We start from the raw sequence: 72,089 nt of genomic DNA, 5'->3' as shown, positions 1-72,089 counted from the left end.
CGTTTTAGTAGAAATGGTGAAAAAAGAAGAGAATGACTAGAACAAATTATACAAAGCAGATAAAGTAGGAAGTGCACTAGAAAAAATTTGTGATGGGTGGAAGGTAAGATACATGAAATGGCAAAAGGAACCTAAGTGAAAAGCAAAAGGAGTTGAAAATGAGCCAACGTGGGGAGGTAATAGGAAGGAAGGAGGTAAAAGAGCAAGTGTGATAGTATACTACCAGCACCAAACACATCCCTACCACGAGAACCACCAAAGACATCCTCTGGGCCATCTATCATCTTTCAACATTTTGAACAGATGCTCCTTTCATAACTCTCCGCTCCATTCGCTCAACATCGTCAATTTGTTTTTCTATTAATCAAAGTTAACCCACCCCTATCCCTTCTATCTTTCTAGCAGATACAGAAACAAGAATTTAACAGTTACTTCTTTCTGGTCTGTGCTCTACCACTGATCAGAGTGAATTGAGGGTGACAGAGGAGAGCAAGAAGCTTTGCAAAAAAAAAACCCATTCAACAAACAAATGTGATCTGGACTTCCGGACGTCTGTCATGTATTTATCTGCTCACCTCACATTCTGATGTTTTTTTACTCTTGGTTCCTTACACGACCCACAAGATCAACTTAAGCTAAAGGAATAGCTCAGACAGTGAACATTTGAAAATAGAATCCAGCTGATAAAAATATTGATGAGCTAAAGCTCAGAGCTCTGATTATTGCTTATCAATGTTTATAATAGAGCAACAAATAGCAACCGATGATTTCAGCTGGACATGCTTAACATAAAAACAATTGTAGGTAATACACTCAGTGGCCTCTTTATTAAGTACAGAAGTGCACCAAATAAAGTGGCCACAGGAGTGGAGCACAATGTAATCTACTGCTCGTGTTTGTGTTCAAACAGCAGTGATTTCTGTCTCTGATAGTTGGTGAGAAATAAGCAATAAGACAATTCTGAACCGGTTAGCTCAATGCAGTTTCGTTTTCAGGCTTGGTGATGCCAGAAATGGCCGGGAGATAAATTGAAGTGATTTCACTAATTTTATTAGAAACTATATGGAAAGCTATATTATATTCTATATTCTATATTATATTATATTCTATAAAACTATATTCCACTGGCCTGTGGAAGGTGGCCAGTGAGTGAGTGGGCCAATGAAGGAGTGGAGATTTGAGGCTTTGACTCGAGAGTTTCTGGCAGTTTTGGCAGTTGGACTGTGCAATCAAGATTTGAATAGCTCAGCAGAAAGCCGTTGATTAGACAATCAAGATTTGAATAGCTCAGACTCAGCAGAAAGCAGCTGATTGGGCAATCGAGGTCAGGTGACCAAGCAGTTTGAAAAGCTGAAAAAAATAAATAGCGGGTTACCTTAAGCGGAGCGGCCTGTGGAGAGTGGCCAGTGAGTGAGTGGGCCAGTGAAAGAGTGGAGATTTGAGGCTTTGACTCGAGAGGCATCGATGAGAAGAGGCTGAGGACGAGCTTCACTACAAGTGAGGTAAGGCCGGGTAAGTTCCTTTCAAGGGAGAAAGTTTCAAAAGTTGAGGCAAGTATTGGGTAGGTCAAGGCAGCTGAGATCGGCCCCGTGGTTTGTTCATCCTGCAGCATGTGGGAAATCAGGGATACTTCCAGTGTCCCTGATGACTATATGTGCAGGAAGTGTGTCCAACTGCAGCTTCTGGCAGACTGCATTGAGCATCTGGAGCTGCGATTGGATTCATACTGGAGCATCCGCGATGCTGAGAAAGTCGTGAATAGCACGTTCAGTGAGTTGGCCACACTGCAGGTAAAGGCTACACAGGCAGAAAGGGAAGGGGTGGCCACTAGACAGTGTCGCAGTAGGCAGGTAGTGCAGGAGTCCTGCTGAGCTCATCTCCCTCCTAAACAGATATACTGTTTTGGATACTGTTGGCGGAGATGTCTCATCAGGGGAAGGCAGCAGTAGCCGAGTTCATTGCTTTATGGGTGGCTCTGCAGCACAGGAGGGAAGGAAAAGGAGTGGGAGAGCTATAGTGATAGGGGATTCGATTGTAAGGGGAATAGATAGGCGTTTCTGTGGCCACAAACGAGACTCCAGGATGGTATGTTACCTCCCTGGTGCAAGGGTCAAGGATGTCTATGAGCGGCTGCAGGACATTCTGGAATGGGAGGGTGAACAGCCAGTGGTCATGGTGCGCATAGGTACCAACGATACAGGTAAAAAACGGGATGAGGTCCTACAAGGTGAATTTAGGGAGTTAGGAGATAAACTAAAAAGTAGGACCATAAAAGTAATAATCTCTGGATTACTACCAGTGCCACATGCTAGTCAGAGTAGAAATAGGAGGATATTTCAGATGAATACGTGGCTTGAAAAATGGTGCGAGGGGGAGGGATTCAAATTTCTTGGGCATTGGAACCAGTTCTGGGGGAGGTGAGACTGGTATAAACAGGACGGTCTGCACCTGGACTGGATTGGAACCAATGTCCTAGGGGGAGCGTTTGCTACTGCTGTTCAGGAAGTTTTAAGCTAATGTGGCAGGGGGATGGGTACAAGCACAGAGAGACAGAGGGGTGTAAAATGAGGGTAGAAGCAAAAAGTAGTAAGGTGAAAAGTAAAAGTGGCAGGCAGGCAAATCCAGGGCAAAAAGCAAAAAGAGCCACTTTTCAACATAATTGTATAAGGGTTAAGAGTGTTGTAAAAACAAGCCTGAAGTCTTTGTGTGTCAATGCGAGGAGCATTCGTAACAAGGTGGATGAATTGAATGTGCAGATAGTTATTAATGAATATGAAATAGTTGCGATCACAGAGACATGGCTCCAGGGTGACCAAGGATGGGAGCTCAACATCCAGGGATATTCAATATTCAGGAGGGATAGGCAGGAAAGAAAAGGAGGTGGGGTAGCATTGCTGGTTAGAGAGGAGATTAATGCAATAGAAAGGAAAGACATTAGCCTGGATGATGTGGAATCGATATGGGTAGAGCTGCATAACACTAAGGGGCAGAAAACGCTGGTGGGAGTTGTGTACAGGCCACCTAACAGTAATAGTGAGGTTGGGGATGGCATTAAACAGGAAATTAGAAATGCGTGCAAAAAAGGAACAGTAGTTATAATGGGTGACTTCAATCTACATATAGATTGGGTGAACCAAATTGGTAAGGGTGCTGAGGAAGAGGATTTCTTGGAATGTATGCGGGATGGTTTTTTGAATCAACATGTCGAGGAACCAACTAGAGAGCAGGCCATTCTAGATTGGGTATTGAGCAATGAGGAAGGGTTAGTTAGCAATCTTGTCGTGCGAGGCCCCTTGGGTAAGAGTGACCATAATATGGTGGAATTCTTCATTAAGATGGAGAGTGACATGGTTAATTCAGAAACAAAGGTTCTGAACTTAAAGAAGGGTAACTTTGAAGGTATGAGACATGAATTAGCTAAGATAGACTGGCAAATGATACTTAAAGGGTTGATGGTGGATATGCAATAGCAAGCATTTAAAGATCCCATGAATGAACTACAACAATTGTTCATCCCAGTTTGGCAAAAGAATAAACCAGGGAAGGTAGTGCACCCGTGGCTGACAGGGGAAATTAGGGATAGTATCAAGTCAAAAGAAGAAACATATAAATTAGCAAAAAAAAGCCACACACCTGAGGACTGGGAGAAATTCAGAGACCAGCAGAGGAGGACAAAGGGCTTAATTAGGAAAGGGAAAAAAGATTATGAGAGAAAGCTGGCAGGGAACATAAAAACTGACTGTAAAAGCATGAAAAGAAAAAGATTGGTCAAGACAAATGTATGTCCTTTACAGTCAGAAACAGGTGAATTGATCATAGGGAACAAAGACATGGCAGACCATTTGAATAACTGCTTTGGTTCTGACATCACTAAGGAGGACTCAAGTAATCTTCTGGAAATAGTAAAGGACCGAGGGTCTAGAGAGATGGAGGAACTGAGGGAAATACATATTAGTAGGGAAATGGTGTTAGGTAAATTGAAGGGATTAAAGGCAGATAAATCCCCAGGGCCAGATGGTCTGCATCCCAGAGTGCTTAAGGAAGTAGCCCAAGAAATAGTGGATGCATTAGTGATAATTTTTCAAAACTCCTTAGATTCTGGATTAGTTCCTGAGGATTGGAGGATTGTCTAATGTAACCCCACTTTTTAAAAAAGGAGGGAGAGAGAAACCGGGGAATTATAGACCAGTTAGTCTGACACCGGTGGTGGGGAAAATGCTAGAGTCGATTATCAAAGATGTGATAACAGCACATTTGGAAAGAGGTGAAATCATTGGGCAAAGCCAGCATGGATTTGTGAAAGGAAAATCATGTCTGACAAATCTTATAGAATTTTTTGAAGATGTAACGAGTAGAGTGGATGGGGAGAGCCAGTGGATGAGGTATATTTAGATTTTCAAAAGGCTTTTGACAAGGTCCCACACAGGAGATCAGTGTGCACACTTAAAGCACGTGGTATTGGGGGTATGGTATTGATGTGGATAGAGAACTGGTTGGCAGACAGGAAGCAAAGAGTTGGGAGTAAACGGGACCTTTCAGAATGGCAGGCAGTGACTAGTGGGGTACCGCAAGGCTCAGTGCTGGGACCCCAGTTGTTTACAATATATATTAATGATTTAGATGAGGGAATTAAATGCAGCATTTCCAAGTTTGCGGATGACACGAAGCTGGGCGACGGTGTGAGCTGTGAGGAGGATGCTAAGAAGATGCAGGGTGACCTGGATAGATTAGGTGAGTGGGCAAATTCATGGCAGATACAATTTATTGTGGAGAAATGTGAGGTTATCCTCTTTGGTTGCAAGAACAGGAAAACAGATTATTATCTGAATGGCGGCCGATTGGGAAAAGGGGAGGTGCAATGAGACCTGGGTGTCATTGTACACCAGTCATTGAAGGTGGGCGTGCAGGTACAGCAGGCGGTGAAAAAGGCAAATGGTATGTTGGCATTCATAGCAAAATGATTTGAGTACAGGAGCAGGGAGGTTCTACTGCAGTTGTACAAGGCCTTGGTGAGACCGCACCTAGAGTATTGTGTGCAGTTTTGGTCCCCTAATCTGAGGAAAGACATTCTTGCCATAGAGGGAGTACAAAGAAGGCTCACCTGATTGATTCCTGGGATGGCAGGACTTTCATATGAAGAAAGACTGGATCGACTAGGCTTATACTCACTGGAATTTAGAAGATTGAGGGGGGATCTTATTGAAACGTATAAAATTCTAAAGGGATTGGACAGGCTAGATGCAGGAAGATTGTTTCCGATATTGGGGAAGTCCAGAATGAGGGGTCACAGTTTAAGGATAAAGGGGAAGCCTTTTAGGACTGAGATGAGGAAAAACTTCTTCACACAGAGAGTGGTGAATCTGTGGAATTCTCTGCCACAGGAAACAGTTGAGGCCGGTTCATTGGCTATATTTAAGAGGAAGTTAGATATGGCCCTTGTGGCTAAAGGGATCAGGGGGTATGGAGAGAAAGTAGGTACAGGGTTTTGAGTTGGACGATCAGCCATGATCGTACTGAATGGCGGTGCAGGCTCGAAGGGCTGAATGGTCTACTCCTGCACCTATTTTCTATGTTTCTATGAAGAATTTGAAGATATCAGCAATCATTTTGAATGCTTCAATAAAAATTAAGATTAAGAGGATGTAATCATTGATGGCATTATATAAATACAGTCCATTATCTGTATTAGAAATCTGCACTGATTTTGTTCATTTACAGCCAAATAAAAGAACACTATCTGTTGATAACTATTAAGAACTAGCACACAGTTTTATTGTTGTGCTATTCCTCTCTGCACATTGGGCAACAACCTTGCCATTTCATTAGCATTTGTGTTTTTTAAGAGGTCGAGTGCTAGCTCGACACTCAACGCAGCACGGATGGAAAGCATGCAAGGTGCCTGGTCAATTCGAACCTGGGACCACCTACCTTGAAGTCTGGTCCGGATGTCAGTACCCCACCAACTGGCTTACAGTTTAATAGTACTGTAGTACTATTAGCTATCTTTTACTTTGTGCTGTATTTCATTTAAGCATATAATTTGCTATTCAGTTTGTCTTTTTTATACCTTTTTATCTACTTCCATGAAACTTTGGCTAATTGGGGATTCCGCTTAATTGGGCAACAGTGTACAGGTGCCATTATGTCACGACTAACCTGAATCCACTGTATTTTTTTTTGAGAATACCATGGGCTTTTATTTAATATTGTTGGCAACATGAGATTAGAGTTATTTTGATATTCATTCATGGAATTAAAGTTTCATGAGCAATGTAACATTTAATGCACATCCTCTTTTTCCCCGAGAAGATAATGGAGAATTACAAGCTTGACTCACTGGAAAGGGTGTACTCATAATGTTGGTTAGGTAGTTTGAGGATTTTAACCCAATGAGTGGCAATGTATTTCCATGTTACAATACAGTGTGACTTAAGAAACTAGAGATGATTATATTCTAATGTGCTTGCTGAGTTGGTCCTCATTAGGGATTGGAGGTGGAGAGGATCAGTAGGGTTAAATTCCTTGGCGTTATCAAATAAGAGGATCTGTCCTGGGACCAGCACAGACCGTAAGTGTGTTTACTAAGAAGGAACAACAGTGTCTCAACTTTCCTAGAAGTTTGCACAGATTCAGCATGCCATCTAAAACTTTGAGAAATCTTGTCAGATGCACAGCGGACAGTATCCTGACTGGTTGCAACTCAGTCTGATATGGAAACATCAATGTCCAAGGATGGAAAACCCTACAAAAAGCAATTGATGCAGCCCACTTCATCACAGTAAAAGGGCTCCCTACCTCTGAGCTCACCTATAAGGAGCACTACCACAGAAAAGCAACACCTGTCACCAAAGGTCCCCTCCATCCAGTCCGTGCTCTTCTTGCTGCTGCCTTTGGGAAGGAGGTACAGGAGCCTCAAGTTTTACATTACCAAGTTCAGGAATAGTTATTACCCTTCAACCATCAGGCTCCTGAACCAGCATGGATAACTTAACTCACCTCAACTCTAAGCTCATTCCACAAATGATGGAATCAATTCCAGGACCCAACAACTCATGTTCCCAGTATTATTAATTCAATCATCCATTTGTTTATTTGTTTGTTTGTTTATTTAGCTATCAATTTATTTATTTATTAGTTTAGCTATCTATCTGTTTTTCTATTGGTTTACTTGTACATTTTATCTTCTTTTGCATATTGGTTGTCAATCTTTGTGTGTAGGTTTGCAAGTGATTCTATTGTATTTATTTTTACTACTGTGAATGCCTACAACAAAAAGGGGTTCAGGGCTGTCTATAATGACATATATGTATAGTGTTAATAAATGTACTATGAACTCTTTTTTGGTTGAGGTTTCAGGATTGGGAAGAAGCCTTGGGAAGTTAACATAATATATTTTAAAAATGATAAGCACTCCAGATATGATGCTATTTTGGTGAAAAAGAGATCATTTTAGGTTCTTGATGAAATTGCAATCAACCAGGCTTCTCCGTCTAACAATGTTGTTGAGCTTCTCAAGTCCTTATAAGCAGCAGTATTTGAGGCAAGTAGAGAATATTCTATTGTATAGAATGCAAGTTTCTTCTTGTAACTGGTGCAATTATCCCATTGGCCAGTGCTCAGCTCTAGGAGGCAATAATGAGGGACGTGCAGTAACAGGTTGATTTGTTTCAACACAGCTTAAGAACATAAGACCAGAAGACACAGGAGCAAAATTAGCCCATTTGCATCACCATTCTATCAGTAGTGGGAAAATAAATGGAAGACTTTCTAAGGGACAGGACAATTGAGTATTTGGACAGGTTAAGGATAATCAGCATAGGTTCATGCACGTAGGTCATGTCTAACCAGTCTTAGAGAGTTTTTCGAGGAAACTACCAGGAAAGGTGATTAAGGCAAGGCAGTGGATCTTGTTTACATGGACTTTAGCAAGGCATTTGACAAGATCAACCATGGAAAATTGGCCAAGAAAGTTCAGTCACTCAGCATTCAAGATGAGGTAGTAAATTGTATGAGACATTGGCTTTATGGGGTAGCCAGTCATAGTAGTGGTTCCCTCTGACTGGAGGACTGTGACTAGTTGAGTGCCAAAGGGAAGGGTGCAGTGTTCTTTATTGTTTGTATCTATATCAATGATTTGGATGATAATGTGGTTAACTGGATCAGTAAATTTGCAGATGACACCAAGATTGAGGGTATAGTGGACAGTGAGGAAGGCTGTCATGGCTTACAGCAGGATCTGGACCCACAGGAAAATGGGTTGAGAAATAACAGATGGAAATTAATGCAGTCAAGTGCAAGGTGTTGCACTTTGGTAGGACAAACTATGGTAGGTCTTACACAGTGAATGGTAGAGCACTGAGAAGTGCAATAGAACAGCGAGATCTGGGAATACAGGCCCATAGTTCAATGAAAGTGGCATCACAGGTAGATAGGGTCATAATGAAAGCTTTTGGCACATTGGCCTTCCTAAATCAAGGTATTAAGAACAAGAGATGGGATGTTACGCTGAAGTTGTATAAGACATTGTTGAGGCCTAATTTGGAGTATTGTGTGCAGTTTTGGTCACTTAGCTACAGGAGAGATGTGAATAAGGTTGAAAAAGTATTGAGAAAATTCACAAGGATGTTCCTGGGACTTGAGTACCTGAGTTATGTGCAAAGATTGAATAAGTTAGGATGCTATTCCTTATTATGTAGAAGTTTGAGGGGAGATTTAATTGAGGGATACAAAATTATGGGAGGTATAGATAAAGTAATGACAAGCAGGATCATTCCAGTGAGGTTGAGTGGGACTATGACTAGAGGTCATAGGTTAAGGGCGAAAGTTTAAAAATTTACGGGGAACATGAGGGGAAACTTCTTCACTCAGAGTATAGTGAGAGTGTGGATCAAGCTACCAGCATAAGTGGTGGATGAGATTTCAATTTCAATTTCAACATTTAAGAGAAATTTGGATAGGTACATGGATGGCAAGGGACATGGAAGGCTATGGTCCTGGTACAGGTTAATGGGACTAGGCAGTTTAAATGTTTCAGCACAGAATAGATGGGCCGAAAGACCTGTTTTTGTGCTGGGCTTTCTATAATTATGACTCTATTACATTATGACTGATTTATTAACTCTCTAATTCAAATTCTCCTGCCTTCTCCCCATAGCTTTTACTTATCAAGAACCTATTAAACTCTACTTTAAATAGACCCAATGGCTTGACTTCCACAGCCATCTGTGGCAATGAATTCCATAGATGCATCACTTTGTGGTTCAAGAAATTCTTACTCATCCATATTCTAACTGTACTCTTTTTCCATTGAGAGCAAGGGAGATTCAAACAAGAGGACATGAGTTGAGAGTTAAGGGGCAAAAGTTTAGGGGTAACACGAGGGGGAACTTCTTTACTCAGAGAGTGATAGCTGTGTGGAACGAGCTTCCAGTAGAAGTGGTAGAGGCAGGTTTGATTTCGTCATTTAAAAAAAATTGGATAGATATATGGACAGGAAAGGAACGGAGTGCAGGTCGGTGGGACTAGGTGAGAGTAAGTGTTTGGCACAGACTAGAAGGGCCGAGATGGCCTGTTTCCATGCTGTAATTGTTATATGGTTATAAAGGGACATTCTTGTATTCTGAGGCTGTGTCCTCTGGTCCTCAACTCCGCTACTATATAAAACATCCTCTCCACATCCATTATATCTCAGTCTATTAATATTCAATAGTCTTAATGAGATCCCCCTTCATTCTCCTGAACTGCAGCTTGGTGAGTCCTTTGAATGGATTGTCATTTGCTATCTTTGGGCAATTAGATGACCCTGACTTCAGCATCTGAGAGTACCAACTTTCTGTCAAGGGCTTATAAGTGACAAGTAGCATTAGCATTCCAGAGGTCCCATCCAATGGTCCCCCATCCATTCTATTCCATTACCTTATCAGCACCCTCACTGTCAACGCCATGCACTGCAATGTAGAATGAAAGCTCAACTAGACTGGATACAAGTATTGCTCAGAGGCAGGGTATCCTGAATGTTTCATGTCACAAATCTTCTGCAACATTTATAAAGCACAAATCAGGAGTGGGATGGAATACTCTCCATTTACCAACATGAAGCTTCCTCAAGAGGCTGAGACAAAGCAACCCCGCTGAGTGGGTGGCATGGTAGCACTGTGGTTAGTGTTACAGCGCTAGTACACCAGATTTCAATTCCGCTACTGTCTGGTTTGCACATTCTCCCCATAACTATGTGGTTTCCTCCAGGTGCAACAGTTTTCTTCTACTTTCCAAATATGTATGGATTAGGGTTAATTTGTTGTGGGCATGCTATTCTGGCACCAGAAGAGAGCAACACTAGCGGATAGTCCCAAGCACATCCTCAGACAGTGTTGTTCATTGACATACAGTGACACATTTCACTGTATATCTTGAAGTTCCGACATGCATGTAACAAATACAGCAAAATTAATCTTTAAAGGTCTTTGAATGGTGCCCTACTGACTGGTGCATGGTGACTGCAGCATCTACTATATTATACAAGGGTATAGTAATGATTAGTTTATTTAATTTATTTAATGATCTAATAGATCATCCATTAGGACTAGGAAGGGGGAGAAAATGAAAAAAAACTATAAAATATGGCAGTTTGGGAAGATCTAAAGTAAAATAATGTCGTTCCTCCAGATGATCTAATTTCCATCTCAGTTCATGTCCAGGCTTCACCCTTGCACTCAGTTTCCACTTCAGTAACTTCTTCATTCTGTGGGTCATTCTTCACACATCATCTTCTCCTTCAACGTAATCTCAGGACTGGGCACAATTTTGCTAACCTTTCCTTTTCAGCATTAAAAGGGGACCGTTCCCTTCTTGATTCAGTACTCTGTCATATACTGCCTTCTCATGCAACATCTGTTTCTTTTGTTCTTCTCATAATCTGGAAGTCTAGACATGGCTACAAAGTAAAGCACAACTCTCTTCCACTTCTTCCAGTTCAAAATACTGTATTTAGTGTTTAAGATCAGGTTTCCTCGATACTGCAGAATAGGTGACTGCTTTGCAAAACATCAATTTTCAGTTATATTGTTGACCTTAAATTTCTATTTGCCCATCATTTTCTTTTCCACTTTCAATCTCAACTCTCCATATTTGCCCATTTACATTGTTACCGTGAATTCAAAACCAAGGTTGAGGAGTAGTAGATCATCTGGCCATTTTATTTCCCCTAGTGCTCAATAACTTCAGCTAGTTAACTTTTACAATGTGCATCATGCTAGACTAGTTCCAATAAAATGCAATCAATATGTGATTCTAACTCTATAATTCATTATCAATAAATCCTTTGACATGCTGAATATCCTCACTAATATTATGTTTTATTTCAGATTTTCAGTATATGCTGCACTTTATTACACACAATTTTCCCCTCTCTTCTGATTGCATTCATCCTTTTCCTATTAAGATCTCCTACCAGTGGATATGTTTAGTTAACAAGCTTTCACACCCTGTCTCAGTGTCCCAAAGTCTCTCTTGATTGCTACTCTTTTGCTAGTATTCTTTAGTTCACAGCACACTTTCTCCTTTTTGGCAGCATAAAGCCAATTTCATTTTAAAGCTTTATTTGCTAATTCTGATGAAAATCTAGTTATATTTCAACATCCACTGGTGTTATCTCATTTGTTGAAGAGAACACAGAATACTGCAGTGCAGTAACAGGCCCTTTGCCCATGATGTGCTGAACTAATAAGCTAATTAATGCTAATTAAACTAATCTCTTTTGCTGCACATGTTCCTATCCTTCCAATTGCTACTTATTCTTGTGTTATGTAAGAGCCTTTGAGGCACCTGAAATCTGTCAGTTTCTCGTTACAGAGGGAGGTAGGGGGACCCAGGTCTTAAAAGTTGATAATGAGTTTAGATAAAATTATTGTGCTAAATGCCAAGCTGTAGTTTTGGGGTTTCCAATCTGGGGTCCATTAAGTCCTTGCTTGATGGTACAGGTGCATGCCATGAAAAAGATTGGGAACACCTGCTGCAGTTGATGAACAGCAGCCTGACATACAATTTCCTGGAGAAATCACATCTGCTGTTGGCTTGGGAGAGAAGGCAAACTGAAGTGGATCCAGGCCATCTTTGAGGTAAGAGTTGATTTGCAGCATAACCAACCTCTGGCAGCCATTCATTATGGTTGATGTAAGTGCTACAACATGGCCCTCATTGAGGAAAGCCACCTTCCTTGGGCATGGGTAAAATAGATGTATTTTTGACTGAAGGCCAAAACCATGCAATATTATAGTTGTAAACTATATGGAATAATATAAACAGCAAACAATGGAAATTCATAATAGAAACAGAAAATACAGGAAATGCTATCAGGTCAGATCACATCTATGTGCCTTTCCTATTATAAATGATAACTTTTTTTGATTGTGATGTGAAAGACTACAAGTGCTTTGTTAACTGCTGTCTTATCTGATCTGCACACATGCAATCCCAGGTCCTTCTGTTCTTGCATACTACTTAAACTGTGTCAATAAATCAAAACTGTTTCTCCTCAGTTCTTTATCCAAAGTGTATCACATAATATTTCCTTCTATTAAAATTCTATCTGCCACTAATCTGCTCTTTCTACTAACTTATCAAAGTTCTGTTGCATTGAATTAATGTCATTCTGTGCTACATCTCCACATATTGTATCATTGACAAATTTTGAATGTTTACTCTTTACTCCAATATCTGCACCAATTCAAGATATTAACACTTAAGAACTTCCCAGTATTGCCCTTGTGCAGTACGAGTAATTTCCTCCAGCCTGAGAAGTATCTACTTACCAGAGCTTATTGCTTTCTGCTCTTATCTAATGTCAGTGACCCTTCAGTTCCATTGGACTCAATTTATTAATGAGTGCTTATTTACCAAACTTTTTTTAAGGTCTATTGTCTGTACTTAAATCATTTTTTTGATCAAGCTTCTCTTCTACTTCATAAAAACATGTACTATAGTTAGGTTACTCGAATAGTTTTTCTCCCACAGGCTTATGCAGGTTCTCCTTATTCAACTAAAAATCTGTCTAATGTTTGTTAGTTTTATTGTTTCTAAAGTAACCAATATTAAGCAGAAAGGACAGTAATTAACAATGAAGTCATTCATTTATTCTTGAACTGAAGTCACACTCTTGGTATCATAATACCTACCTGGGATAGAAAGCCATGCTCAATTATAATTAACTTCCTTCGGTACAGCACCAAGGCAGAGATTCTATTGTTATGTATTCAGGCAACAATAAGTATGAGTTCGGCAAGGGTTTGTATAACAAATGACATGTTATTAAATACTGTAAACAAACCCCCCCAAAAGTAAACAAACACTAATGTAACCGGAAATCAGCTGCTGTGCGGCAGCTCAAACAGTTCTTAAAGCGATGTTGCAAAAACAGTAGTATTGCCAAAAGTTCAGAAATGCTCACTGTCCGTTTAAGGGAGAGGCTTTTTAAGACAATTTAAATTTTCATTCACGTCGTTTTGCTTCGATCCCCAACGTCGAACTTTTCCCACAAAGAATTTACGAAACAAAATGGCTTAAAGGCACTGACCTTTCCTTTAGCACACTGTCCTCAATCTTCTGCTATCCCACAGAGATTAACACGAGAACAGTCCATGAATTCCTTTCGAATAAGGATTAAATAAGGTCGACCCGTTTCACCATCGAAAATAGATTCTCCTCGCTCTGTAACTCCCGAACTCTGATCTTCACTCTCCACTGATTCCTCAAACTAGCAGTATTGTAAAGAACATGTTGGCAATGACCTTTTAAACTTTAGGCATTAGATAAAACTTCATCTTTCAACTAACCTACGTCATCACATTAAATCACGCAGTGGCATGAAGTCAACTTGGCAAATCCAGCCACGAACTGCCCCTCCTCACAGGGTGGGGTCTTCCTTTTATAACCTGTTTTTCAAAAAAAAAACCTATCACATGATCTCTACTGGCAGGAAAATGAAGTCACTCCACCATCACAAGACCATTACCTCAAGTCCAGTATAGCTTCAACCCCAGTCATGTGACAAGGGTACCACTGTCATGTGTCACGAGTACGTAACACTATGAAGGGCCTGGGGTAAGAAGAGTGTGTTTTTAGAGGATAAATTAATATGTTTCGACCAAGATTACACCTCCACGGTCCTCCAGAAATGCAAAAAATACTTTGAAGTAAAGCGAGTATTAAAGCAAAATAAGATTAGATTTCAAACTCCATACCCTGCTAAACTTCGAGTGTTTTATGACAAAAAGATGCAGTTGTACCAGACAGTGGAAGAGGCGACTACAGATACGAAGGCCAGAGGGTTGCCCGTCAGCATGACCAAAATGAAAGAAAGCCTGGCTGATGAATTATCCCGCTCGGCTTGAGAAATAGTGTGAGAAACAAGAAGGCAGGAGACGGGAGGAGGCTGAGAGAAACATATCAGGAAGAGACTGGGAGTTTCCCAAAGGCAATCCTCACCCCCTTCAGAAGAGCCATAAGGTTTAGCTAACTTTTAAAATGTTGAGAAGCTAAACAGAAGCAAAAGTAGACAGTGATGTACCTATCTTGAGAAATACTTACTATAATGTGGATTTTATATTACTTAGTTGTTATTCTTTATTTGCTCACTACCTTTTACACACACACACACACACACACACACACACACACACACACACACACACACACACACACACACACACACACACACACACACACACACACACACACACACACACACACACACACACACACACACACACACACACACACACACACACACACACACACACACACACACACACACACACACACACACACACACACACACACACACACACACACACACACACACACACACACACACACACACACACACACACACACACACACACACACACACACACACACACACACACACACACACACACACACCACAAGTAGGAGGGGTTATCCCCCACAGCTAGACATTTCCTCTAGCTCAAAGTGGGGCCATTTACTAGAGACCTCAGCCTTGGAATCACATGTTTGTTGCCCTTTTTGTTATTACTTGAGTTTTATTCTAATTTCAATGATACATTGACAGATAAATACAGATGGCTAAGGACAAGGTAAAATTCATTTCTTTTAATATAAATTGGCTATTAAATCCTATCAAATGTCAGAGAATTTTATCCAAAATGAAAAAAAGAACAAGCCCATGTAGCATATTTACAGGAAACTCATTTAAGTGACAATGAGCATAAAAAAACTAAAGAGAATGGGCTTCACTAATCTGTTTTTCTCCTCATAAATCAGGGCATAGGAGAGGAGTTGCTATTCTTATCTCAAGTAAGCTAAATTTTGAAAAAATATTCAAAATGAGAGATAAAGAAGGCAGATATATTCTGGTAAGGGGGAATATAGAAGGCAATTCAGTTACTCTATTGAATATATACGCACCCCCGGGAAGTGATATTGGTTTCTTTCAGAAAATTACTGATATTATGGTAAAGGAAATAGAAAGTCTCCTGATATGTGGGGGAGAATAAATTTACAATTACAACCAAACTTAGACTCTTCCAATAGAAAAACCTATGAAACAAAATCTTTACATAAGGAAGTTAATACACTTTTTGAGGATGCTGGTTTAATTGATATATGGAGGGACCTTTTCCCTGACAGAAGGGATTACACTCATTATTCTGCTCCACATTCTGTATATACAAGAATAGACTATTTCATAACATTTGGAAAAGAAAAAGACAAACACCTGTGGAATTGGGACAATAGTTGTAAGTGACCATGCACCTATATATTTATCTGTTGATTTTGACCTACAACCAAAGGAATACTATTTGGAAACTAAGTTCAAGTGTACTCAATGATCTGTACTTTAAGGAACAAATTAAAAAATAAATTGGTCTCTACTTAGAATTTAATGATAATGTAGAGGTTTCACCTCCCATTTTATAGGATACTCTGAAGGCGGTCTTAAGAGGAAAAATTATAGCATTATCTTTATGTAAGAAAAAAATAAGGAATAAAACATTAGAGGAATTATAAAATAGGCTGAAGTAACTAGAGGAAAAAACACAAATTGAATTTGGCACAGGATACATTAGGGAACATTAAAAGAATTAGGAATGAGATAAATAATTTGACTACGCAAGAAATCAGGAAAAACTTAATGCTTCTGTAACAGACATTATGAAAGTGGATTGAAATCTATGAAAATACTGGCGTGGAAACTGGAAAAAAAAGATAGCAGAAAATACAATTCATAGAATTAGGGACCCAAGAATGAAAATGATAAAAAATAAGCAAAGTGAAATTCAAGAAGCTTTTGAAGTGTTTTACAAAATGCTATATTCCAAAGTTCCAGGGCGAAGCATAACCCAAATTGACACCTTCTTGAATTCTCTAGAGTTACCCACTTTAAGCGAAGAACAAAATAGAAGGACGACTGCTGACGTAACTGAAGTTGAATTAAAAGCTGCAATTAGTAGGCTTAAGTTAAGCAAGTCACCAGGATCCGATGGGTATATGGCAGAGTGGTACAAAGAATTTAAAAATGAGTTAATTCCTGTTTTACTCCCCACACTGAATTGGGCTCTTAAAAAAAGGCACAAATGCCACCCAGTTTGAAGGAAGCGATAATCTCAGCTATACCAAAAGAAGGCAAGGATAAAATGGAATGCGGGTCATTTAGATCAATATCCATTCTTAATGTAGATTATAGATTATTTACCTCCATCAAGGCCAAACGATTAGAGGAGTTTCTACCCATACTGAGACGTAACGATCAAACAGGTTTTATACGGCAACTCCAGACTCAAGACAATATATGAAGGACACTTTACATTATGGATCATATACAAAAAAAATTAAATCGAAGCAATAGTGATAAGCGTGGATGTTGAAAAAGCATTTGATTTGGTTAATTGGAATTTTCTTTACAGAGTTTTACATAGATTTGGTTTCCAAGGCACAATTATTAAAACTATACAGACACTATATGACAATCCTACTGCGAGGATTAAAATCAATGGATACCTATCAATTAGTCTTACCCCAGAAAGGGGCACGGGACAGGGTTGTGCAAGGTCACTGCTACTCTTTGCGTTATATCTGGAATCAGCTCAATGCATCAGACAAAATGAAGATATCGGGAATTACTATTAAAGGGACAGAGCATAAATTGGCTTGTTATGTGGATGACATCTTGATCTATCTAGGGCAACCAACATACTCTTTACCTAAATTGATGCAATCCTTGGAACAATATGGTCAATTATCAGGATACAAGATCAATATAGATAAAAACCCAATTAATTTCATATTACTATAGCCCACCAAGAGAAATTGAAGGTAGATATCCCTGGGCATGGCAAACAGTCTTTCAAATATTTGGGCATCATTATGCCAAAATATTTGGCAAAATTGTCAGAAAGTAATTATCAGCCTTTATATAAAAAAAAATTAAGGAAGTTGTGGCACGATGGAGCCTGATTCCTTTTTTCAGTCTCAGTTCAAGGATTGAGTCTATAAAAATGAATATATTGCCCAGACTGTTATATCTCTTTCAAACCCTACCAATAGAGATTAATCAAAATCAATTCAATGAATGGAACAAGATGCTAACAAGGTATATTTGGCAGGGTAAAAGGCCTAGAGTTCATCTCAAAGCTTTGCAATTAACAAAGGAAAAGGGGGGATGGGGCTTGCCTTCTCTTAGAGATGATTATTTTGCAGCACAGTTGAGAGCTGTGATATGTTGATGCAACCCATCATATGACACTCAATGGAAAAACATTGAGGAGCGGGTACTTCCCATCCCCATACAAGCAATTTTGGCTGATAACAAGTAAAAAAAGGTACATAAATACTATTGATAACCCATGGGTGAAATTGACTCTTAAAATATGGAAAACTACTATAAAAGAATATAATCTAGAGGGAGATATTGCAATTCTTAAATGGTGTGCATATGACTCTGATTTTACACCAAATAAATTGGATGCTAGATTTAAGGACTGGACAGCTAAAGGAATAACAGTTCTTTGCAACATAATGAAAGAAGGAACACTGTTCAGTTTTGAAATGCTTAAAGGGAAACACTTATTAGAAAAACAAGATTTTTATCGGTACTTACAGATGTGACAATATGTTAATAAGACGCTTAAAAATGTAACCAAGACAAATACATGCTTGATAGAGCTCTTTAGAAAAGCATATAATTCAGATAATTGTAGTAGAATCATTTCAAGCATGTATAAGAGGTTGTCAAATCTTAAAATACATTTGACTTCATACATTAAAACAAAATGGGAGAAGGAAGGAGGGATAATTATATCTGAGAAGAATGGACAACAATATGGAGATATCAATGGAAGTGTACCAATTCACAGAAATGGAGGAAGTTTGGATGGAAAAACTTGATAAGATATTTTATATTTTATATTTATATATTATATATTTATTACACCCTCTCAGAAATCCCATTATGATAGTAACTTCCCTGTTTGCTGGAGAAATTGTGGAAACCAAAATGCAAATCACTATATTTTTGGGACTGCCCTATTATCAAAAACTATTGGAGGGGGATACACAATGCCCTACAAGTCATCTTTAAATGTGAACACCCTTGGAGAGTAAGACCATATATTTTGGATATATACCTCAAGAATGGTTGAAAACAGAAATATTTAATGAATATACTGTTGGTGGCTGGTAAAAAGATTCTTACTAGGAAATGGTTATCACAGGAGAGCACAACTTTAAAACTTTGGATGGAAATTACAATGGACATTTACAAACTGGAGAAGATAACAGCATCTGTTAATCATAAGCTGGAACAATTTGATTCATACTGGGGGAAAATGGTTTAACTACATAATGCCTCATAGGCCTGATTTTATTCTCACAAATCAATGAATCTGTTCTTAAAAAGAAAAGATCACTCCCTACTTGTACATAGTTCATTCCTTTTAATTATTCTTTCAACTCTTTTCTATAAGTGTATACCCCAGATAAATACTTTGTGGAGATTTATGATGTATATGATTATATGATATGTACAATGTCTGAAATATATCTTATGGAAATGTTTGTTTGATGAACTTCAATAAAAAAAAATTACAAAAAAAAGGAAAGGGTGAGCAGCTTCAAGCTCTTGGGTGACATCATCTTGGAGTATCTATTCTGACATATTAATACAATCACAAAGAAGGTACCTCAGCGGCTGTCCATTAGGAGCCTGAAGAAATTTAGTACATCACTAAGGGATCTTGCAAATTTCTATAGATGTAGAGTGGAGAGCATCCTGAGTGGTTATATCAAGGTATCAAGGTATTAACAGATAGTTATATCAAGCTTGGTATCAAGGCTCCGATGCACAGGATTATAAGTGGGTACAGAGCGTTGTTGACTCAGCCAGCTCCATCAGCAACATAGCCTCAACACCACTGAGGACATCCTAAAGAAGTAGTGCATCATGAAGGTATAGTAATGTAGCAATTAACTTAGAACCTTACAACACCAGCAACTGGCATAGCACATCCTCTTCACCCTGTTGGTTATTGACACAAATGACGCATTTCATTGTATGTGTTTCAATGACTTGATGTACACATGACTACTTTAGAAGGATCCATCACTAGGGATCCGCCCCATCTGGGACAGGGCCTCTTCTCTTTACTACTATTGTGAAGGAGGTACAGAAGCTTGAAGACCAACTCAATGATTCAGGAATAGTTTCTTCCCCTCCACCATCAGATTATTGAACTGTACATGAACCCGTAAACACTACTTTGTAATTCTTTGTTTTCTGCAAAAAAATATTTATTCTGTAATTTGTAGTAAATTGATGTCATTCCACTGTATTGCTGATGCAAAATACATTTTACATGACATGTAAGTTGGCACTCATAAGTTAATTCTGACATGTATATATACATAGATGTACTGTAACGTTTGTTTGGAACAAACAATTAACCGGCAATATGTTAACTTATTCTGCAGAGAATGTACAAATGATGGATGGCTGAGTGAATGATGAGTTAGAGAACTGGAGGACTTATCAATGGGTTGTACTTTGTGGTAAAGTACAATGTGTTATATGAATGTCCCACATAAAGGTTAACTAATCCTGAGAATGCAGGAACAAGCTGAAAAGGAATAATACATATTGATGTAGTACTGAATGAAGAGAGATGATAGTTTAGGAAGCAATTGTTTATTATGTAAGATTCAACTGAAAACAATATAAAAACAAGAAATCTGAGAAGGAATGCTTCTGTAACCTGGAGAAAGAGATTCTATAGTAGGTCTAACATCCTAGGAGGAAAACCATAAGAAATTAGGGTTTGTTAAATGTCCTAAGGCGGCATTGGGGGAAACAGAATTCATGGAGGGGGGAAGCATTCAAGATTCTTGGGGAAGGGGTAGTAATCGGCATCCTAACTTGTGGCACAAGAGCTGACTGACCATTAATAGAGCATACACTTCAAAAAAAAAGGATGAGGCACAGGAGTAGAGGAAGGACCATAGCTCTGCAGGCAGTGAGCACTTGTCATTATGCAGCAATCTCATCTGACCTTACCAACCAAACAGACGTTATTGGTGACACATAAATTAGCAACCAAGGTGGCCAACAGTTCCCCTTGACTTGCGGCATAGAACAAATTCATGCAGTTTAACAGTAAGTCAAGTACATCCTATCAACTTTCTCTACAGATCTGTGGAAAACACGTCGCATGATACAGCTCTGGCAAGAACTAAACAGTGAAATAGTCGATCAGTGAACCTACTGACCCTGAGGGTTCCTCGTGAGGCGTTCAAAGTGAACATGGCTTCATATGTACGGTCCAGAACCATCTTTGGCGATTATGAGACTTTATGTGATTGGTCAATCACACTAACAAGAATAGTATAAAGGTAGCTTGCCAACACCAGCTCTATCCTGACTAACAATCAGATTCTAATCTGAATCTTTGTCAATGTAATTTTTGCTGTTCTAATGATCTTCATCTTTGCCTTGCTGTTCTTTTGAGTTTTGCTGCCATCGTTCCATCTGTGTCAACTTGCTGCCATCGTCAACATCTGATTTGCATTCCAAGTTCATGTTAAGTTTTAATTTTAATTTGGCTCCATTAATGATGGATATGTACAGTGCAATATCTGTGAATCTGAAGGCAATGAAGATTTGAATTCTAATCCTGCTAAGAAATAGAAACTCCAGAAAGAGTGTCAATGCAATGTTACACACCTGGACTATGGTTTTATTCCATTCCCATCAGATCAGCAACACACTATATGTCTTATTTGTGATACTGTACTGTCTAATGAAGCCATGAAACCATCAAAGCTGCAAGAACACTTCTGTAAAAGACACCCTCAAAAAGCTAATTATGGTATTATTCAGTTCCAGATGATGAAAGAAGCATTTGAAAAGAGTTGTACACTCGACTCATTTGACAAGAAAGCCAGAAATGACCTAGCTCATTGCTTCTTATAACATTTCCAAAATGATAGTAAAGTGTGGAAAATCTCATACAATTGGTGAAATATTAACAATGCCTGCTGTATCAGAAGTGTTCACCACTGTTCTCAAAATGGATACTAGTATATTAAAATAAATTCTTCTGAGTAATAACTCTGGAGCTCATTGTATGAACAAAATGAGTGAAGACATTACCAACTATACATAGAGCTACAAGAAATAGGATTTGGGAAACAACTAGATGAGTTAACTGTGCGAGACAACGAGGCAGTGCTAGTGGCACATGTACAGTTTATCAAAAATGGAAAAGTTTATGAAGAGATTCTCTTTTGTAAAATGTTAAAAATAAATACCAATGGAGAATCAATGTATGATGAGCTCAAAATATATATTCAGGATAAAATATTCTGATTAGGGACATGATTTCTTGTGCAACAGATGGCGTACATATATGACAGGTCACCATGCTGGTTAGTGGCATTATGTAAAAAGAAATTCCAAGTCTGTTTCAAATTCATTATGTAATTCATCATGAATATTTCCCAGCCAAAAACTTCAGCCAGTGACTTTATTCAAGCATGACTCTTGTAATATCTGCTATCAATGTTCAGAATGACGAAGAAGCAAAAATGCTTTTCAAGAAGTTTGGCATTTGTGGTATGTGGCCACACTGCAGCATGAAGTTTCCTGGTCTTTGGAGAAGAGCCAAACTGTTCTTCATTGTATTTTCATTCTCCTATCTCATTGAAAGAAGCTGCAGTGCAGTGCAGTGAACCACATACTCACAAAAACTGAAACCACTTGGACATTGTACGCATGTACACTTAAGGCTTTTGCTGTCACAACTTGAACCAGATAATTCAACTCTTGCTGAGAACCATCAAGCTCAAGGGTCACAGTGAAATCAAATGCACAGCTACTGTGTAAGCTAGGTTTAATGACAAAGAAAAATTTGAAGCAGAATCATTTTGATCATGTTAGCATATGGTGAACATGTTTTTACACTAAAGCAGTGCTAGAAAGAGTATTGTGCCTATGAGGGAAGTTGGCAAGTATGAAGCTGCTTTAGGGGGATGTTGACAAGTATGAAAGTAGGTGAGCACTTTTAGGCTAAAAAAAAGACTGGGAAACACTGCTCTAGCCTGTTCTGCCATTCAGTATGATCTTGGATATTACATATTCCCTCAAGTCCTATGCTATAGCCATTAATCTCCTTACTAATTAAAAAGCCGTCTACTTCAGCTTTGACTATGTTCAAGGATTGTAAATTTTAAAAAAAGACCAGAGCTGCAGTGACTGGGAGGACAGTTCTCTATGATTCTAAAGACCAGCTGTGACTACTGTCTATGTTAAGTGTTATCATTTTGTACAGAATGCAACACACTTAAGGAACTCAAGTTACCTTCACTTACTGGATGTCGAGAAAATGTTTTCAATAGTGGGAGAATCTAGGACTAGAATCACTATTTAAATCAGTGGGTTGCTCACTTAAAATAAAGTTCAGGCAAATTTTCACTCGGGCAGCTCAGAAACATTGGACCTTTCTTCCTCCAGAGCATTAGGAGATATATTCAAATAAAAGCATGATTCTAGATGGTGATATGTTCCTTAAGGTAATGTGAAGGCAAAGTTGCAAATGGGCCATGACTTTATTGATGAGCAGGACAGACTCAAGGGGCAAAGTGATGTAACACTGCTCCTAATTCATATGTTTCTATTGTTATCAGACATCCCTTATGTTCCTTTCCTACCTATCCTTTTACTCTTGCAGGCTGTGCCTGGGTTAACAGTACCTGACTTATGGACACTTCCACATAGATATGACCTCCTTTAATAATAAATTCAAAAGTCTGCCATATATATAATTTCTTCTTTCTCCCCACCTTTAGTAATTGTTTCTTCTTATCAGTCTTATGTGTGTTCGTGCTACTCATTACAATGCTGTGAAGGTATGGTTCTCATATCGAGTAATTTCTGTGCATTTTCCAATTTACAGAAAAATTCAACTTCCAGAAGGTAGTAAAATCGAAACCTGGTCATTATCCAAGGATATTATCGCTGTCAAAATAACTAATTAAAGTCCACATGATCATCACTCTTTAACTCTTAAATACATTTGAAATATCCCTGGGAACTTAATTATCTATAGTATCTTCATTTCATGATAAGGAGGTCCATCATCTTATGATATTCAATTATCTAACTTATTGCAAGAGAAATAATATTGAGGGGAAATAAAAATGATACATCTTTGCTTGATTTATGATCAGCATACTGTTAAGTGGCATATGTTCTTTCTGATGCTGACAAATCCACTCTTTCAATACACATTCAAGATCATCATTTTTTGTTTTATGCAGTGTATTTCTGTTTTTCATTAAGTTCTATTCATTACATATGTAAAGTCACTTCTCAGAACTGTCTGTGGTGTGGCTTGGGAATCTTCTCAGCACCTTGCAAAATTTTCCATTTGTAGCATCAATATATTTTGGATTTTCAGATAAGGTGTATTCAACTTGTACTGCATTAACGGCAAGCAAAAATTTAACTTATTGCAAGAGAAATACTATTTGAGAGGAAGGTAGAGATTTGGGTCTGCACCTGGTGATGACAATTCCAGATATTTATCAAAGAAAATGAATCTTAAAAATATTGACTTCCCAAGTTTACTCAATACGTATTTTCTTTTAGGTTAGAAAACTGTACAACACTCTCACCCATTTTGCAAACTGCCTTTTCTAAAAGTTCCCTTCTAGGAAACACAATAGGGTTGAAAAAAGGATTTAGTGCTTTTGGGCTATTACAACGAAACCTTCGCACCATTTTAAAGTTTCTTCCTCCAGGCAATTAATTTGATCAACCATTCTATTTAGATGCCCCTTGTCCTCTATCCTCTGCACTGCACTGTGAACATTTTAAACCACTTTTTTAAAATAATTTTTTACATTGTAAATACATGTTAGAATTTATTCATTTATGTACATTTCATTCTATATCTGTACTTCAAGCTCTAACTTTATTTTTATACAGTATAATTCTTTATTTATAATTGTTTATAATCATTGCATGTTCAAAGTACATAACATATATGTCATCATATACAACCCTGAGGTTCATTTTCTTGTGGGCATACTCAGCAAATCTATTGAATAGTGACCAGAATAGGATCAATGAAAGATCAACTAGAGTGCAGAAGACAACTGTGCAAATGCAAACATAAATAAATAGCAAGAAAATGAAATAACATGATAAAGCCTCCTTAAAGCGAAATCATTGGTTGTGGGAACATCTCAATGGATGGGCAAGTGAGTGTAGATAATTCCTTTGTTCAAGAGCCTGATGGTTGAGGGGTAGTAACTGTACTTGAACCTGGTGGTACAAGTCCTAAGCTTCTGGTACTTTCTATCTGATGGCAGTAGCAAAACAAGTGTGGCCTGGGTGGTGAGGATCCCTGATAATGGATGCTGATTCCTACAAAAGCATTTCATGTAGATGTTCTCACTGGTTGGGATGGCTTTACCCATGATGTACTGGCATGAATCCACTTCCTTTTGTAGGATTTTCCATTCAAAGGCATTGATGTTTCCATAGCAGGCCGTGATGCCGTCAGTCAATACATTCTTCACTACATATCTAAAGAAGTCTGTCAGAATTTTAGATGGCATGTCAAATCTCCACAGACTCCTACTGTGTACCCTAACCCACACGCCACAGCAAATTCCTAATGCATGTAAATGATTATGACAAGTAAAGTTGATTTTTGATCCTCAGTCCTCATTATCCTGAATGACTATAACAAACAGTTAACAACTTGATAAATGAGACTGTTGGATAATATACAGAAAGGCTGCATTGCCTGCATGGACTGAGATGAGCAATGGAAGTTAAGATATATGTTTAACAATATCACAGCAAAATAGTCAAGTACTTTCTTATTAAAAGGAGGATCCTTTCAAAGACTGCTTAAATTCAATCATTAATATTTTTTGTTTCAACCATTACTCTTATAAATAAAACAAAAATGTCTTTAGAGCTAGTGATTTCTTGATTTGTAGATTAATTTTATATAAAATTATAAAATGTGAAATCACTCAGCAAGTCAGGCAGCATCTATCGAAAAAGAAACAGATCTTTCATCATTTCATGGAAGTATCAAACATTGGTTTTAAACTAAGTGTTTCAGAGTTGTGTTTGCACAGACTCACTATAATAATTAATATAGATTACTGATTAAAACATGTTTTGAAGCCTTCTCTTTTCTGCTTCTTTACCGTATAACAGGGGTGTCAAACTCATTTTAGGTCACGGGCTGGATTGGGCAAAATGCAGCTTCATGCGGGCTGGATCAGTCGGGCGCGTGCGAACGCAGCTTTCATGCCTCTGTTTTTTCAGCCTGTGCTCATGTGTCTCGGTCTCTGCTATGACTACAAAGTGTTTCACTTCACAAATTCCGTTTCTTGTGAAGAAGACTGCTGAGCAAGCATTATTTTTATGATTGGTATTAACTTACAATCATAGACTTCATATCGCCGGGCCATTAGTAATTAAACTAATAGATCTATCTAAAATGATCTCGCGGGCCATATCCGGCCGCCTTGAGTTTGACACCTATGCTGTATAATGTTCATACTTTGGACCTTACACCCTTACTGTTACTTTAGAACATCTCAAATCATGTGGCTTTTTATACAGATAAAGCAAAACCAATTATTTTGGTAAAACCTTTCATGTCCACATTGATGACCTCTTTAATTTAATTAGACAAGCTTTGTGTCAAGATATCAATACAATATCTTTTAATAGCTGTTGTAAACTTGCTTTATGGATCTTGTTATAGCTTCACAACCACAGAACTATTATCACGCATAAGTTTAGATCAGTGATTTGACAATAGATTTCAAGACATTGTTCCAAGAAGTGAAATTGGTTATCAGACATTGGCAATCTGTTAGTGCTAGATTCATCATTTTAGCCTATGAAAATAAAATAATTGAAAATAATAATTGACAATGGTAATATCTCCCAAAACAATATTAAAGAGCTGAGTAAGTATTTTGCATCAGTGTTTACAGTGGAAGGCACTAACAGAATGCCAGAGGTTCAAGAATGTCAGGGGACAGAAATGAAAGAGCTGAAGGTAGACAGGAGACAGAAATTGAAAGAGCTGAAGGTAGATAACTCAGCTGAATGAGATGTTGTATTTCACAAGGTTCAGAAAGAGGTGGCTGAAGAGATTGTGGAGACATTAGTAATGATCTTTCAAGAATTACTAGATTCTGGAATGATTCCAGAAGACTGAGAATTGCATATGTCACTCCACTCTTCAAGAATGGAGGGAGACAGAAGAAAGGAAGCTTAAGGCCAGTTAGTCTGACCTCAGTGGCTGGAAAGAATTTGGAGTCGATTGTTAAAAATGTGGTTTCATGGTACTTTGAGGCACATGATAAAATTGGCAGAAATCAACATGGTTTCCTTAAGGGGAAATCTTGCCTGAAAAATCTGTTGGAATTCTTTGATGAAATAACAAGCAGGATAAATAAAGGAGAACTAGTAGATGTTGTGTATTTGGATTTTCAGAAGTCCTTTGATGAGATGCCACACATAAGGCTGTTTAACAAGTTAAGAGCCCATGGATAGGATGGAGATTAACACGGATAGAGCATTGGCTGCTTGCCAGATGGCCAAGACTGGGAATAAAGGGAGCCCTTTCTGGTTGGCTGCCTGTGAATAGTGGTATTCTACAGGGGTCTGTGTTTGAAGCATTTATTTTTACATTATATGTCAATGATTTGGATGAAGGAATAATAGCTTTGTGGCCTGGTTGTGGATGATACGAAGATCAATGGAGGGGCAGGTAACGTTGAGGAAACAGAGAGGCTAGAGATGGATTAAAACAGTTTAGGAGGATAAGCAAAAAATGGCAGATGGAATACAGTGTTGGAAAATTTGGAGTATATGGTCATGCACTTTGGTGTAAGAAATAAAATGTATGCTATTTTCTAAATGGAGAGAAAATTCAAAAATCTGAGGTGCAAAGTGATTTGGGAATCCTTGTGCAGAATTCCCTAAAAGATCATTTGCAAGTTGACTTAGTGGTGAAGAAGGCAAATGCAATTTTATCATTCACTCCAGGAAGATTAGAGTATAAAAGCAAGGATGTAATGTTAAGCTTTATTGGGCACTGATAAGGCCTCACTTAGAATTTTGTAAGCAGTTTTGAGCCCCTTATCTAGGAAAGAATGTGCTTACATTGGAAAGGGTTCAAAAGAAGGATCATGAAAATGATTCCAATTGAAAGGCTTATCATATGAGGAGTGTTTTATGGCTCTGAGCCTGTACTCACTGGATTTTAGAAGAATGAGGGGTGACCTCCTTGACACCTATCAAATGTTGAAAGGCTTCAATAGAGTAGATTTGGAGAGAATGTTTCTTATGGTGGGGGAGTCTAAGACCAATGAACACAGATTCAGAATAGAGCGAAGTCCATTTTGAATGGAGATGAGGAGGAAATTCTTAAGCCAGAAAGTGGTGAACTGTGGAATTCATTGCCACAGGTGGCTGTGGAGGCCAAGTCATTGGCTATATTTTAAAGCAAAGGTTGATAGATCCTTGGTTATTCAGGCATGAAGGTACTATATATGGGGAGATGGCAGGAAATTTGGGATGAGAGGAAAGTGGATCAGTCATGATGTAATGGTGGAGAAGACTCGATGGGCCAAAGTCCTTATTCTGCTCCAATATCTCATGGTCTATAGTCTAACATTCTTTTTTGTAACAGTTTGAAAAATTGGCATGGCATCTTACTCAAAATAATGAAATAATTAGTTTCTTGACAGTCTTAGGCTTTTTAGTTTTAGTAGAAATGATGCCCCAGTCAGTATCTGCTTTCCCAGCTACATTCAGTGGCCACTTTATTAGGCACACCTTGCTCCATAATGCAAATATCTAATCAGCCAGTCATCAGCAGCAACTCAACGCATAAAGTTGTGTAGACATGGTCAACAGGTCCAATTATTGTTCAGACCAAACATCAGAATGGGGAAGAAATGTGATCTAAATGACTTTGACAGTGGAATGATTGTTTATGACAGATGGGATGGTTTGAGTATCTGAGAAACTGCTGATCTCCTGGGATGTTTGCACACAACAGTCTCTAGAGTTTACACAGAATGTTGTGAAAAACAAAAAAGAATCCAGTGATTGGCAGTTCAGTGGGGGGTGGCGGGGGGAAGCCTTGCTAATGGGAAAGGTCAGAGGAGAATGGCCAGACTGGTTCAAACTGACAGGAAGGTGACAGTAACTCAAATAACCTTGCTTTACAACAGTGTTGTGTGGAAGAGCACGTCTGAATGCACAGCACCTAGAATCTGAAGTAGATGAGCAACAGCAGCCAAAGACCACAAGCATACACTCAGTGACCATTTTATTAGGTATCTAATAATGTAGCTACTGAGTGTATTCTCACCAGTGTCCCACCAAAACTCAAGTTTAGCCCTTTTTTCAATTACCTCCATTTCCCTTTAGATGTAGTGGGACTGCAGAGCTTTGATTTAATCTGATGGTTGTGAGTCAATAGCTTTGAATATTGAATATTCTGCATGCTATTTTGAATATTAAAGAAGAGAAATCTGCAAATGCTGGAAATTTGAGTAACGCAGACAAAATGCTGGAGGAACTCAGGCCAGGCAGCGTCTATGGAAAAGAGTACAGTCAATGTCTTGGCTATATTAAACAGTTGGCATATCAATTTTAATTATGCTGGGTGCTGCTTCTGGCAAATCCTTCAGTGCTTCTCATTGAAAACACAGACCTGACTGGCTGACTAACTTATTTCAATCTCTACATTCTTATATTTTCTGCCAGCATTTAACAACACGGGCATAGATGGTGGAGACTGCATGGAGCCATTCAGTGGTATGCAGAATTCTCCTTAATCCTTGAAAAAAATGGATAATGTATTTGCAAGTGTGCACTGTGTTCTTGAAGTTCCTGGAGTTGCCTTGGCATTCCATGAGAAAGGGAAGGAGTGGATGTTTGGTGAATCCAGTGAGGAAGAGTGAGACAAATTTCTACTAAAGTTAAAGGGTTTTCAGGACAAAGAACATAAAACAGTACAACAGCACAATATGGATCCTTCAGCCCATGATGTTGTGCCTACTCATATAAACCTATTCCACAATCAATCAAACCCATCCCTCCAACACTGCCCATAATCCTCCATTTTGCTTTTACATGCATGTGCCTATCTAAGAGTCTTTTAAGTGTCCCTATTCTATCAACCCACACCACACTCTGACAGTGCATTCCAGGAACCTACTTCTTTCTGTGTATAAACCTACTTCTGACACCTCACCTAAACTTTTCTTCCACCTCCCTGAAATGGATGTGCTAGAATCGCAACCATATAAGATATGTTGTCTCTGTTACCATGCCAAATTTATGGAGTAATGTGAATAATTACCCTGGAAGTGCGAGAAAAATGTTATTATCACTCTTTGCCTCAGTATCACCAGGAGCTTGTTTTCTGTCAGGGAGAAAAAGAGACAACTTCCTGCCTCTGTAATCAATCAATTTTATAACTGATTAGAGTTTAAAACAAGCCTGGATATGTTTGAACTGCAATCGTTCCTTTCATCCAAATGCCCGAGCAATGCTGGCCACCAGGGATGTGTTCTGCCAATCACAGTGTATATGATTTATAGCCTGCATAAATAGTTTTGTTATCTTTACAGCACTAGCACCTCCGAAGACTCTGCTGATGAATGAAATTAACTGCTATCTGGCAAGTGCACACAAAGGTGGAAGGGAAAATATACCACTTGCTTCTTCTAGTTCATCACCATTTTATTAACTATGGCACAATGTTAACCCCATGGCCTTGACAATCCTCACTTATCAAAGAGGTGCTTCATGTCTTTCAGTAGCTATAAAGTGTGTTGAGATAATCCTGACTTTGAAAATGTGAGAGTGTTTTCCTTTTTCTTCCGTTTATGTTATGAATCCCCTCAATCCATTTTGAATCCATGTTCTTCTGGGAATGTGTTCCCAATGCGAAACAGTTAAAAAAAATAAGTCTGTTGTGGATTCAGTCTCAAACAGTTCAGCTCATCTTCCACACATGCTGGAAGACAACATCATACATAGCATAGGAAAGGAGCAGGCGAGTGGGACTAATTAGGTAGTTCTCTCCAAAAGCCTGCACACGCCTGAATAGCTTCTTTCTGACCTGTATACTACATCAAGGTGGAGAGCTGTTTCAAGACATCAATTGCCTGCAGTTTCTCTCTGTTGTTTGCTAGGCTATTTACTAAATACCAAGCAGTAAGGAATCGAGGAACATAAGACCATGTCTAAGCAGATGGGATTAGTTAGATTGACATCGTGGCAGGTACAGGCACCATAAACCAAAGGACCTATTCCTGTGCTGTACTTTTCTATGATCTATATTCTAAACAAAAAAAATCCTAGTTCAGTTATGGAACTAGGCTTCACCTCATTTTTGTTCTTTCTGATTTTAGCCTTAGGCAGAAGTTCTGTGTTGAAGTTGGTAAGCCTTCCACAGCCTTGCGGTTCACTGGGAGACTTAAAACTTCCCTCAGCTTTCCAGATGCCGATTTAACAAGCTGCCATGGCTGATATGAGTGTGTGTTCAATACTTGGGGCTTCTTATATGGAAGAGGAAAGGTGCTCAATTCCAGCAGAAACTGATTGCCTTGAATCACTGGCCATGACAAATCTAACAGGAAGACAACATGCAAAATATTTAGCTCCTGAGATGCTGATCCCAGCAAGAACTGATTACCCTCTATCATGGGCCATCATACTCCATTGAGGAAAAAAACATCTGCTTTTATATTCCACAATGACAAATACTGTACTGTATATGTCGATGTGAACTGGCAAGCGAGTTTGTAAACCTGGTGCAAGCAAAAGATATTGGGAGTGGGGAGGGTGAAGAGCCGTGGAAGGAGTGTGGGGCAGGTGGCAGAGAAGGAGTGCCAAGGTGGGGGATGGTGCGGGTGCAGACACGCCCCACCCTGAGACGCCAAGCAATGTAATTTGATACCAAACAATTGGTTTATTGATCATTACCAAATGTCTCTCTCATGCTTACTGCTCCTTCTCCTCTCCAAGCACCTTTTCCCAACCGTGATTCCCCTCTCCTTGCCCCCTTCAATGGTCTCAGCCTGAGCACACACCCCTCAGCATCAGCGGCTCCACAGTGGACAGAGTGGAAAGCGTCAAGTTCCTTGGGGTGCAGATCTTGGACAATCTCACCTAGTCCAGAAACACCACTGGGATTGTGAAACGAGCCCAGCAGAGATTGCACTTTCTGAGGAAGCTTAAACAAGCATCACTCCCCATTAATATCTTTACTACATTCTACAGAGGCGTGGTTGAGAGTATGCTGACCTTTTGCATCACAACCTGGTACTCTAACTGCAGTGCTGCTGACAAAAAAAGCCTTGCAGAGAATGGTTAGCAGAGCAGAGAAGGTTATTGGGGTCTCCCTACCTTCTGTCCAAGACCTCTTTCAGAGTCGATGCCTCCAGAAGACACGGTACATTATTAAAGACCCCTCACACCCTCTCCATGAACTGTTTGTTCTTCTGCCATCAGTTAAACATTACAGGAGTATCAAAACTAAAACCACAAGGCTACTAAACAGCTTCCTCCCACAGGCAGTCAGACTCTATTCAAATAGTTGCTCTACCTGACTCTGCTTTGGACACTTTTAACTTGCACTGGACACTTATAAATTGTTTTTAACTGACATGTGGCTGTTGTGTTTTACTATTTATTGTTATATTTATTATTTAGTGTTGCATTTGTTATGTTTTGATTGCACTGCTCTTTGGAAACGCTGTCTCATTCTGCCCTGCAGAGCTGATGTATGGTTAGAATGACAATAAAGTTTTTGAATCTTGAATCTTCCCACTCTGTCCATAATAGATACCTGCCGTATATTAGAATCAAGTTTATCATTGCTTAGGTATGTCATAAAATGTGTTTTTTTTTCTGCAGCTGCAGTACAATGCAATACATAAAATTACTATAATATGTGCCAAAGACTTTTGCACAGTACTGTATATATCAATTTACCAGATAACAGTGACTATCTTTCCCAAGCAGAGGCTTCAGTTTCCCTGCTCTTCATGTATCAGTGTTTTCCTACTGAGTGTGCTATCCATTCCAATTACGTTCCTTTAGAGAGGAATTGAATTTACGCATGCCATCAGTTAGGATTCCAGATCCTCAGCGAGTTTAAAAACTCCAGTACTTTAGCTTGCAGGGTACTGAAGATTTTCCATTCTCAGTGCGACATTGTAAATTTAATTGCAGAGGCCTGGTGTTTTCTCCTCTGCTCTCTGCTTTCTTCAATCACTACATCAGTACAATTTTTTTTGACAATCTTTTCTTCAAGCAGTCTTCCATCTTGGCTGTTTAAATCCTTGTTATTTTATACTGATTCCACTCAATGTTGCACTCTCTGCAAGCAACTTTGGATAGTCTGCAGTAAACTCAAAGGTTCCACAGCATCTTACCTCTTGCTTCTGGTTTTATTTTGACCATGACTTTGTTGGTAACAATTTTGTCTTGTGGGCTTAAGTCGCTCTCCAGACACTCAAGTGCAAACATCAAGGCTGTCACTCTCATGTAATGCTGAGAGAAAGCTGGACTGATAGAGATGTGACATTTTCAGATGAAGATTTAAACTGAGGAACAGTTCAGCTTTTAGGTAAACATAGGAGGTGCCATGGCACCTAAAAAAGGCAGATTACCTTCAGTTTGCTTGTTAACTGGCAGGTTGCATTATGGCTTAGTATGGAAACACCAATGCCCTTGAATGGAAAACCCTACAAAAAATAGTGGATACAGCCCAACCAATCATGGGGTAAACCTTCCCCACCACTGAGTACATCTTCACAGAGTGCTGTCACAGAAAGGCAGCATTCATCATTAAGATCCCCATCATGCTCTCTTCCTGCTGCTGCCATTGGGAAGAAGGTACAGGAGCCTCAAGACCCAAGCACCTGGTTTAAGTTTGTTTATTATCATCTGATTGTAAACACATACAAACAAATGAAACAACATTCCTCTGGATTACAGTGCACCCACAAATCATATTACCATAATTTGGTTAATAAAATATAATTCAAACTGTATGTAACACAGGTAAACAGTAGAGTATACAGCAAACAACCTGCTGTTCTAATGACAAGACCTCGGTAGTGGCAGGGTATTCATTAGTCTCACAGCCTGAGGGAAAAACCTGTTACCCAGTCGGGCAGTCCAAATCCTGATGTTCCTGTACCTCCTTCCTGATGGTAGTGGGTCAAAGAGAGAGTGGGATGGGTGGTGTGAATCCTCCATAATGCTTTGGACCTTTCACCTGTAATGCTCCCAATAACTGTCACAAATAAGGGGGTGGAATATTAGATTAGATTCAACTTTATTGTCATTGTGCCAAGAACAGATACAAAGCCAATGAAATGCAATTAATATCTAACCAGAAGTGCAAAAGAATAGTATTATTTACAAAATAACTGTGAATAAAAAGTAAGTGCTACTTTTAAGATCCCAGTAATCCTCAGCAGTTTTAACTCTCCTCTGTGGGGTCTTGTAAATAATGAGAACATGAGGTGAAGAGTCCTTGGAAGTGAGTCCATACGTTGTGAGAACAGTTCAGTGATGGATCCAGTGAAGCTGAATGAAATTATTCCCACTGGTTCAAGAGCCTGATGGTTGAGGGGTAACATTAGCATTTCCCAAGCTAAAGAAAGCTATTGGCAGTTTGAGAGTAATTGCTCCTGAACTCAAAAATCCACATTTGGAGCTCGTGATTTTGAATTCCAATAGGACAGAACTATAGTTCATGAATTATGATTTACAATTTAGAGCATGCTTGATGAGAGATTGGATGATGGCATAACTTACATGTACAAAAACTTGATGTCATATTATGTATATTTGCTGCCTCCCCCACAAAGCTGATTTGGGAGAAGACCTTTACTAATTTTCCTTTTTAATATTTAAATAATCAACCCACCTGCCTTTATTGTGTCCCCAGAAATTGACGGGTTTGAAGCAGGTTTCATTTCTGATTCCTGCTATTAGCATGTATCCACTGGGGGGGAAGTTAATAGTCAATCTTTGGCTTAGCAATACAAAGGTTAATATACCAATCTGCAGAGTTATAACTTATTCACATTGATAATAGCAAAGATTGTAAGTTTGTATTAAATATACTATGCTAGTGTAAGTTACCAATTTTACTTAGTCATAGTCATATATCACATAAACAGGCCCTTCAGTGACCAAGAGACCCATTGTTAGTCAGTCTCATTTGCCTGTGTTTGGCCCCTTTCCTTCTAATTTTTCCTATCAATATACCTGTTCAAGTGTCTTTTAAATGTTGCTCATGTATGTACCATAACTACTTCCATATGTGGATGAAATTCTGGGTGAGGTATGACTTTCCTGTTAGACCCTCCTCTCCCATCCTTTACCTATGCCTTCTGCTTCTTGACTGGACAAGATTGAGGAAAAAAAGACTGCATTCGCCCTATCCATGGCCCCTCAAGGTTTATATGCCTGTATATGATCACCCATCATTGTTATTCGCCCCTATGGATAAAATTGCATCTTACTCAAGCTCGATTCCATAATTCAGTATCTTGAGTCCTGGCAGTATTCCGGTAAATCTCCTCTACACTATTTCCAGCTTAATGGCATCTTTCCTACAGCAAACTGACCAAACAGAGCACAATATTCCAAATGAAGCAGCACCAATATGAGTTACAAAATGTGGTTATCAGATTGCCAAGGTGGTGGAAAAAGAAAATGGTAAATTATTCTCTTAAAAATCTGGCAAGCATTTTGCCATACATAATGAATTTACATTCATATTTACTAAAAATGTAATGAAAGGCACGGTTAAACTGATAGTGAAAAAAAATGTCCAGTTAAGAAGACAAATAATAAAATACCTACAGCTTTAAAAGAGAATTGCAGAGTTTACAGATACACAGTGCATCAATTTTGAAAGTGCAGACAGGTTAATGCATCTGACTTCCATTTCTCTTATAATGGTAGAAGAAGATAAGTTAAAAATTAATAACAGCAGTTTACTAAAAAAAGGTGTTGTGGAAAAACTTAGAAGATAACAACTTAAAGAACTGAAATTAAAAACTATATACTGTATTTAGAAATGAATTACTGCAAACTAAACTCTACAATTCATTCTCCATGACATGAGTGGCAGGAAGTTGGTTTACAGCATATCTTCCACTGTCACATTAGTATAAAGTTGCCTTTAATGAAATGCCACAACTCTGACATACTGCTTGGAGATGGATGCCCAAAAGCTTTTATAGTTTTGAATCAATTTATAGAGTACAAACTGTTCTACTTCATCTGACAAGAAAGACTCTTAATTTCCTAATTTGAAGGTAAATGCAAACTTCGTTGAAATAACCTGACCATTGATGGAATGTCCCGTTCCAGGATTTGTTTCTTCAGTTAAGCAGCATAGAGCAGTGCAAATAAAAACAAATATACACTTATCTATATAGGATCCTGTAAACAGCTATAGACTCCTATACATGATAAAATGGCCATTGGATATTAGTTTGTGGTCTTCTGCTGCTGTAGCCCATCCACCTTATGGTTTAATGTGATGTGTGTTCAAAAATGCCCTTCTGCATACCTGTGTTGTAGCATGTGATCATGACAAGTTACTGTCATCTTCCTGTCAACTTGAACCAGTCTGGCTATTCTCTTCTGACCTCGCTCATTAACAAGGCACTTTTGTCCACAAATCTGCTGCTCACTGGATGTTCTTTAGTTTTTGCAGCATTTTTTGTAAGCTCAGGAGACTGTTGTGCATGAAAATCCGAGAGATCGGCAGTTTCTGAGATACACAAACCACCGTTTCTAGCACCAACATTCATTCCAGGGTCAAAGTCACTTAGATCACATTTCTTCCACATTCTGATGTTTGTTCTGCACAACAAATGAACCTCTTGAGCATGTCTACATGTTCTTATGCATTGAGTTGCTGCCACATGATAGGCTGATTAGATATTTGCCTTTACAAGCAGGTGTACAGGTCTACCAAATAAGGTGGCCACTGAGAATATGTTCAACACACTGGATACTTGGTTCATGCTGGGACACCAGATATTCTGCAGATGGTAATATTTGTAATGCTGACCTCAAGTGGAAAAAAAAAGGAAACAATGCAACATGTCTTTACTGGTCATTCTTTCTCAGCAGAAAGATGTGGAATGAGGTTCCAACACTTGTTTCTTGAGGTCTACTGCCTTGTCAAAAGAGCAGTACCAAGTCTTTCCGACCCATCACTATCTCAAACACAAGAGATTCTAGAAAGACAATAGACAATAGGTGCAGAAGTAGACCATTTGGCCCTTCGAGTCTGCACCGCCATTCTGAGATCATGGCTGATCATCTACTATTAATACCCGGTTCCTGCCTTGTCCCCATATCCCTTGATTCCCCTATCCATAAGATTGGGCAACACACACAAAGCACAGGAGGAACTTAGCTAGTCAGGCAGCATTTATGTCACTGAAACAGTCGATATTTCGTGTTGAGTCCTGATGAAGGGTCTCAGCCTGAAACACCAACTGTTCATTGAGAATCAGAATCAGAGTCAGAATTATTATCACAGACATGTCATGAAATTTGTTGCTTTGTGGCAGTAGTACAACACAATACATAAAACTGTAAGCTATAGTAGAAAATATAAAAAATTAGTAGTAATCCTCTCTATAGATGGTGTGTGACTTGCTGAGTTCCTCTAGCACTTTCTATGTATTACCCATCACTATCTTTCTTTCCCTGTATTAACTTCAGCCTTTCGTCTGGCTCTCAAATGGAACCAGATTATTTATAAACCTGGCATCAAATATGATCCTGAGATAAACTCCAGGCTACTTATCTATAGCATCCCTGAGACCGCTCTGCAGCCTGACATCCCCTGACCAATCTTCATTGTAGGAAACCTCGTTGGTGTCTTTATTACCTATAGATCTCTGATCCTGATCACTTTTCATCTTCTGTAAATGCTCTGTAAAAGATCCTAGGATACACACCATCATGTCCAGGGGACTTGTCAAACTTTGCGCCATAGTTTGCTGGTATTTGCCTATCCAACAATAGGTCAATGGCAGATGCAATCTCAATGGCTCTCTATATGGCTTTAGACCACCTGGACAACTCAAACACCTACGTCAGGATGCTGTTCATCGATAATAGTTCAGCATTTAATACCATCATTCCCACAATCCTGATTGAGAAGTTGCAGAATCAGAGCCTCTGTACCTCCCTCTGCAATTAGGTCCTCGACTTCCTAACTGGAAGACCACAATCTGTGTGGATTGGTGATAACATATCCTCCTTACCGACTATCAACACTGGCACACATCAGGGGTATGTGCTTAGCCCACTGCTCTACTCTCTATATACACCATGATTGTGTGGCTAGGCATAGCTCAAATACCATCTATAAATTTGTTGATAATACAACCATTATTGGTAGAATCTCAGGCGATGACGAGAGGGCGTACAGGAGTGAGAAATGCCAACTAGTGGAGTGGTGCTGCAGCAACAACCTGGCACTTAACATCAGTAAGACAATAGAGCTGACTGTGGACTTCAGGAAGGCTAAGACGAAGGAACACATACCAATCCTCATAGAGGACTCAGAAGTGGAGAGAGTGAGCAGCTTCGAGTTCCTGGGTGTCAAGATCTCTGAGTATCTAACCTGGTCTCAACATATCGATGTAATTATAAAGAAGGCCCAACAGTGGATATACTTTATTAGAAGTTTGAGGAGATTTGGCATGTCAACAAATACATGCAAAAACTTCTATATTTGTACCGTGGAGAGTTTTCTGACAAGCTGCATCACTGTCTGGTATGGAGGAGCTACTGTACAGAGCCAAAAGAAGCTGCAGAAGGTTGTAAATCTAGTCAGCTCCATCTTGGGTACCAGCCTACAAAGTACCTAGGACATCTTCAGGGAGCAGTGTCTCAGAAAGGCAGCATCCATTATTAAGGACCTCCAGCACCCAGGGCATGCCCTTTACTCACTGTTACCATCAGGTAGGAGGTACAGACACCTGAAGGCACACACTCAGCGATTCAGGAACAGCTTCTTCCCCTCTGCCATCCAATTCCTAAATGAACATTGAATCTTTGGACACTACCTCATTTTTTTTTTAATATACAGTATTTCTGTTTTTGCACTTTTTAAAAATCTATTCAATATAAGTAATTGATTTACTTGTTTATTTATTATTATTATTTTATTTATTATTATTTTTCTCTGCCAGATTATGTACAGCATTAAACTGCTGCTGCTAAGTTAACAAATTTCACGTCACATGCCAGTGATAATAAACCTGATTCTGATTCTGATAGTGAAGAAAACTGTTGTAGAATCCTTATCTCTTAAAGGTAATTTGTTATCTATTCTTGCCTGAATTTTTTCAAAGTCTTTTAACATGAAGATTGACTCAAAATTATAATTTGAAACCACAATCAATAGATACAATTAATGTCAGAGAATTGTTATACAATATACACCTGAAATTCTTTTTCTTTGCAAACATCCACAAAAATAGAGGAGTGCCCTAAAGAATGAATGGCGGTTAAACATTAGAACCCAAAAGCATCCCCAGCTCCCCCCTCCCACACATAAACAACAGCAAGAAAATGACCCCGCCATCCCCCACCAGCAAAAAAATTCATTGTCCTGCACTGAGCACTCAAGCGTGCAGCAAAGCATCAATAAAGACACAGACTTGCAGTACCCCAAAGACTACTCGTTCACCCAGTACTTTGACATACCCCAGGCTCTCTCTCTCTCTCTCCCTAATAAGGTAAAAAGAGGTATCCCTGTTTCACCGAGTGGGGTCGTAACAAACAACTCATTGAGTTATGATGTTAAATGTCTATTGCGTCACTTTTTCCGAGCTCTGTGCTCAGAGAGTCGGTCCCAAAGCTCAGGTCTCTATACGCACAGCCCACAGCAGCTAATCCGCAGCTCCTGATGTTCCGTGTTGTCCCGGGATGCCTCAGTCAGCAGCACCAGCCTGGAATCAGCCTGTCTCCAGAGCCACAATAATCCAGAATCCTGAAGGCACACAAGCAGCCGGTCGTGAGGCCCTGAGAGTGGGTCCCATTCCTGCAAAGAACCAAAATCAGAGTGTAACTCCAGGTCAGGGTCTTCAAAAGAACCTTGAAAGGGGGGGGGGGGGAAGAGAGATCAAAGATAGAAATGGATCTGTTTCTGAAGATGTAAGTAAAGCAGTTGCCATTTAGCACCATTATCACTTCGCTCCACCCCTCAATTTCTCTGTTTTCCATGATTAATTTTCCAGCTTCCTCCTCAAACGGAGTACCTTATTTTTTTTTTATTTACACTTACAGCACAGAAACAGGCCCTTCCGGCCCTGTGACCCTGTGCCTCCGACGTACATCTACATAACCAATTAACCTACTAACGCTTACAGCTTTAAAATGTGGTAGGAAACCGGAAGGCTTGGAGGAAACCCCACACGGTTACAGGGAGAATATACAACCTCCTTAACTGCAAGTAGTGAGAATTGAACCCAAGTTGTTGGCACTGTAATAGTGTTAAACTAACTATGCAACCATGTTGCTTCTTTTATTTTAGCTACTCTTTTCCTTTTTTTTTGTCCAAATAGAAGCTCCTACTGTCATTTCATATACTTAATATTTGTTTATATACTTTGATTTGGAATCAGCTAACTACTATTTGAACTGGTTTGTCTCCAGTGAAAATGTGTAGCTTTATCTTAATTATCTTTAACCTACAGGTTACATAAACTTTGATCTCTTCTTTACACGTATTTAGCCAGCAGAAGGCACATTGAAGGACTCTCTCGTACAGCAGGGTTGATTATTACTTTAATATAAACTCAGCATTCATGAAGGAATAAGCATTACAATTAATGCTGACTGGAGCTGTAACAATGATTAAAAGTCAGTATTTTACATAATACGTGAAACCCAGACTTAGAGTCATAGAATACAACAGAACAAATGGGCCTTTGGTCCATCTAGTACGATTGTTAAATGGACTTCAGTATTGCCAGGCAGAAAGTAAAAGAATACAGTGCAATCCTCACTATAAAGAAAGAGCGTACAGTCCAAGCTCTCTAGCAGCAATCAATGGCCATGCTTATTGTCTTGGCCTGGTCTCCAGATGGCCTGTATTATAGAAAACTAAACTGCTCTCAAAGGAAAAAGGTCACAATGAAGTCTGGGCACTTTGTTAAGGAGCCAATGTACCTGTCTTTTGGGAGCTATGTGAAGCAAGGCCCAGAAGCTTTAAGTGAAAATGGGAAGGAATAAACAAGTAATTCTCTGCAAATTCTCCAGGGAAACTGCTAAATAGAACACATTACCTCCCCAATAACAAAAGGGGCAAACAATGGTAAGACTTGAAAATAAGTCCAAATTAAAATGGCCAAACTTGAATGATGATATGTTGATAACAATGAGTCCTGAATTAGTTTAATTGTTAGCAAGGTACTAGTTACATAGATCATCAATGATTTTAATGTCGCCCTTTTCAATACCCAGAGTTCAGAGTATAATATGGAATACATTTTAAAATCACATTTTACAACTAAAAGAGTTTCCACCAAATCACTGAGTTCAACATATAAATTACTTTAATATATTGTAAAAATGGTATATCATGTTCAGTGCTTGAACAGTTCAAATCTGCTCAAGGTAAATGTCTATAGAAGGTTCCTGAAACTATGCCCATTTTTCTCTGAAGTAACTGCAAATTGTTGCAGAATATGGAAACATCTTTCTTCTTTTGGATAATTTCTGTTTTAGTGTAGTTAACAATATAGCTCAAAAAAAGAAATTCAAACAAAGAATGGCATATATGCAAATAATAATGAATCTCATTTCTCTCCCTTATGCAGCTGAGCAATTTCTTATCCACAAAGAAGAACACAGCGAAGGTGGTAGATGTGGACACAATAAAGTCTTTAAAGAGATTCTTAGATAGGTATGTGGAGCTTAGAAAAATAGAGGGCTATGCAGTAGGGAAATCCTAGGCAGCTTCTGGAGTAGGTTACGTGGTTAGCACAACATTGTGGGCCAAGGGGTCTGTAATGTGCTCTAGATGATCAAAAGTTGTATTATGCATTATGATTAATTCTATATATCTAAATACTATGATTTAATTCCATAATGGATTATGGATTCATTAATAGTACTGTATTGTGTTTCAGTGAATGACATAAAATAATCTGCTTTATCTGCTTAATGTGAATTTGGCTATAAAGAAGTGCTTTTCCAGGAATGTTATTTGTAAATGAAACATGGATAAAAACATAGAAGATCCTTCACCCCACAAAACTGTGCTGAACATGTCCTTACTTTAGGAATTACCTAGGGTTACCCATAGCCCTCTATTTTTTCTAAGCTCCATGTACCTATCCAAGAGTCTCTTAAAAGACCCTATCGTATCCTCCTCCACCAACGGCACCAGCAGCCCATTCCATGCACTCACCACTCTCTGCGTAAAAAAACTTACCTTGATATCTCCTCTGTACCTACTCCCAAGCACCTTAAAACTGTGCCTTCTCATTCTAGCTATTTCAGCCCTGGGGAAAAAGCCTCTGACTACCCACACAATCAATGCTTCTCATCATCTTGTACACCTCTATCAGTTCACCTCTCATCCTCCGCAACTCCAAGGAGAAAAGGCCGAGTTCATTCGACCTATTCTCATAAGGCATGCTCCCCAATCCAGGCAACATCCTTGTAAATCTTCTCTGCACCCTTTCTATGGTTTCCACATCCTTCCTGTAGTGAGGTGACCAGAACTGAGTACACAAGAGGGGCATGACCAGGGTCCTATATAGCTGTAACATTACCTCTCGGCTCCTAAACTCAATCCCATAACTGATGAAGGCCAATGCACCATATGACTTCTTAACCACAGAGTCAACCTGTGCAGCAGCTTTGAGTGGCCAATGGACTTGGACCCCAAGATCGCTTTGATCCTCCACAATGCCAGGAGTCTTACCATTAATATTATATTCTGCCATCATATTTGACCTACCAAAATACTAACATATTTTGAGGCTTTTCTCATTTTAGTTGCCAGTATATTTTCATATCTTTGCTTAACTAATTTCCAGAGAGTGCAGATGCTGGAATTTGGAGCAAAAAATAAATTTCTAGAAGAATTGTTTCCTATCATCCAGAGTCTCTGGTGTTAAAGCAGAGGCAGCATTGGCCATTTTGTATTATTTCCATGTGAGGATGTGCTGGAATGTCACAGAGATCACCAGAATAATTGCTTTCTGATGGTGAAGCCTGTTCCATGAAGATACTGCTCCTTTTCTGTGTTACTCAATGCTTCATTATTAGAGTTGGTCATCACCTACACAAATGATCACACAATCATGGTGGAGATAATAACATCACAGCATTAGAGTTGTTGGCATTGCGCTGTTGAGTTCTGTTACTGTTGGGAAATTCCATAATGGTCCTGACACTCCAGGTCATGAGCTTCACATAGAAGACTGGATTTTTCCCGTACCTGACCTCATTTAACATGAGGTCATCCTTGCCCATAGACTTGACATAATGAGATCCATTGGTACAGGAATCCAAAGAAAACTGCAGACCAAGCTTTGCTGTAAGGATGTTAGTGCATGCCCAAAGCTGGATTAACGGAAGACACATTTGCACACAACACACAGGGGTTACCTTGGACACAGAATGCACTGCCCACTGCCATCTCAGGTTTAATACGACTGGCATATATCATGAAATTTGTTAACAGCAGCAGTACAATGCAATACATTGTAATATATATAAAAAAGTAATTCTGGGTGAAATTTGAAGCAGGCACATTCGGATGGTGGAGGAGAAGAAGCTGTTCCTGAATCGCTGAGTGTGAGTCATCAGGCTTCTGTATCTCCTATCTGATAGTAGCAATGAGAAGAGGGCATGTCCTGGGTGATGGGGGTCTTTAATAATGGGTGCCAGCTTTCTGAGGCACCGCTCCTTGAAGATGTCTTGGACACTACAAAGGCTAGTACCCAAGATGGAGCTGACTAATTTTACAACTTTCTGTAGCTTCATTTGATCCTGTGCAATAGCCCCCGCCTCCCATACTGAACCATGATGCAGCTTTTTAGAATCTCTCCATGATACATCTGTAGAGGTTTTTGAGATCTTCCAAGGCACCCAATCCCTATGACACCTCCTAACCTAGGGCTTCCCTGCCCCTCACTCTCTTCTCCCTGAGACCCTCCTCATCCTCACCTCCTCTCATTGTTCTCTGCTTCTTCTAGTCCTTACACCTCTGTGTCCTGCTCAAGGGTCCCGGCCCGAAACGTTGGCTATACTCTTTCTCATAGATTCTGCCTGGCCTGCTGTGAGTTCTTCCAGAATTGTGTGTGTGTGTGACCCCTGTCTCCTTCTCTCCTCTATGCATCTACATGCCCCATTCTTCCCCTGCCTATCCCAGGTACCCTCCCACAGATTTTCAGCCCTTCTGAGACCTCATCTTCTCTCTCCTTCTCAACCTCCCTTATCCCTTCTGCAATCATTCTCCATGCCTTTAATTGCTCTCCAGCCCTGTCACTGTGGTTCCCACAGCAACTGATTGCAGGGTAACTTGATGGTGGACTTTAGTAGTTAGGCAGATACTGTGCAGGGATGGAAACTCAGAGAGGAGCTGGCCTGGTGTAGGGGAGCTCTATCTGTCAGCTCTCTCCTCATCCTCTCACATCCTTTTTATCTCTTGCTACCATGTGCTTTCCTTTCACTCAACCCCAGCATTACAAATCACATTTCCCATGGAGGACATCTTCAAAACACTGTGCCCCAAGAAGGCAGAATCCAAAATTAAAGACTCTCACCATCCAAAACATGTCCTCTTTGCATTACCACAGTGAGGAAGGAGGAACAGGATCCTCAAGACTCGCACATAATATTTTAGGAACAGCTTCTTCCCTCTAGGATCAGATTTCTTAATAGTCCATGAACGCTACCTCATTATTTGTCTTTTCCACTATCTGTCTATCTATTTCATTACAATTTAAAGTGATCATTTTAGTCATACACTGAACTACTGCTACAGAAAAATAAAAGGTCACAACATATGTCAGTACTAATAAAAACCTGATACTAATATTGATTCTGAAATTGCTGTGATTTCCCCAAGCTGTTGTAAAGCTTGCCTAGAATTATTTATGTATTTCAATGTAAAGCCAAACCCTGCTGCTTGTTTAAAATATAACACTTCACTGTTGTAATAGATGCCTTGAAAAGTCGTAATACAACATTATGGAATCATGACTTTGTCTAAATGTAGAAATTGTGATGAGTGAATAAGGAAAGGATCTTGTCTTGAAGAAAACTTTGGAACTAAAAAACTAAAAAAAATGTTCAATTAAAAAACATAGCTTCAGCCGACTCCTTGTGGGAATGTTGAATACATGGCTTTAGAAATTCACAGAGGCAGAATTAAAATATAGACTCCAAAAGTCTATATACTTGATATATATACATTGATACCACAGCAACACACACAAAATGCTGGAGGAACTCAGCAGGTCAGGCAGCATCTTTGGAAATATTTCATACCAAAACCCAGATCTCGGCCTGATATGTCGATTTTCTATTCCTTTCCATAAATGCTGCCTGGTCTGCTGAGTTTCTCCAGCATTTTGCATGTGTTGCTTTGGATTTCCAGCATCTACACACTTCCTCGTGTTATCAATAATATAGAGGTGTTCCTGTTGTAAAGGAAATATGTACATTTGGTCAAATGGCCAACTCCTTTCTCCCCAATTTCAATCATACACCACTTTTTCATGAGAATCAACTATTCAGTGAATAAAAAAATCTTTAAAAAAAAAACTACAGGTGCTGGAAATCTGAAATAAAGTAGAAAAAGCTGATACTTTCAGCAGGATCAGTCATCATCTGTGTAAAAGGAAACAAAGAATATTTCAGGTTATATGACATTCTGTTTGAAATCCAGAGCAACGCACAACATGCTGGAGGAACTCATTAAGTCAGGCAGCATCTAGGGAGAGGAATAAAGATTTCACGGTATGGGCCAAGATCCTTCGTCCTGATTCAAAGATTTAGATTCAAACCTTCAAAGTAGATTTATCATCAAACTATGTGTAAATTATACAACTCTGAGTTTTGTCCACTTACAGGCAGCCACAAAGCCATAGACATCTGAAAGAACCCAATTAAAAAGAAAGACTAACACCCAATGCACAACAAAAGAGAAAAAACACGTAAATCATGCAAACAGTTGGAGCAAATAACTTCTATTCCTGATGAAGTGCCTTGGCACTCAGCACTAAATTTTATTCCTCTCCATAGATGCTGCCTGACCTGTAGACTGCCTCCAGCATTTTTGTGTGTGGATCTGACGTCTCACTTCATTGACCCTTTTTTTTCAAATCTGATGAAAGGTCAGGGACCTGAAATATTTAACTGCTTCCATAAGACACTGTTTGTTCTGTTCAGTCTTTCCTATAGTCTGTTTTATTTCAATTATTCTTTAAAGTATTTGTTTGATGCCATTTCTTAGATAAATGCAACATGTCATGATTTATAAAATATTAGTTAATCCATTCGACTTGTTAAAATTTCTAACAATTTTCTCCAAATGTTAAGAGGTGGAACAGAAAGAACTGATGGAAAAGAAAACTAAATAAAACAAAATGAATCAGCTCAAAACGAACAATAAAGTGTTGACAGCAATAGCTTTGAATACAAACTCATGGTAGATTTGCTTTTTATTGGAACAGCAAGCTACAGAAATTTCTCAGAAGAGATTGTAATTTTCTGGTGTTCCTCCTTCATGGACACAAATAGATATTTCATGTCTGAAATGACAAAACAAAGTCCAATAACTTGAAATGATGAAAGGACAGATGGTTCAAGGTTATCACCAGGGCGTCTGTGAGGAAATAGAAATTGTTTAGCCGTTACTAATTCAAAAGTTGCTGCAGTGACTGCTGTGAGTTGGATGAGAGCGTACTTGCCTCTGGGTCAGAATATGCCCGGCTCAAATTTTAGGATGTTTACCAACTGTCTGACCTTGGCTTAACTTTTCAAGTACAGCTGAGCGGCAAGAGAGGGCAAAGGTTTGGTGGAGCCGATACTCACTCACTTCCAGTCCTGTTAGTGTTGCTTAACGGTGGAAAAGATGGGAAGAGAAAAACAGATGAGTGTCCGTGAATGATGTGGGAAGCCACAGCCATTGACCTGTTTTCAGCTCTTTAGAGTGCTCTGCTATTTAATGTTTTGCAATATTGGAATCTAACTTCAGTCCCATTGTAGGAGATGTGCTGTGAACCCTCTCACTTTGTTCCTGGCCTTGCCATCCTATAAGTAATAGAACAGTACAGCACAGCAACAGGCCAGTTGGCACACAATGTTGTGAAGAGCTAATTTAACTAATAATTTAAATGTATAAGTAAGCTAATCTCTTCTGCTGACATCAAGTCCATGATCATCCTTTCTCTGCATGTTCATGTGTCAATCTATGAGCTTCTTGCATGTCTCTGTCGTATTGGCCTCCACCTCCATCTGTGATCATACATTCCAGGCACAGATCACACTCTGAGTAAAAGAACTTGCTCCATGCATCTCCTTTGAACTTAGCTGCTCTCACTTTAAATTAGTGCCCTCTAGCATCAGACTTTCCAACCCTGGGGACAAAAAACAGCTGTCTACTCAATTAATGCCCCTTATGAACTTACAAAATCCTGTCAGATCACCCTTCAGCCTCCAAAGCTTCAGAGAAAACAACCCACATTTGTCTCACCTTTCCTACAACCAATGCTTTCAAACTCAGTCAGCATCCTGGTAATCCCCTTCAGCTTCCTTTTCAAAACCTTTAATACTTCCTATGAGATGATCAGCATAAAAAGCAAATGTCTTCTCCTTCCATCTTTTCTTCTTTTTTCTGCCACGGACCATTCTCCCTTTCTTTCCTTTTTTTATTCCTCTAGTCATTTCCTCTCCCTATCATATTAGCATGGTGATTCTAGGAGTTCCTTTGGACTACAATTTTTCATCTCTCTTTCCATTCATGCAGCCTTACAAGAAGGATGTGAAAGCATCAAGTCTGAGACAATCACATGGCTAGGGCATCAGAAGCCATTGTTCATGTAGAAATAAAAGCCAGCCCTCAGAGCTTCTGGAAATTGGGGAGAAGGGATACCTCCTTAAAAACAATCCTAACTTTCCCTCATGACATTAATGGTGAATTTTAAGCGTACAATATTGGTGATGTCAGTGAAGGACCTTGATATTTGCTTTAATCTCTATTACTTTAGAGCCATTTTTTTCTCTTTTAAATTGAGACTGATACCATATGCACAATATCTGGCATTTGAAGCCAGCAGGTAGATAATGAACTGACCCACTCAATAATTCAGTTTGGGCCAGAAATTGAACATGCACTTCAGATGTTGTGATCAATCGATACAAAATAAAAAGCTTAAAAGCCTGTCAAGATCATTATTTTTGGCGTATCAACACAAAGAAAAGGGGCAGCTGCTGTTGAACCAAATCTTGAAGATGCACATTCAATGTTTTTAAGAAAAGCTTTCTCCCCTCCACCATCAATTTGCTGAATGTACAATGAATGGGCCCACAAACACCATTTCACTATTTTTGCTCTCTTTTGCATTACTTATGAACTTATTTAGAGATACAGCACAGAATAATTCCTTCCAGCCCAACGAGTTACATTACCCAGCAACCCTCCTAGTCTACTAATCACAGGACAATTTACAATGTCTAATTAACTTACTAACTGGTATGTCTTTGGACTGTGGTAAGAAATCAAAGCACCCGTGGCTCATGTGGAGAGTGTACAAACTCCTTACAGATGGCACTAGAATGCCCCAGGCTATAAAAAATATTTTGCTAACTGCTGTGCTACCATAACAATAAAAATAAATACATTTATAATTTATTATGATATGCATTTCATAATGTAATTTATGTGTTTATGTATTTCACAGTCCTGAAAAAATAACAAATGTCATGAAATACATCAGTGATATTAAATCTGATTCTGATCCTCTGTGATGTAAAATTCTACACAATAGATAACCATTTGGAACTAAATAAAAGGAAGAAAACCCAAAATAAACAGTAAATGCTGAAAGTGCAGAAGAAAAGGAGCAAATATTGGAAAGACTTAGCAGAAGTTGGTAGTGTCTGCAGAATGAGATAGAGTTAACTTTGCAGTTTGAGCACCTTTTGTCATAATTGTTATTTTTAATAGTTTTGTTCAAAATTCAAGGTTGTTTAATGTCATTTCCAGTACACAGGTGTAAAACAGAGCCATTCCTAAACATTTGATTGCAAGGTGTATCCTTGCATGGTAACCTCCCAACTATGATCTTCTTTCAGCCATGTCTCAGTGATTCACACAGTGTCATACCTGCCAATCTCACACTGCGCTACAAGATCATCTATCTTATTCTGAATACTACATGCATTCAAATATCACACCTTTAGTCCTGTATTCATCACTCTTTTTTTAATTTTGCCTCCATTTTGCCTTCACCTAATCCCACTGATGGCAATTTTGCCCTACCATCTGCCTGTCATTCAATAGACAATAGGTGCAGAAGTAGACCATTCAGCCCCTCGAGTCTGCACCGCCATTCTGAGATCATTCACTATCAATACCCAGTCCCTGCCTTGTCCCCATATCCCTTGATTCCCCTATCCATCAGATATCTATCTAGCTCCTTCTTGAAAGCATCCAGAGAATTGGCCTCCACCGTCTTCCGAGGCCGTGCATTCCACACCTCCACAACTCTCTGGGAGAAGAAGCTCTTCCTAAACTCTGTTTTAAATAACTGACCTCTTATTCTCAATCCATGCCCTCTGGTACTGGACTCTCCCAACATCTGGAACATATTTCCTGCCTCAATCCTATCAAATCCTTTAATTATCTTAAACGTTTCAATCAGATCCCCTCTCAATCTCCTCAATTCCAGCGTGTACAAGCTCAATCTCTCCAATCTCTCTGCGTAAGACAGCCCTGCCATCCCAGGCATCAACCTAGTAAATCTACGCTGCACTTCCTCAATTGCCAGAATGTCCTTCCTTAAACCTGGAGACCAAAACTGTACACAATATTCCAGGTGTGGTCTCACCAGGGCCCTGTACAAATGCAAAAGGACATCCTTGCTCTTGTACTCAATTCCCCTTGTAATAAAGGCCAACATTCCATTTGCCCTCTTCATTGCCTGTTGCACTTGCTCATTCACCTTCATTGACTGATGAACTAGGACTCCTAGGTCTCTTTGCATTTCTCCCTTACCTAACTCTACACCATTCAGACAATACTCTGCCCTCTTGTTCCTGCTGCCAAAGTGGATAACTTCACATTTATTCACATTGAATGACATCTGCCAAGTATCTGCCCACTCATCCAGCCTATCCAAGTCTCCCTGTATTCTCCTAACGTCCTCTTCGCATGTCACACTGCCACCCAGTTTAGTATCGTCAGCAAACTTGCTGATATAATTTACAATGCCCTCATCTAAATCGTTGACATAAATCGTAAAGAGCTGTGGTCCCAATACAGAGCCCTGTGGTACCCCACCAGTCACCTCCAGCCAGTCTGAAAAACACCCATCCACTGCTACCCTTTGCTTTCTATCTGCCAACCAGTTTTCTATCCATGTTGAAACCCTGCCCCCAATGCCATGAGCTCTGATTTTACTCACCAATCTCTTATGTGGCACCTTATCGAATGCCTTCTGAAAATCTAGGTACACAACATCCACTGGCTTACCCTCGTCTAACATCCTTGTTACACCCTCAAAAAACTCCAACAGATTAGTCAAGCATGATTTGCCCTTGGTAAATCCATGCTGGCTCGGCCTAATCCTATTACTGCCTTCAAGATATGCCACTATTTCGTCCTTAATAATGGACTCAAGCACCTTCCCCATGACTGATGTTAGGCTAACAGGGTGATAGTTCTCCGTTTTCTCCTTCCCTCCCTTCTTGAAAAGTGGGATAACATTAGCCACTCTCCAATCTTCAGGGACTGATCCTGAATCTAAGGAACATTGGAAAATGATTACCAATGCATCCGCAATTTCCTGAGCCACCTCTTTTAGAACCCTCAGATGCAGACCATCTGGACCCGGGGATTTATTAGCCTTCAGTCCTACCAGTCTACTCATCACAGTTTCTTTCCTAATGTCAATCTGTCTCAATTCCTCTGATATCTTATGACCCTGGCCCATCCATACATCTGGGAGATTGCTTGTGTCCTCCCTGGTGAAGACAGATCTAAAGTACGCATTAAATTCTGTTGCCATTTCCCTGTTTCCCATAACAATTTCTCCCAATTCATTCTTCAAGGGGCCAACATTGTTCTTAACTATCTTCTTTCTCTTCACATAGCTAAAAAAGCTTTTGCTATCCCCTTTTATATTCCTGGCTAGACTGAGCTCATACCTGATTTTTTCTCTCCGTATTGCTTTTTTAGTTAAGATCTGCTGTTCCTTAAAACTTTCCCAATCATCTGTATTCCCACTCATCTTAGCCCTGTCATATTTCTTTTTCTTTAATGCTATACAATCTCTAACTTCCTTTGTCAACCACTGTGGCCCCTTCCCCCTCTTTGAACCCTTCCATCTCTTTGGAATGAACTGCTCACAGTCTCACTACACATTGCATCATCTTCTGTATCAACTGCCCCACCCTCAGCCTTTCCACTCCTATTTCCATCCCCCTGCCAACCTAATTTAAACCCTCCCTTTTGGGTTCAGGTGTAACCCATCCTTTCTGTACAGGTCATACCTTCCCCAGAAGAGATCCCAATGATCCAGAAGTCTGAAACCCTGTCCCCTGCACCACTTCCTCAGCCACTCATTCATCTAACCATCATCCTTTTCCTGTCCTGACTAGCATGTGTCACTGTGAGTATTCCAGAGATATCTTTCCTGGAGGTCTGGTTCACCAGCCTTTTCCCTATCTCTCTACTCACTGTGCTGGATCTCTTTCCCCTTTCCACCAACATCATTGATGCCAATGTGCACCAAGACCCCTGGGTACTCATTCTCCATCTCAAGAAGCTTCTGCAGCCTCTCTGAGACATCCTGGAGCCCAGCACCATAAGTTGGATGAGGGCTTTTCGAAAAGATTTTTTCTTTGAATAGTAAAGGGGGAACTGGAATCCCATTAGTCTCATACTAGAATCTCAATGGAGAACATGGAATCTAATGGAATAAAAGGAGATTAATATGTACCTCTACCTTAATTCTGTCTGGGAGGTGGTTGGGCATGACAAAGGGAAAGTTATTTGTATACCATCACTAATACTAATACTATATTGAAATGTTAAGAGGTAACTGAAGCTTACCAAATGCTACAATGTCTCAAAATCTGGCATCCATCATTAAGGACCTCCACCACCAAAGACATGCCCTCTTCTCCTTATAATATTGGGATACTGTACAGGAATCTGAAGGCATTCACTCAACATTTTAGGAACAGCTTCCCTCTGCTATCAGATTTCTGAAGGCTCCATGTACATACAAACAGCCTCACTATTTTTGCTCACTTTTTACCGTATTTATTTATACAAGAAATATATAAATTTCTGCTGATGTTAAACAACAAATTTCATGATATGCCTCAATGATAAATAAGCCTGATTCTGATTCTTAATTCATTAACCATTAAAGAACCACAAAGGGATATTTTTATCTTTTGTTCTTTTGCTCTAAATAGGCATTCAAGTACAGTCCAGTCTGTTTCAAGGTTGAATAAAGCAGAAAATCTGCTTTAATTTGAACATAGAACAGCACATCACAAGCACAGGCACTTCAGCTAACAATGGCCAGCCACACCATGATGCCAAATTTAACTAAACCCTCTGCCTGCAAATATTCTCTATGCGACCATTCGCTGTACATCCATGTGCCTGTCTCAATGCCTCCTTTATGCCGTTATGGTGTCTATTTAAAACACCATCACAAGGTCTTCCTTTTGATTGGTGGTCTTATCTGACTTAACAGAGGTTTATTATTTTTTTTCTGGAGCATGGCCATCTTTGAGTTTGATAGTTAGCTCCTTTACATTTTAGATAAACTGCAAAGTTCCGCTGATCTAGACTGACAGTACAAGTTCTCCATGAGAGCATCTTTTAATGTCACAATGATCACAGCTCGTGTATCAGAGCCTAAACTGCTTGGGCAGATGTCAGTGATCTTGTAGCTCTCCTCAGACTAGTCGGGTATGATGGATCCTTATCTGACATTTCAAAGGTTCCATTTATATTCTTACAAACTAAGAACAGCACATTCTACTGAGATTAAGTTCTATGTCCACTTTTATTCTTGCAATTCACACCTGGCTTTTATTTTGACATCGGCAGAATGCTGCTTCTTGGCTTTATGATACAGTAAACATGATGAATTATATCCTGTTCTGATGTGTGAGTGAAACCTTGACTATTAGGTTGGCACCAAACCAAGAGAATGTCATGGATATAATAAAAATCCATTCTAATGAGTAAAAGTATATGCAGAAAGTTTGTTCCACTTGCCACATTGTGTATTTATCCAGATCCCACCTATGAGCCAAGCTGAGTTGCCATTTTTTAAAAATCTCATCTCATGCAGATGTCTATTTGGCAGGTTGTTCTGTCTTAGGTTATCATCTTGTCATTTACACCAATGTCAAAGTGTCAATTGCCATTTAGTGAAACAGGTTAACAGTGGCACTTCCTTTCACTGGTAAATAGAACACTGTTCCAATATATCATCTCAAATAGCCAATCAGCTTGCCTGTGGAATCAGATAAAGAAAGGTTAGATTCAGCGGGGTCTCCATGGTCTGTTCTTGCTGAGTATTCCCACTTTAGTACACTGGCCTTCAGCACCCATACCTTTGCAAGTACACCAGGACCATTTGATTTATTAATGACACAATTAGTCAAATGTTGCACAATGCACTAATATTACATCACCCGAGGGCATTCTTTGCAATGAGTTTGCTCCTTTAAGGTGTGACTTCTAAAGCAAACCATGGGTAATTTAATACGATGTATGTGGTAGGAAAATAACAGAATGGGGACTGGTCTAATTTCATTGTATCCTAACAAACTTTAATCTTGAATAACTTAAGCCAATGTGATTCTCATATGTTTCCTACCGAATGGGCTGTGTTAAAATTCCCAACTATATGAGAGGAACTATCAATCGTATTGATTAGCTACAAATCCTAAGAGGCAATGAGAAGACTTTACATTCTGTTCTGTGGCACACAATGTTAAGGCTTGGAAAAGCCTTGGCTTCCACTGGCAGTTTAAATGCAGCAGTGCACTGAAATATTCTCTATTTCTTAAGGATTTCTTTCCACTAGGTTTTAGTCCTGCTCATCATTATTGGTAGAATTATTTAGCCCATGGATTGATCTTGATTGTTTGTAGATGAGAAAGCTTTCTTTCTGAGTGTCACCATTGCAACCTTGCTTGTGTAAGACTCATGATTTCCAGCCTCAGCACACATTTGAGATCTCCAATTAAAGCAACACTGAAGAGTTAGACTAATCTACCATGTTTTAGTGTTGGCGCATGGCCAAGTGGTTAAGGCCTTCATCTAGTTATCTGGAGGTTGCTAGTTCGAGCCTTGGCTAAGGATTGCATGTGTGTCCTTGAGCAAGGCACTTAACCACACATTGCTCTGTGATGACACCGGTGCCAAGCTCTATGGGTCCTAATGCCCTTCGCTTGGACAACATTGGTGGTGTAGAGAGGGGAGACTTGCAGCTTGGACAACTGCTGGGCTTCCATTTAAAAAAAACCTTGCCCAGGCTTGCGCCCTGGAAACTTTCCAAGGTGCAAATCCATGGTCTATCGAGACTAACAGAGGCCTCCACCTACCTACCATGTTTTACAAACAGTGGACTTACCTGAGAATCTATACTTTATTTAAACCACAGTTATGAATAAATATGAATGAAATGGCTTCCACTTTCTTTTTAACAAATGCTTTATGCATTGTGATGAGTTCTTTGACCTGACAAAGTGTAGGAGTGTAGAACCTTGATATCTTCCAAAGTACCCCTTTCTTAATATTAACCAAGCATATTCTGACATTGAGGAGAAAACAAATGTTTTAATTAAGTGTATATTTTGAAAAGGAAAGTGAAATAAAGGATATAGGAACCTGGCAAAGAAAAAGAGTTGCAAATGAACTATCACAAAGGAAAATCTGTAAATACTGGAAATCCGAGCAACACAAAAATGCTGGAGGAACTCAGCAGGCTAGGAGCTGCTGAAGGGTTTCAGCCCAAAGCATTAACTGTACTAGATGCTGCCTGGCCTGCTGAGTTCCTCCAGCATTTTGAATGTGTTGGAAGTGAATTACACTGTGCAACATAATATCCCAATCCCAGTAGTTATCTGATTATGGTTAGCTCTGCAGTCTTTTCCCATGTGCTTCTAAATACTGCAACACTCATCCACAGTGCAAAGAACTCAAATAATGTGTAAAACATTTTATTTAATTGAAGTTGCTGTAATTGTTTCTGCATTACAAAAGCAGCTACAGTTAAAAATAAACATGAGGAAATCTGCAGATGCTGGAAATTCAAACAACACACACAAAATGCTGGTGGAACACAGCAGGCCAGGCAGCATCTATAAGGAGTAGCACTGTCGACGTTTCGGGCTGAGACCCTTCGTCCTGAAACGTCAACAGCGCTTCTCCTTATAGATGCTGCCTGGCCTGCTGTGTTCCACCAGTATTTTGTGTGTGTTGTTGTTGTTACAGTTAAAAATACTTCATTGAGTACAATGACTTTAGGATACCCCAGGTCTGTATATTTGCTGTAAAGGCACACCTCTGTTCTCATCCTCTATATCAATGCATCCTGAAGAGTCTTGGCCCCAAACATTGACTGATTATAGATGCTGTATAATCTGCTTGAGTTCCTCCAACATTTTGTGTATGTTGCTCATCCTTCATCTAAACTTATCATTATTCCGTGCTGAAGAATTAATATTCAAATTCAGGTTGACTTCATCAACCACCTCATTCATAGTGTTTGGCAGGTTAAACCTGAGAACGTTGAGGACGTCTGACCTCTTTGTTTCTTCCCCTGCTTTCTTCAAATGAAAGATATAGATAACAACAAATGATTTCAGTGAGGAAGAGGCCAAGAAAGGAACATTTGTTTGAAGTTTCTCTGGAACAGCATGAATTGTGAATATCAATCCCTAACCTGTTGCAGAATTGAATTATTACTCACAAGATCTCTGCAAGGATATTATAATTTCCACTCAGTGCCCAGGATAGGTTACTGGAAAATATTCTCTCTTGGATCTTTATGAGAAAATAAAATAAACATTTATAAAGACTTAATCAGCCAAGGTATAGCAAGTTCACAAGTTGCCACAAGGTTGTTGCTTCAGCCTGATGAGTTTAGAACTAGGCTGAGGCACAAGAGGCCTGACATTTATGATTCAGATGAAGACAAATCTTTTTAGAGGACTGCAAAGATCTGGAGTTCTAGATCTCTGAGGGCTTTCAATGTCATTTAGTATAGGCAATTAGTAGCAATGGATTTCTTCAAAGTTTATAGAAGTTGTACATAGGAGGGAACTTAAGAATGAATTTAGGAAGATCAAAAAGAAACATGATGTGGTTTCAGTAAGCAGCATTAAGGAGAATCCTAAATCATTTTATGTGTATGCTGGAAGTGAAGGGGTAGCTAGGGAAAGATTAGGTCCCCTCTTGTACCAATAAGGACATCTATTTCTTGAGTTAAGGGATATATGTAGGGTATTTAATGAATACTTACCACTGCTCTCCAGGGAGAAGGATATAGATTGTGGACTGTTAGGGGAAACATATATTGATATTCTAGAATATGCTGGTATCACAAAAAAAGGAAATTTTGAAGATTTGAATAAATCAGCAAATCCTGATGGGATGTACTGTATTCCGGGATGCTCTCTGAAGAGAGGGAAAACATTGCTGAGGAATTGACAGAAAATTTGCATCTTAGTTTGCTTCAGGTGATACATGTGGGAAGTGGAGAGTAGCAAGTGTTGTTCAACAATGAAAAAAGTCTGCACAGATAAGGCAGGAAACCACTCTTTGAAAATACTTCAAAAATCAACATGTACAATACTGTGCATGCATGTGTCTTAGATGCATGTATATGTGTGTGTATGTATGTGTATATATATATATATATATATATATATATGTTAAAATGGGAAGGTCTTTGGGAAACAAAAGTACTTATTTTTTATTAGCTCAGTAGTATTAAGTGTTATTTGGTAACTGGAAAGACACAATATACAGTACAATGCAAAAGTCTTAGACACCTTAGCTATACATATATAGATCTGAATATTTTTTAGAATATGAAGAAAATTGATGCAAGGAGGGTGGCAGACATGATATACATAGACTTTACAAGTTTCTCAAAAGTTTATGTGTTGTTGGCTGTTCCAGAATGTTAATGCATTTGGGATTTGAAGCATGCTGGCAAATTGATTAAAATTGGCTTGGTGATAGAAGGCAGAAGGTAAAAGTGAAAAGCTATTTCTCTGGAGATCTGTGATATATCACAGAGACTGGTGATGGGGCCTTTAATATCACTGGACAACAATTTTTTTTTCAAAAGTGTTGTTTCCTCAGGATTTCTTTTTGTTTATGTTAGATTGCTTGAAGGTGAACACAAATATAATTTCAGAATACTTGGATCAAGTAGGAATTTGGAGAAACAACAAATGAACTTTTATTGAATATGATGTGTTTAATTGCATAACACTGCTGATGCTTTGCAATAGTTCAACTAAGTTAAAGATATTTTGTTAATGATTTTTTGTACTCAGTGTCTGAGGCTTCTTGTTTAAGTGTCTAACAATAATTCCCCAGCATTGATGGATTCCAGTTGCCTTGGTATCTTTTCTCCATGACCACAATGTCCTAGTGAAACCTTTCACCATGCTCATCACTAACAGTACCAAGATTTGCAGGGAAGAAGTCTAAATGGGAATGCAGAAAGTGAATCTTTAGTGACATGTTGTATTTCATGGTCTTATATGCTTGAAGCATGCTTTCAACCAGCTGCACATAGTTTGGTGCTCTGTAGATGCCAAGAAAAATTTCAACAACTTCCTTGAAAGCCTTCCATGTGTTTTTCTCTGGCCCCACTTGAAATTCTTCAAATTGCCTGCATTGATGACCTGTTTGAATTGTGGACCAACAAAACTGCTTTCCTTAATCATGGCATCAGTTATTCTGGGAAGCATCTGTCTCAAATATCAAAATCCTTCATTGAAATTTTTGTGCCTGGTGATAGCAAATTCCATCCTTACGGTCCTGAACCCAATAATTATTACTAAAACCTGTCCTGCCGTGCAGCAGCCGTGCCCCTAAGCATGACCAAGCATGCCTGAACAAGACAGGAAACTTTCTAGCTTACATTGTAGGCAACATTTTAATTGACCTGAATTATTAATTGAAATAATAAACATAAGTTTATTAAAAGAATGGTGCATGATAGGGAAATTTCATGGTGATTTTCATGATCAGTAGCCCAAAATTCATAAGGTACACTTAAAGGTATTCAGGAAGCAAAGTCTTAGTTGTCCAGTGTATTTGTCATATATATGCCTTCGATGAGTACACAGGTGGCTGGATTAGTAAGTTTGCTGATTACACCAATTTGGTAGCAATGAAATTTTTGTAAGGATACAAAAGGCCAAAGATCAGCTGGAAAAATGGGAGAGGTATTGGTAGATGGAATTTAATCCAGACAAGCATACAATATTGTACTTGTAAGATACTGTATATAAGGTAAATAAAGATTAGGATTAGCTTTATTTGCCACATGCACATCAAAACATTGAAACATAAAATGAAATGCGTCATCTTGCATCAATAAACAACTTAGCCTGAGAACATGCTTGGGGCAACCCACCAGTTTTGCTACACTTGTTATACAGTGATAGACACCATCCCCACTGGTACTCTATACAGTGACAGACCCGTCCCCACTGGTACTGTATACAGTGTCAGGCCGTCACCACTGGTACCGTACCCCAGTGTTATACAGTGACAGACCTGTCCCCACCAGTATAATACCCCAGTGTTATACAGTGACAGACCCGTCCCCACCGGTATAATACCCCAGTGTTATACAGTGACAGACCCGTCCCCACCGGTATAATACCCCAGTGTTATACATTGACAGACCCGTCCCCACCGGTATAATACCCCAGTGTTATACAATGACAGACCTGTTCCCACCGGTATAATACCCCAGTGTTATACAATGACAGACCCGTCCCCACCGGTATAGTACCCCAGTGTTATACAATGACAGACCCGTCCCCAACGGTATAATACCCCAGTGTTATACAATGACAGACCCGTCCCCACCGGTATAATACCCCAGTGTTATACAATGACAGACCCGTCCCCACCGGTATAATACCCCAGTGTTATACAATGACAGACCCGTCCCCACCAGTATAATACCCCAGTGTTATACAATGACAGACCCGTCCCCACCGGTATAGTACCCCAGTGTTATACGATGACAGACCCGTCCCCACCAGTATAATACCCCAGTGTTATACAATGACAGACCCGTCCCCACCGGTATAGTACCCCAGTGTTATACAGTGACAGACCCGTCCCCACCGGTATAATACCCCAGTGTTATACAGTGACAGACCTGTCCCCACCGGTATAATACCCCAGTGTTATACAGTGACAGACCTGTCCCCACCGGTATAATACCCCAGTGTTATACAGTGACAGACCTGTCCCCATACCTGAAGATATGCTGGGGGCAGCCTTCAAGTGTTGGCACACTTCTATCTCCAACATAACATGCCGACTACTCACTAAGCCTAACCGTATCCGTTCATCTTTGGAATGAGAGTCCCGGGAGGTCACAAGGAGATCTTCGGAACTCCTTACAGATAGCAGTGGGAATTGAACCCCAGTCAGTGAGTGCTGGCACTGTGGAGCATTGCACTAACCATTATGTGACTGTGTCACTGTATTAACAGGGATCTTGTAAGTGTTGATGTGCAGAAAAATCTTGGGTTATGCATTCGTAGTTTCCACTTATGACACAAGCAGACAGTGTAGTGAAGAGCTGAAAGACTCACTTTTGTGTAGAATGTCTTCTTCACTAGACTAGAATAAGACCATACGTATGATAATTAGGAAATCATGTTGCAGTTGTACAAACATTAGAATTGGAACTGGTTTATTATTGTCATTTGCACTGAGGTAAAGTTAATAAGTGTTGTTTTGAAAGCCAACTACACAGGTCATTTAAAAGCATAACTAAATCAAGCTATATAATGGAAAAGCAATAACAGTTTGCAGAATATACTGTTACAGTTACAAAGAAAAGTTTAATGGATGTAGGCAATAAGAAACAAGGACTATGTTGTGAAGTAACGGGTTCATCTTTAATGTACAATAGACTGATACAAGATGGCTAGGCTGCACTTCCCATATCATGTACAGTTTTGTTTTCCACAGTATAGAAAGGATATGCTTGGATTTGAAAGAGTGTAGGGGATAAAAAGGTTCAGCACGATGTTACCTTGAATGATATATTTTAATAACATATTCTATTTTTTCATTGGAGCTTTGGAGACTGTGGTGTCATCTTATAATGGTTTGTAAAATTATGAAGAACACATAATTGACAGCTGAAAGCTCTTTCCCAGGTTAGGGGAGCCTAAAACTCAAGTCCATGGCTTTAAGATGAGAGGGAAGAAATTTAAAGGAGATCTAAGGAACAGGAGCCAGCAGAGGCAAATAAAATTACATTTAAAATGCACTTAGACAGGTACAGGAATGGAGTGGAGAAGTGTAGGCTTAGTGCAGGAAATGGGAATATATAGGTAGGCAACTTGGCTAGAATTGATGAGATGGGCTGAAAGGCCCATTTTTCTGCCGCAAAACTGTATGGTTCTATGCTGAGCACCGAACAGATTGAGATTAATAGATTTTAGTTCTAGACACCATCAAAAAAATCCCATGGTTAATGGTTTCTGGTACAAGGTCTCAATTGAACTTGACAAGGGATAAGAGAAAACTAAAGATGAATTCAAGACCTCTTGCTTTATTTCTGACATGACTCCTTTGCTTGTGATGCTATATTCTAGTAGAAGTCAACAACTCCAAATACTTGGGTGGGAAGCAGTGAGAAGAAAATGGAATGAATAAAGAGGCTGTCACTGAGAGCAAACATGCAACTGTCTAAAATTGCACTTACACAGAACTCTGTAAGTTGTGAAGATCAGGAGCAACAGAAATGGAAGACTGGGAGTTTATTGAAAAGGTGCATCTCAAAATATTACAGCACTGAAGCTAGAAATGTGAACGTCAAAGGCAAACTGAAAACATAAACTAATCTGATAGATGACACTGTGCAAAGTCATTTTTCTCTCCTTGATCTTGATCCAGCAGGATTCGGCTTAAGGAAATGTAAAAAAAACTGCATGTGTTTTGAAGATTTGATCCGGGTGGATGGTGTAAAAATAGTTTCTGCTGATATGCCAACAGGCAAGTCCCACATTTTCTACAGTATCTACAACACCCTTCAGAAAATCCAGTTCAGCAAATCACTTCACTCGCCCGAGATGTAAATATTTCTATCTAATAATAGAAAGCAGGCAAATCAGAACTCAGAAGTACCTGTTGAAACGCCAGGTCTCTCCAGAATTAATGAGTTGCATATTCCACATGTAGACTGGGAATGGGGGACCATTTCATCAAGCACCTTTGCTCATCTGCCACAGCAGGCAGAATTTCCTAGTGGCCACTGATTCTAATTGTACCTCTTATTCTCACTCGGAGATGTCTGTCCATAGCTCCTTCTACTGGCATGATAAGGCCATTCTCAGGTTGAAAGAGCAACAACTCGTATTTGTCTGGGTAGCATCCAATCTGACAGCATCAACATTGAGTACTCTAACTATTAGTAATTTCTCCTCCTCCCCCTTATTCATTTCCCATTCCCTATTCTAGCTCCTCTCTTAATTCTTCTGTTCTCCACACCTGCCCATCACCTCCTCCTGGTGCCTCTCCTCCTTCTCTTTCCTCGATGATCCACTGCATCTCTTGCAAGATTCTTTCTTTTCCAGCCCTTTACCTCTTCTACCCATCACTTCCCAGCTTCTGCCCCACCTACCCAATTTCCCCTTAATCTGGCTTTATCTCTTAACTACGATCTTGTACTCCTCCCCTCCTCCACCTTCTTATTCTCACCTCTTCCTTTCCAGTACTGATGAAGCGTCTCTGCTTGAAGCGTCAGCTCTTTATTCCTTTCTATAGATACTGCCTGACCTGCTGAGGACACAATATTTGCAATTCCCTGGGATAAAAATATCTTGTTTTAAACATTCCTTTAATGAAAAGAAATTGATTTAATCTCAGGCTCATACATTTGCTCTAGTACTGAGGCTATGACTGCTCACCTAAGGCACATATTTGAGACAGGGATCTCAACCTCAGCCTCCTTCCTACAAATATAATTCAATTTCATATATTTCAATGAGATTTCCACTCACATGAACCCCAAAAAATAATGCCCTAGGCTACCTACTTTCTACTCAAAACAGTACTCAATTTCCATGAATGAATCTAAAGAGCCTTGGAACTTCCTTTTACGATAACTAAGGTAATGGTCTATGGCACTTCAGGAGTAGTCAGACAAAGTTCGATGTAGTTGGCATTCGATGTTATGCTTTAACATTTTGTCATGTCACTTTTGCATTCCTCAATGTTGGTTGGATCTGCACATTCATGTACAAGAGCAAATGACTGGCTCTCAATTTCAATCTCTTATCTGAAAAACAACCTGCTTTTTTTTTCAAATCAATGTGGATAACTTCAAGCTTTCCCACGTTATATTCAATATACGATATACCTAAGCTAAGCTAAGAATCACCCTTTGCAACTCTTCACATCACATACCTAGCTGGCTTCATAGCATCAGCAATCCCACATATATTACACACTTTCACTTTATGTAATATTAACCTAACATATAAACAGCCACGGCCATTTACAGATTGTTGCAGCACTGTCCTGATAGCAAACATCAAGATGAAAATTGCCCAAACAATACACGCGTTCTGGGCCAAATCCCTTCAGCAGGATTGGAGAAAAAAAGATGAGGAATAGATTTAAAAGGTTGGGGGAAGGGGAGAGAGAAACACAAGGTGATAGGTGACACTTGGTGGGGGGGAGGAGAGGTGAAGTAAAGAGGTGGGAAGTTGATTGGTGAAAGAGATACAGGGTGGAGAAGGGGTCATCTGGTAGGAGGGGACAGAAGGCCATGTAAGAAAAAAAAGGGGAGAGGAGCAACAGTGGGAGGTGATGGGCATGCAATGAGATAAGATGAGAGAGGGAAAAGGGGATGGGTGGGAGGGGTGGCATTACCAGAAGTTTGAGAAATCGATGTTCATGCCATCGGGTTGGAGGCTACCCAGACAGAATATAAGGTGTCGTTCCTCCAATCTGACTATGGCCTCATCACAACGGTAGAAGAGGACATGGATAGACATATCAGAATGGGAATTGGAAATAAATGTATGGCCACTGGGAGATTCTGCTTCTTCTGGCTGATGGAGCATAGATGCTCAGCGGAGCAGTGTCCCAATCTATGTTGGGCCACACCAACAACACCAGACGGTGTATATTGCCCCAACATACTTACAGGTGAAGTGTTACCTCACCTGGAAGGACCATCTGGGGCCCTGAATGGTAGTGAGGGAGGAGACGTAGGAGCAGATGTAGCACTTGTTCTGCTTGCAAGGATAAGTGGCAGGAGAGAGATCAGTAGGGAGGGACAAATGGACAAGGGAGTCACAGAGGGAGCGATCCCTGCAGAAAGCAGGAAGTGTTGAGTGGTGGGGAAACAGAAAGCTATCCTTGGTGGTGGGATCCTGTTTGAGATGGTGGAAGTTATGAAGAATTATGTGCTGGGTGAGGACAAGGAACCCTACCCGAGTAGGGTGGTGGGAAGATGGGGTGAAGGCAGATGGGCATGAAATGGAAGAGATGTGATTGAGGGCAGTGTGATGGTGGAGGAAGGGGAGCCCCTTTATTTAAAAAAGGAGGACATCTCCTTTATTCTGGAATGAAAAGTCCCATCCTAAGAACAGATGTGGCAGAGACAAAGGAATTGAGAGAAGAGGTTGGTGTTTTTACAAGTAACAGGGTGGGATGAGGTATAGTCCAGGTAGCTGTGAAAGTCCATGGGTTTATAAGAGATATTACCAGAATAGCTGTTTTCAGAGATAGAGACAGAGAGATAGAGCAAGGGGAGAGAGGTGTTGGAAATGGACCAGGTAAATTTGAGGGCAGGCTGGAAGTTGGCTGCAAAGTTAATGAAGTCGACGAGCTCCACATGGCTGCAGGAAGCAGCACCAATGCACTCATCAATGTAGCGTAGGAGAAGTAGAGGATTGACACTAGTGTTGTCTTGGATCATAGACTCTTCCACGTTGCTGACAAAAAGGCAGGCATAGCTGTGGCCCATGGCTACACCTTTTATTTGAAGGAAGTGGAAGGATTAGTCCTTCACTCCCTCCTTGTCCTTTGTCCTTCCCCACTGATCTCCCTCCTGGCACTTTTCTTGAAAGTGGAACAAGTGCTACACCTGCCCCTACACCTTCTCCTTCACTACCATTCAGGGCCCCAAACAGTCCTTTCAGGTGAGGCAACATTTCACCTGTGAGTCTGTTGGGGTCATATACTGTGTCCTGTGCTCCTGCTGCGGCCTCCTTTATATCGGTGAGACACAACGTAGATTGGGACATTGCTTTGCCGAGCACCTACGCTCCTTCTGCCAGAAGAATTGGGATCTCCCAGTGGCCACCCATTTTACTTCCACTTTCCTTTCCCATTCTGATATGTCTATCCATTGTCTCCTCTACTGTTGTGATGAGGCCACACTCAGGTTGGAGCAACAACACCTTATATTCCGTCTGGGTAGCCTCAACCTAATGGCATGAACATCAATTTCTCAAACTTCCAGTAATGCCCCCCCCCCCAAATCTTCACTATTTCCCATCCCCTTTACCCTCTCTCGCCTTATCTCCTTGTCTGCCCATTGGTTCCCTCAGGTGCTCATCTCCTCCCCTTTTCTTTCTTCTATGGCTTTCTGTCCTCTCTTATTAGATTCCCCCTTCTCCAGCCCTGTACCCCTCTCACCAATCAATTGTCCAGCTCTTTACTTGACCCCTCTCCCCCTCCTAGTTTCACCTATCACCTTCTGTTTCTCCCTCCCCTCCCCCCACCATTTAAATCTACTCTTCATCTTTTTTTCTCCAGTCATGTTGAAGTGTCTTAGCCCAAATGTTGACTGTACTCTTCTCTATAGATGCTGCCTGGCCTGCTGAGTTCCACCAGCATTTTATGTGTGTTGCTTGAATTTCCAGCGTCAGCAGATTTTCTCCTGTTTGTAATGACAAACAATGATGCATTTATGTCCAATGTCTATTTTATAAAGACGTTAGTACTCAATATATGTTAGTTCTCAATAAGCCCCTATACCATGAGTCCTTTAGTAAAGTCTGGTTTCTTAAATAATTTTTTGAGTACCCATATAAATTATCCTTATTGATAACGCAAATGCCATGTTAGCATTCATTTCAAGAAGTCTAGAATACAAGAGCAAGGATGTGCTGCTGAGACTTCATAAGACCTTGAGTATTGTAAACAGTTTTGGGCCCCTGATCTTAGAAAACATATGTTGGCCTTGGAGAGGGTGCAGAGGAATTTCACAAGGATGATTCCAGGAATGAAATGGTTATCATATAAGGAACATTTGGTGGCTCTGGGTCTGAACTCACTGGAATTCAGAAGGATGAGGGGAGATCTCATTGAAACCTTTCAAATGTTGAAAGGCATAGACAGAGTAGATGTGGAAATGATGTCTTCCATGGTGAGAGAGTCTAGGACAATGGGGCACAGCCTCAGGGTAAAGGGACGCCCTTTCAGAACAGAAATACAGAGAAATTCCTTTAGCCAAAGGGTGGTGAATTTTTGGAATTTGTTGTCACATGCAGCTGTGGCCAGGTCATTGGTTGTATTTAAGGCGAATATTGATAGGTTCTTGATTGGACATGGCATCCAAGGTTATAGGGAGAAGGCCAGGAACTGGAGCAGAAAATGAAAGATCAGCCATGATTGAATGGTGGAGCAGACTCGATGGGCTGGATGGCCTAATTCTGCTCCAATGTCTAATGGGCTTATGGTCAATCTGTGTTTATGACAGCAGATCATATTATGTTTTCTTAACTGTTCATTTACCATTTTTCACTTCATAATTTTGCTCATCTCTGTTGATATGAAATTATATTTTTATTCACAAGTTTTGAACAGTGGTCACTGTGGTCACTGACAGGTAATCAAGAGCAGCACTATCAGTACTCTGTACCTTTCCAACTCCATGGCTTTCAATTGCTTTATATTTTCTAATAACATAGACCATTTGGCTGATCCAGTCTGTGCTAGATTATTGCACAGGGAAGGCCATGTACTGCTCCAGAAACTTTGTTTTGGTTCACAGCTTCAATGCTGTCTGTGCCAACTTTTGACTGTTCTCCCTCAGAGCACACAGGGGTTTCCATTTTGCTCCCATTTCCCAGAGAAATGCTTATTGGAAAAGTTAATTGGCAGCTGTGATTTGTCTCTATTGTAGATGATGGTAGGAGAATCAGAGAATTTGTATGAACAGAAAGATTACATGGAAGTTGGTCTGAGAGATTGCTCTGAAGCGCAACATTGGTTTGTAGGCTTGAATGCCCTTATGGGGTGTTTTAAGAAAATGTGAAAATAAGAACATTTATAGATCTTCCATCACTGCTCAAATGTTGTGGGTGGTCTATAACTTTAAGTTCTTTGGTTTTTCTTCAAATCACATACTATACACGTGGACATGTACATCTTTATATATCCATACCAATATCCTGGCCCAATGTGCATGTGTTGTCCAATTACATCCAGTGGCTATTTCCCCTACTACCTTGTCTGTCTTTGGAGCATAGGAGGAAACCAGAGCACCCAGAAGAAACCCAAGCAGTCACAAGGATAACCATGCAAACTCCTTATAGACAGCAGGGTATTTGAGCCTGGGTTACTGGCGCTGAAAAGGCATTATGTTAACCACTGCACTATCATGCACCCTACAGTGATTGCATCATTACCAACAATTAATTGAGACGGTTTGTCATTTCAAAGTGCTAAAACAAAATTGTTACACTATTTTCTAGTTGGAAAGATCAATTATGGAATAGAGAGCATTGTACCAGAACAACACACAGAGAGTTGGCTTTGGTATTTACCAGAGAGTTAGAATCGGTGGATATAATATCAGAAGATGGGATGGAATAAACTAAGTGCAGTTAGAAAAAATATATATTAAATAATCCAGTCAGATTCATAGAGGATGAAATATCTGGACCAGGTGGAATGTATCCCTGGATGTTATAAAAAACCAAAGATTGGCAGAGACACTTGTCTATAATTCAACGGAAAAAGACCATAATACCAGGTAACGGGCAGATAATTAAAATAATATACATATTTAAAGGTAAGCTTAGAATGTGTCCAAACCATTTTAACTTTAATATTGGTATTGGAAAATAACTGAATATCAATGAAAGAGAATACAAGTGATTCAATGATCATAAACAACATCGATATAAAATAGAAAATAAATCTTGCTCAACCAACACTGAATGTTTGAATAGGTAATAGAGATATCTGACAATGGTAATCCAGTAAATTTTACTCACCTAAATTTTAAAATGCATTTAATAAAGTATCCCTTAACAGATATTATCTGTGTCTCACATATCTCAAGTAGCATACTATCCACTATCCGAGGCACTCTTTCTCTTCACCAGTGACACATCATGTCTTCAGAATGCACTGCAATTACTTGCCTGGGTTATTCTGAAAAACATCTTACAAACCCATAGACTCTGCCACCAAAAGAACCAGAAAAGCAGGCTCATTGGAATAGTTTTGACTGCATGTTTCCTCTAAATTATACATAATTCCTGATTTGGAAATATATTTCCATTCTTCCATCACCATGAAGCCTAAATCCTGGAATTAAATTCTGGGAGGAGTATCCCCAAAGAAGTTAAAACGTAAGGTCAGAGAATGTAAATCCAAGGGGAAAATGACAGAACAAACTGGTTTTAAGACAGAAGATCACTGCTGTTCTCAATTTACATTAATGACTTATAGTCTGGAATCAAAAGACCAGTTTCTTTTCTTGCTGATGTTTTCTAATTGAAAGGGAATAAACCTGCCCGAATGGAGGTGAGAGAAGAGATAATGTCTGAGGTGGATGGGATCTTTGATTATGCTGAACATTCTACTGATGCAGCAAGAAACATGAACAGAGTCAATGAAGGAAGGCTGCTTTCCGTGATGTGAAAAACAACTCTCTGCAGTTTCTCGTGGTCATGGACAGAACAGTTGCTATACTAATCCATGGTGCATTTGAATAGAATGCTCTCTATGGTATATCAATAAAAACCGGTGAGGGTCAGGTGGGTCATGTCAAATTTCTTTAATTTCCTGAGGAAATGCAGTTACTGGTGAGCTTCCTTGGCTGTGGTGCCAATGTGGTTGGACCAGTACAGGTTGTGGGTGATGTTCACTCCTAGGAAGTTGTAGCTCACAACCTTCTCAACTTCAGCACTGTTGATGTAAATATGATCATATGCATTGCCTCCAATGTTACTCCAGATGTGATGCAACACAAAGAAAACAGAATAAGTATAAATACATAAGCTTATATATATATAGATGGATTATACAGTTGTCAGTACCTCCAGTTGAACTTTGTCTTTTTGTGTGTTTTCTCCCTCACTGTCAGTCTGTGCTTTTGTATTGCCATGTGCTCTTGTTCGTTTTCATGCCCCATGTGCTCCTGACCCCAGTCCTGCTATACTCCAGCCCCTGTATCACTGATTACTCTGCTTCTCATCTGTTTCTGATTATTAACTGTCTTGCTGCCACTTCTGTCTCATTGTGCTCCACCTATCATCTGCCTCTCTGTTTATTACTGTGTGTTTTAGTCCTGTGTTTTCACCTGCTTGTTGTCAGATTGTGCCAGTGAGTTTTCCTGAGCCTTTCCAGCATTCGTATCTGAACTCTGTCCGTCTGAACATTAACTCTGCCTGTTACCTGATTCTGGTTATCGGATTTCTCTGGAATTTTTGATCTCCACCTGAACTTTGACATCAACTTTGTTGCCCCTCTGGATTTGCTACTCAGTAAATATCACAGTGCACGGAGTACTTGGTCTGCAGTTGGGTTGCTGCTTCAGTGCCCTGATAACAGATTGTCCATAAAGTTCAAAAGTTTAAAGGTTAATTTATTATTAAATATACAACTCTGAAATTCTTTCTCTGGATAGCCATGAAACCAAGAAAGAAAAGAAAGGTAGCAGGATCATGAACCCGCAAATACCCCAACCCCACACAAAAAAGCACACAAAGCCAGAATAGGCACATCAACACCACCCCCCAAAACCCTCCTCCTACAGAAAAAAGTTTAAAAAATGGAACAGGCAGATCAGCCCACTTTGCACAAAAAGATGAGAAAGTTCAGGCAAAAAACACAGAATATAAAAAGAATGAAAGACTGATAAAAGTCTATAGTTCAAGTCCACATCCAAAACACAGAAAACCTGGACAACACTCTCCAGGCACAGCAACACGTTCTTGCTGGTCTGGTAGCATAGCGATCAAAAGACAAGCAGCTGGAACTCACCCTTCTCACTCACATTAATGCTTCAATCTCCCCCATTGTCTTTAATTCAGTGAAGTGGTGTCAAACATCAGCTTGCACCTTGTCCCTCATCCTGTCTGCCACAAGGAGTGTGCACACTGCCTCTGTCTCCCGGAATCCTCTTGGAGACTGCAGAGTGCTAGAACATCGAAACAATCTCTAAACAGCAAATCACAGGCTCCAACTGTTTCAGAATCACACCTAAGACAAAAAATCAAATGTGAAAGACATAAAAGAAGTAAAATATATGATATTATAATCTACCCAGAATATGTTGACTAAGGAACATTGTATACAGGTGCCATACAGATTACTTTAACTACTTAACTACTAAAGTGATATTAGGCACAGGAGTGTCTGTATATAAGGTGACTGACAGGAAGTGATAAGTATTGGTGGGGTGTGTAGAGCAGCAGATTAGTGGGCAGAGGTGTTGATCAATATTACTGTTTAGGGAAGTGAACATTTTTGAGTGTAGTGGGCCTGGCGTGCTTGTTTCGTAGCCTCCTTGCTGCTGAGATTGGGATAAGCAGTCAGGAACAGGGTAACCATGATATTACTTGCCATTTTGCAGCACCTTTCTCTATGTATATCCTTGACAGCAAGTAGCCTGGTGCAGGGATGCATTGGGCAGTTTGACAACTTACTGAAGGTCCTTCCTGGACTCTGCAGTGCAGCACATTAGGATGCTTTCTACTCTACAACTGCAGAATCACAAGAGCAAAGATGTGTCTTCTCCAACTCCCTTCAGCCTCGTCAGAAAGTAATGGCATTGGTGACCTTTCCTGATTGTGGAGGATGTGTTGTAGGACTATGAGAGGCTGTGTGAGATGTGCACTCACAGGAGTTTGAAACTGCCTGCAGTTTCCACTGCTGTTCCGCAGTTGTAAAGAGGAGAGTGAGTGGTACGAATGGTGAACGTTCTCCTAAAGTCGATAATCGTTTCCTGTCAACATTGCTGACATTGAGGAAGAGGTTATTGCCCAGCACCCAGCTCTTCTACCTCCTCTCAGTCATAGATTGAATACTGGAGAGTGCTTGTACACTTCATGTTGATATCTGATTAAATGCAAAGTACAAACTAAGTAATTGATGTAGTGATGTTCTTAGTCTTGTGAATCATGTTGTGTTTTCCAATATCTTTCATCAGCATCAATACCTAGACATTGCATCAGTCTCTTACTGTTCTGTTTGGAATGAATTGCTCAACTTGCAATGTTTTAAAAATAAGTAGTCTCCCTGTGTCCTCCATACTTTCCAAAGTAACAGTATGCCAGATCAAACCTGTGGTGTCCAGGTGGTAATCAGGGGATTTAATGGTTATGGGGAAAAGGGAGGAGAGCGGGGTTTGAAAAAAAAGTCAGCTATCACTGAATGGTGGAACTGATCCTTTGGGCTGAATGGCCTAAATCTGCTCCTATATATCTCATGATCTTATCACCTTTTGTCTCAAATTGCATGATCATTTCTCCATTTTTATTCATCCCCCAAAAGTCTTCACTTCAGTCTTTAAGTCTTTACTTCCCAATGAGAACAGCTACCTTCCACATCCTGGTACTTTATTAATCCAAATCTAAACTCACTAATAATTTTTATGTCAAGGTTATCAATGTTGCTAATAACCAGTAGCCTACAGAAAATATTAAAATTAGCTTTTGACACAGAGTCATAGAGTTGTACAACACATATACTTACTGAAATTCAACTTTTTTATTATGTACAGGTGTCCCTCCCCTTTACAAAAGTAGAGCGTTCCTTAAGCCAAAATGCCATAAAGCGAAGAAACATTTATTTATATGGGAAAAATTTTCTTAAAAGCGAAAATCCTCTTTGTAATGCGAAAACAGGTTACTAATGTAGGTCTTTTGTAAAAGCGAAGTGGCGTGAAGCAAACATTGTAAAGCAGGTGACACCTGTATCACACTGTACCGCTACCACAAAGACAACAAATTTCACAACATATGCCAATGATATTAAAACCAATTCTTATTCTGATTCTGAAAATAACAATTTTGACTGAAGGGCCTGTTTGTTTGCCTCACAATGTTATTATAATTTCTATTTTTGCACTAATTAAATAAGTAGTGGAAAAATAGAAATTAAAATTAAAAAGTGAGGCAGTGTTCATTGGTTCAATATCCACTAATTGGATGGCAGAGGGGAAGAAGCTGTTCCTTAATTGTCGAGTGTGTGCCTTCAAGCTTCTATAACTCCTTCTTGATGGTAACAATGAGAACAAGGCATGATCTGAGTGATGAGGGTCCTTAATAATGAATATCAGCTTATGAGGAGTGGTACCTTGAAGATGTCCTGGATACTACAGAAGCTAGTGCCCATGATGGAGCTGATGCATTTTCCATCTTTCTGCTGCTTATTTCAATCTTGTGCAGTAGAAACCTTCCCACCCTGCCCTCCGATGCCCGCATACCAGATGGTGATATTAACAGAATGCTCTCCATGATATATCTATAGCAATTTGCAAATCTTTGGAGATATACCATATTTTCTCAAACTCCTAATGAAATATAGCTGCTGTCGTGCCTTCCTTATTATTTCATTGACAAGTTGTGCCGAAGGGTCTGAGCCCAAAATGATGACTATACTTTTTTTCCGTAGATGCTGCCTGGTCTGCTGAGCTCCACCAGCATTTTGGATGTGTTGATTGGATTTCCAGCA

This window comes from Hypanus sabinus, chromosome 10 (genome assembly GCF_030144855.1).
Source record: "Hypanus sabinus isolate sHypSab1 chromosome 10, sHypSab1.hap1, whole genome shotgun sequence".
Lineage (NCBI taxonomy): Eukaryota > Metazoa > Chordata > Chondrichthyes > Myliobatiformes > Dasyatidae > Hypanus > Hypanus sabinus.
The sequence above is the reverse complement of the archived record's forward strand: the minus strand, read 5'-3'. Positions refer to the sequence as shown.